Below are 72,089 nucleotides of genomic sequence, written 5' to 3' on the forward strand. Positions count from 1 at the left end.
AGCCTTTAATTGTTTTGTTTTGTTTTGTTTTTTTGTTCTGTTGTAACTAATCTTCTTAAATTGACAAAACATTAAAAGATTAAAAATGTGACATATAATGTACAAATCCTGCCTTATACAATATTATGGAGAAAAATATTTTAAAATTTCACCATTAAAGTAAAAAACATTAGAACAAACAACACAAAACAAACAGACAAAAACCCTGAAACAATAGATTACTCTACAAGTCCAGGTAAATATTTGCAAATAATATCACACAGGTTGTGCTATAGGTTGGGATGAAGCTACAGTAAAAATAAGTAAGTCAAACTGGAAAACACTTACTTTACACTGTGTGTGTGTGTGTGTGTGTGTGTGTGTGTGCCTGACTTCAGGAAGCACGCTCATTAAAGAGATGTGAAAAACACAGCAAGGATGGCATCATCTTATAATGGTATAAATAAACTACTGAACTGTCAGCCTATTAAACATCATCAAAGACATCCCCGTCAGGGCCACTGGTAAAAATGAACTTCCTGCTTCTTTCCTTTAGAATAAACAAATCTATAAATTGAGACTTCAGGCCTACAGCTACAGGGAGCCCTCGGCAAGCAGCAACAGGAAAGCAGCAGTGACAAGCACCTCCAGCCTCTGGTGCCTCAGATGAAGCAGTGCTTGTCCTGGCTCCTGCCTTTCTAAGTAAGGCTGCAGGACTGTGGAGGGAGTACTGTCTCCATCTCCAGGTTTTTGTGGCAGTTTTCCTAGCTTGGGTCAAGCCAAACATCCTTATTTCTACCTCTCAGCTGATGAATCAGCTTGTTGGCCTCCCTCGGTCCTCAGGAGGAACCAGGGATTCCTGTTTCAAATTACCTAGGATTGTGGGTGTGTGGAATACTCAGAGAAATGAGAAATCAGCAAGGGAGAGATCCCTCATCAAAGCTTGATACTGGCTGGGTATCCTCCTTTGCCATTGCTGTGTCTGTGTTTTGCACAACTTTTAATTACCATTTACAACAATTTAAAAACCCTTAACATCTTTTGGCCCAAAGCCAGGTTTAAAGCTACCTGTGACACTGCAACATTGGAATCTGGAGTGAGTGCCTCCTGCTCTCATGCCCATGCTGTCTGGGCGACTGCACCTGTGCTGAATTGTCTCTGTAGCCTTGGACTTGCCCAATTGAGATTTCAAGAAAGGCCTTAGATAGTTCCTTTAGAAACACCGAGTTTCTCTGGTTGTTTTGGTCTCATCTGCAGAAGCAAGATGCCAAAAGGGATGCCATTGTTTGGAAAGCATCGAAATAACATGCCACTGTTGTGGCTCTAAGGCCTTACAGCATCTTCAGGAGTGGACGTGTGGTAAACATGGCTACCTTATCCTGCAAACACAGGAGGAAGTAGAACTAGAGTGCCAGGGCTGGGCTAAAGGCAAACTTAAAGTTGTGATAGATTCACACTTGGCCTCCTAGAAGGAACAACACCTAAAGCCAAGCAGGTGGCTGCTTCACAGCACCAGCTTATCGGGAGGACTTCGTTGTTCTCTTGTAAAACAAATGATCTGCTTCTAAAAGAACCAGAAAGAAGAACACGAGAGAAATATCAAACTTCACCTAACGTGGATGGAAGGTGAAGGGAAAGACAGTGTTGGGGTTAAAAACACTTGATTCAACAAAGTGTCCAACAGAAATAGTAACATAAAGGTTTCCAGCCTGGCAACAAGGCACTGAACAGCGCCATGGCTTCCTGCTGCTTTCTGATGACTTGTAGGACAGGGGAGAGCATGCTCTGCACTTTGTTCTACTTCCTATTCTGAGAAGAACCTTTCCCACCTCCTGCCTAGCTGGCTTTCTCTCGGGGCGAGAAACATGCAGTAGTATCAAGATCGGAACTAGAACGCACTGTTCCAAATCCTGTCACAACACAAAAGAAAACCAATGGGGCTGTTTCAGGTTCCTAAGTACAGCGTGTAATAACTGCACTAACTTGTTAGGGGCGGAGAAAGTGAAGAAAGACAAAGGTTATTTGGACATTCTCACTGAACCATAAGGAATGTGTCCTGTGTGTGGCAACTCACTAAGCTGGTCTGTGCCTCAGCCCTTTGTCAGTGGACATGGACACCCACCAAGAGGAGATTTCGCTGTCAGAAGAAGAGCAGATCTTAAGGGCTTGTGGGCAGAGCCAAAGAAAGGTCACTTTCTCTTCCTGGCCTTCCCAAGTTACTTTGGAGAGCTTTTGTGCCTGGTACAATGAACTGACAGAGCCACCCGGTCTCCAAAACTACACACCAAAGCCTCAACATTTTAAGATACTAAGTTTACTGCAGGCAAAACCAATAACTGAGCTAGAGAAATGGCTCTGTGGTTAAGAGCATTTGCTGCTCTTCCATTAGACCTCAGGTTCAATTCCTAGCACCACATCAGGTGGCTCAGAACTACCTGTAACTCCTCCTCAAGGGAATATGACACCCACTTCTGCCCTCAGGGGGGCACTGATTACATATGTACACTAATATGTTTGCACATAATTTAAATGGAACCTGGGAGTGGTAGTGCATATCTTTAATCACAACACTCAGGATTTCTGTTAGTGTGAGGCTATTTTGGTCTACATAGTTCCAGGACAGCCAAGGCTAAACAGAGAAACTCTCTCAAAAAATAGTTTTGTTTCTTAAAAGAAAACCAAGCAACTGACTTTTAATGACTGACAATACGCCAGGCCTAGACCTAAGCTCACTGTGTGATCTTGAAATGATCTCACTCCCACCACAGCACTGTCCGGAGCGCCTGCCCATCATTGGCTTTTCGCTGAGGAGCGCCCTGTAATGAGCCCAGTGGGCAGATGAGCACGTGCCAAGGATACTGTACTTAGCTGTCTTCCCATTGACATAAGAGGACACCCACAAATATTTGCTGCTTCAGGTGAAAACAAACTGGAAAACTCCCAAAGACCATTTGGGAAGGGTGTGGCTGTGTCCTACAAGCTCCTGGACACTGCGGGCGGAGTCAGGAAAGCCACACACCGCACAAAGGCTGTCAAAGCTTCAGGAAGAAAAATGTACATTCATTTTTTGCGGGGAGAGAGTCAAGGTCTCACTCTGTAACCCTGGCTGGCCTGGAATTAGCTATGTAGACCAGGCTGGGTTCAAGCTCACAGAGGCCTGCCTCTGCCTCTTGAGTGCTCAGATGAATGCCAGGTGCCACTCTCTCCTCCCCAGGGTCACATCTTTGAAGATGCTGCCTGGTGGTAGAGGTGGCCCAGATAGCAGCATCCTTGCCTGCGGAAACGTGAGTTGAAGAGACAAGTGGATGCTGCACTGGAAAAAGTTTCTCCCTCCTTGTTTCTTTCCCTCAAGACCACGTCTTCAGTTTCGCTGGAAGTGCAGTCTTGCTCTGCTCTCACAGCCGACAGAGCTCTCTCTCCCTTAGCTTCCTCAGCAGAAGAGACTGCAGTGGACCACCGTGCTCTCAACAGCCCCCTTCTCCTCTTGTCACACTCCACGCTCTGGGTGGACTGCAGCTCACGACGTAGACCAGGCTGGCCTTAAACCCCAGAGACCCATCCTCCTCCCAAGTGCTGGGGTAAAGGACATGTGCCACCATAACCAGCCATTAATTTACATTTCAAAATAAGTTTGAACGTTCCTAACCGAAAGGTCTGAAATGTGACACATTCCAAAGTCCGAAACTTACTAAATGCTGGTGTGATGTCATCAGTGGAAAATTCCACACGTGAAAAAGTTGTTTTATATATAATATCCCTTAAAATAGTATATAAATATTATTACCTTAAATTTATGTGTGTGTGGTATGTATGGATGTGCTTAAACTTTCATTTCCTCCCTAGGATCTCTCATTAAGTATATGACATATCCCAAAATCTGAAAACGTTCTGAAATTCTGACCATTTTTGGTTCCAAGCTTTTCAGGTAAGGGACACGTGACTTGTTTTCTCCCATATATATCTATATAAGTGTGATATGATGTATCTATATGTAAATTAAACCTTAATAAGAATTTTATCTAGTCTTGGTGATGCAGAATGGTTAACCAGGCTACTTGAGAGGTTAGGCAAAAGAAGTTAAAACTTAAGACCTGCCTAGAAAACTTTTTTGGAGGGGTGTGGGGGAGGGGAAAGCTTCAAGACAGTGTTTCTCTGTGTCACCCTGGCTACCCTGGAACTCACTCTGTAGACCAGACTGGTCCTCAAACACAGAGATCCAGCCACCTCTATCCACTAAGTGCTGGGATTAACAGCATATACTACCACTGCCCAAAGCCTAGAAAACTTACTGAGCCCCTATTTCATAATAATATGTGAAAGGATGACTGGAGGCATGTGTAGTTCAGTGGTAGAGCTCTTTCCTAGCAGGCACAAGGTTATATGTTCAATTCCAAGTACCAGTCCCAGAGTATTTTAATGTTACACATAGCAAAAACCTGAAGCAAGAAATGGTTGTCATTGTCATAGTATCAGGTGACGGTATCTTTCCTGTGTCATAGGACATGAACATAACCTAAAATTGACTGTGTATTACTTGTTTTCTTTTGTGTATTCAAGATAGGGTCTTACCATGTAACTCAGCCTGACCTTGAACTCAGGAACCAGTCCAGGTTGGTCTGGAGCTCTGCCATTCTGCTTTCCCTTTCCAAGTGCTGAGCAACATACATGTGCCTCCAAGCCTGGCTCAAGGTGCCCAGAATCTTACAGTCAACAATGTTTTAGACTTGTCAGCATGTATCGTGCAGAAAGTTAGTTCTACAGTCAGGGAAACTGGAACTTAGGAAGGTTATGCATTGATATCAGGTTGATCAGCTAATAGGTAAGATGTGATAAAGCAGCCTGGCCCCTGGGCGTGGGTCTGAAGGGCTGTGGTACGTGCACCGTGCCTGGCTTTATTCTGTGCTAGCTAGGCTTCCCGGCCTTAACCTGCTGTTTTTCTGCTCATTTCCAGATCTTGGTTCCTCAGCCTCCCCAGAACTCTTGCCAAGTTCAGAACATGCTTTCCTCCTCATTGCTGGGATCCATTTCTGTTTCGAGGAAGACACCAGGTACAATGAGACGAAGGACCCTTACAGGGATTCAATACGGGGAGAGCAGATGAGCTCTGTGGGCAGAGGGAGAGACCCAGGGTGCGATGGGCACCTTGTTCTCATAACGCTGAGGCGGCACCCTTGAGGCTCTTATGTCTTCTGCCTGTGTAATGGTTCCTGCTCCTCAGACAGGCGGGCACTGCTGTGGAGATGGAAGGGTTAGGCCGTAATGGTACCCAGTGGCATTATTCACCTTTAGAGCACTGGGAGGGAGCTTTCCTCTGTACTGAAGACATTTGGAAGTTTATGTGCTTAATCCATTTTCCCCATCCTGCCAAGCCCATACCTGGCACTAAGTAAGTGCTCAGAACTCATGCTGACTTGAAGCTTTCCAGCCTGGAGGATCCTTGGGCTATACTCTTACTTTACAAAAGATACTGAGTGTGTGTCGGGAAGGACCACGTGCCCTGTTCCCCCTCAGCTCGGAAGGGGCTGCCAGCACTGCGACTGCATCACTTTGCTTCCCATTCCTGTCTCAGGGCCAGCATCTCTGTGTCTCATATGTCCTTCCAAGAGAGACTCTGGAGCCTCCTTATCACACCAGGATGCATGACTTGTAAGGGTTAATTCACACTGCTTCAGCCATGGTCGGAGACTGCCTGAGTTGCTAAGCAACAGATGAAGGCATGCATCCCAGGAGGGAAGGTGGGCAAAGCCCTGGAGCCGCTCAGGAGGGGGCCACATGTGTGAGGGGTTAGCTTGTGACTAGACAGATGTGCCACCAAAGTGCTGCAGTCACTGCTGAAAAGCAAATATCGGTGTGACTCTTGGCTTTGTACCCAAACCTGTCCCCTGCGCTTTCTGCCTTCCTCATAGAGAGACCTACCTGGTTGGGCTTCTGAATGGAGACCCTGAAAATCGAACACTCTCTCAGGATGTAGTGCTGATTTGGATATGGAAGGGGTCTGGTACCAGGTATAGTTCTGGTTGTTTTGTCAAGATGGGGTGAGGGCTGCAAGCTGGCTTTCCCTGCCCTAGGAACACACACACTCCCTTCCATGCAAACAGGATGACCGGCATCATCAGTGTAGACCAACTACAGTCTCATTTCAGGCTTCTCCCCTTGTTGGCTGATTTGAACATGGCTTTTAGAGGGGCTGCCGTAGAAACTGCATGTCTTCTTTCCTCCTCAGCATCTAGTACCTCAGGATGCTTAGGGCTTCATGCTCACTTGACAGCCTTCATCCGACACTTGGAGATGTGAATTGGTGGCTGCAGTTGGGACCATAGCAAAGTACAGAAAACTGGCCTAGAATGTTTGAGGCTCTGGGTTAGATTTCTCAGCACCACCAAAAAACAAAAACAAAAAACAACAGCAAAAAACAAACAAACAAAAAAACCCTCTTGTGTTTTAAAAATTTATTTTAAGGTAACCTCCCTTTTTGGTTTGTTTTCTTTTCTCTCTCTTGTATCTCCCTACTTTTATCTTGCTATATAGCCAGGTGCTCCTTGTACTCACAGCCACTGTCTTGCTTCGGCTTCCTGAATGCTGGGACCACAGTTGTGAGTCACCAAGCCTGGCTGCTTCCTCGGTTTGCCTGCACTTAACCTATCTAGAAATCAAGAGGAGGTCCATTTAAAGATAAAAAGACAGTCCTTTACAAATGGTTTTATTTCTTTCTCTGGCTATTTGTTGGGTGTCAAGATGACAAGTGGCTGGTAGGTGTGGGGTCTGTGTGGGAAGTCTCCCGACATGGCTGCACTGAGAATGTTTATTGTGGAGAGGGAACTTTTGCCCCGTGAAGTCACCTCCTCCGAGACACCAGTAGCTTTCTGATATTCTATCACAGGAAATTCCTGGTGGTCCACAGAAAGCAGTCCTGGGAGTGCAGCTGCAGGGAGAGACATAATGGCTGAGAGAGACAAATCTGGGCGTGCTGTAGGAGGAGCTGAGCACCTGGGCCCTGGAGGAGGCAAGTGGGAGGACTCTGAACAATTCAGAATGATCCGAGGGTCAAAGGTCAATAGCATTCTTACGTAATGCCCTCCACCAGAGGATGCTAGAGAGTGTCTGTTGTCTCCTAACAATGTAGTACAAATTATGTTGATTTTAATCTTTTTTTCTTGGCAAGATTGTGTTTTGATACATCTTTTTGAAAAATCATTTAGTCTGGTGCACACCTTTGATCCCAGCACTTTGGAGGCAGAGGCAGGTGGATTTCTATGTGTTTGAGGCCGGCCTGGTCTACAAAGTGAGCCCAGGATAGTCAGGGCTGCTACACAAAGAAACCCTGTCCTGAAAACCCAAAAACAAACAAACAAACAAATAAAACCCAACCAAACAGAATCTGTTTAATTTTATGTGTGTTTTATCCATTTGTATTCTGTGTATCTTTCAGTACCATGAATGTGCTTGATGCCCAAGAAGGTTAAAAGAGGGCAGATGTCCTAGATGTAGAGCTACCCGTGGTTTTGAACTGTCATGTGGAGCTGAGAAATGGGTCTTCTGGAGGAGCAGCCAGTGTCCTTCCCTGCTGAGCCATCTCTTCAGCTATTGAATTGAGCATTTCTGAAGCTGTGAAACCAAACCCTTAAGTATCTCAGTGGGAACTCAGTATTTATCATTAACACCACACTCCAAAGTTTGGATAAGACAGTGGCATGCAAGAAGTATCTAACTAACTAACTAACTAACTAACTAATCAACCAACCAACCAATTAAGTAAGTAATTAAAATTTCAGGACTGGGAACCAAATCCTGGGCCTCATGCATGCTCAGTAAGTCACTATTCTACAGTTGAAGGGGATCCTTCACCTAAACCACCAAATTGTGAATGAATGAAAACCATTTCACACAAGTGGTTTTCACTGAAAACACTGACAGGATCCAAATACTTTACAGATAGTTTTGTATCAAGCCTGTTAGTGGTCGCCCAAGTCCATTAGCTAGCGGCCCAAGTCTCCTGATTCTCTGGCCTCGAGATACTGGGATGGCTCATCTTTCCATGTCTTTGTCCAAGGAGGAGCAGACTAAGCCGTGTGTCCTTAGCATGCATCTTCAGGGCATGCCGAGGACTGATAGATGCTCTTTCTTGCGTCCAGCTACCTCTCTGTCTGGAATATAACAATGGGAAAGAGCAATGCCAGTCGAGATCAGCTCAGGATGAAGTAGAGGTTACACTCTCTACAGCAATGATAATCCATTGTTGTAGGTAGCGTCTGGCTTTTCTGAAAAAATTACTTCAATAACTGTCTTTTCTTGAGGCCTACGTAACAGAAAAGTTAGAAAAGTTAGAACAAGTCTATAATTTGTATTGAGTCTTTGCATGAGTGTGTGTGTGTGAGTGTGTGTGTGTTGTGTGTGTGCACACATGCATGGTACATGTATGTCCAGGCACGTGGCAGCTTGGGGACAACCTCAATTGTTCCTCATGCACTTGGTTTTTTAAGACAGCGTGGGTTTTTGACCATCCTCAAAATCACCAAGTCTGCTGGTTGGCCCGACAGCGGGCTGCAGGGAACTCCAGGCCTCAGTCTCCGGAGTTCAATAGCTCACCTGACTTGGCCCCTGCAGAACACCTCTCCTTCTCCAAATTTTTGCCAGCCTTCTCTGTGTACTCTTCTCCCCTGGGTTTTGACTTTTGGAGTTCTGTGTCAATTCTGCATTACATGATTGAGTCCAGAAAAACAGGTTTAGCCAACTTGTCCCTCCCTCCACTTCTGGTCATGGGCTTCATTTCCCACCCTTCACATGTGAGGTCTGTTCTCCCTGGCTCGTCTCCAGCAGGACTGTGGCCATTCCTCTTTGGTCAGGACCCCTCTTTCCAAACCCTGATGTTTGCTCTTAATAACTCCCCATTTACTGCCTCCACCCTGCCCTTGGAATATGTCCCCCTTTCCCTTGATGTGCTGAATGGACCCCAGCTCTCCCCTGAGGTCTTTTCTTCCCATTGCTTCCATACTGACTGAATTGTGTTTTTATTCACCACCGTCCCTAACTTAAGTTTTCTGTGAAATACCCTAAAGACAGAAAGATTCTTGTCTTAGAACTTCCAGAATAAGGGTGGCTTACAGGGCACAGGTGTCTGGGTGTAAGTCTAGGGGTACCAACTTCTCAGGGGCCACGGCAGTTCTGAAGTCAAGAGGAGAAGTTCAGCCGCGTCTGCGGCCTTCTCCTGGCAGCCTGTATTTTCCAGTCACACACCTCCCACCAGCCGTAACAATTCGTGGAAATTAATAAATTCATTTATTGGGAGAGGTCATGGGTAAGACAGGAAGACCAGGCCCCAGCTTCCCAACAAGAGCCAGTGGCAGTCTTCACAGAGCTGATTATTTGCAGCAAACAGAAGTGGTTTGAGTTCTCAAGCAGCTCTGCTGGGTCAAGTGCAGTTCTTGTGTTTGTTAACAAATGTCTGTCTTGCAGAATAACAAGTCCTAGAGGTTGTGTAAGGGGAGGAGAGTGAGTCCATGGTCCTGCCTTTTCTCTCAGACTGCGGCCACAGAGGAGTGGACTTATTCTTGCTGAAAGCTGACCCACACTTCAGTGTGGGAAAGAGCAGTGCTTTGCCAAGTGGCACTGCTAGAGGAAGTGGGTATACATACTCAGAAGAAGGGAATCAAACCTCGTACACAGAGTCCATGCAGAGTGTAAGGGTAAAAACCCATCAGCTTTTCATAGAAAATGCACAAGTCGCAGCTCACTCAGGGCACCAAAGCATAAGCACACAGGAAAGTTGGTAAGTAAAACTTAAAATGTAAAAATGTAAGTCATTTGCGGTGTAAATCAGGAAAGTGAAAAGGTAGACTACAGAACGGGAGAAAATATTATATTTCCAAATCAAGTATCTTATAAGAAGCTGACGTCCATAACACGTGAGGAACTCTCATCAGCAAACAATAACAATGAAAACTGGGGGGGAGGGGTTGAACAGACTCATGTCAAAAGACCTACAGATGGCCAATAAATAATGGAAGATGCCCCTTGTTAGCCGTTAGAGAGTTAGGAGTCAACTCCCCACTCCCAGCCCTCCAGAGTGACAACTGTCCTAGAGACAACCTACGGACAAGGAGGGCCCTTGATCTCCCTCAGAGGCTGAGAGGACAGGAGGGAAGGAGCGGAAACACCGACTGATGATCTAGGCAGTAGAAGTTAGTTAGATAAGCGCCGGGTGTGCTCTCCTGATGCAGTGTGAAGGTGATTGTACGTGGCAGCACACATGCGTTTCAAAGGCCTTGAGAAGATCGTAAATGCCTTTGTCCCAAGGAAGCAGTAAATGTCTGAAGAGGGAGATAAGTTCGCTGTAGCTCCTACAGGAGTGTCCTCAGCAGCGTTTGAGTGTTGGCCTGCGTGTGTCCCTGTGTACAATGTGCACGCACTGCTGGTGCTCTGAGAAGCCAGAACAAAGGGTTGGCGAGCCGCCGTGCGGGTGCTGGGACCTGAATCCTGGGCCTCTGCAAGAGCAATAAATGCTAACTGCTGAGCCCGTCTTGTTCTTAATAGCCACATATTAGAGATGGCGCAAATACCCATCGGACAATGAATGAAGACGGGAATCTACCAGCGTGGTGAAGGGAACAGAGCAGCTCTTAAAGGGATGAGGTACTATACATGCTATAATGCTAATGAATCCCTCAGTGAGAGCACCCCACTAGTGAACACAGCCAAGCCTGCAGGCCATACCTATGATTTTTTTTCATCTGGAATGTCCAAAAGAGTTAAGTCTCCAGTGACAGTAAGTTTATTATGATTTTCTTTTCTTTTTCTTTCTTTCTTTCGCTTTTTAAATTTTTTTTTTTTACTTTTAAAGTTACAAACACCATTTTTTAAATTATGATTTTTCTAAGGACCGGTGGTATGTGTAAATGTGTATCTGTCTATGAGTGTGTATGTGCACAGGTGTGTTTGTGTGTTTGAGTGTATTGTATCTGGGTGGGTACTCGTGTGTGTGTGTGTGTGTGTAAATGGGTATGTATGTGTATGTATTCATATGTATCTGTATACAGATGTGCACATGTGGGGTGTATGCGTGAGCACGTGTGTGAATGTGTATGTGTACACGTGTGTGTGCATTTGTGTTCGTGAGAGAAATTGTCAGGAAGGTGACTGATAATGAGTTTCTATTTAAAATGATGAGAATATCCTTAACCTACGTGTGACAACGATTGTAACTTTTGTGAATAATGCTAAGATTAAGTTGTGCACTTCAAGTGTGTGAGTGTTTGGAAGTGTGAGTAACTGACACATCAGTAGGTAAGTGGCAGGATATTAGATGAGCTTTCTGGACCTTGCTGAGGATGTGGTTATTCCCCCCTTTGCCTATGACAGCCCTGGACCGGCAGCAGGCAGCTTTATTCGGCTGTGAGAGGAAGGGAGCTGCCTCTGCTCTCCTCTCCTTTGTCTGAGTCTCATAGACAGAAAGTATCCCAAATGAAATCCTCAGGCTGGTGTTTTCGTAAGGGAGAAAAACAAAAATGATCTAATACATTGAAAAACCTTACACGTGTCGCTTTGGCTAAGATCAAGAGAAAGACTGTATGTGTGTATGGTTGTATTTTCCAGGTGTTCAATTGCTCAAAGGATCCTTTCTGTTTGTATTGGAGACAGAGCCTGGCTATGTAGGCCAGGCTGGCCTTGGAGACTTCTAAATTCTGGGGTTATAGGCCTGCCCTACCATGCCCTAGCTGTGTAAACTTCAAAGACTGGTTCATTCACAGCACTTAATTCTCTCAAAATCCATTCCAGTTGCCACCCCGTGTCTCAGGAGTTTGCTCCTTTTGAGTGGTGTTGCACAGGATGGCCAAACCAGGGACACAAGACCATTTAGGTCTGAAGGCGTACAGACTGTTTACAAGTTGCTTGTATTCAAGATTTTCCATTCTCCCTGCTCAGGCCAGGGTAAGCCTGAAAGTGTCAGTTGGTATCTGCCCTGGTGCTGGTATGACAGGAGGAGGCCACCATGCTCAGCTCACAAAGAATCCTTTTTGAGGCATAAATATTTACATTCTGACTAGTTTTTTTTTTCCTTTAACTTATTTAAATATCATGCATGCATGCATTAGCAATTCTGATGTTCACTTAGCAATGCAGACTCTGCCCTCTTTGTTTATTTCCTATTCCTTTTACCATGGTAGACTCCACCTCATTTGCTCTTGTGATGTAACTTAGTTACCTTGTCTGCTAATCATGGTGGCTTGTGCTTTTTGCTTGTGGACCATAGCTGGGCTTAGCTCTTGTTGGCAGACCCTGAGATCTGCCACTTCCTTCATGCCAAGGACACACTATTTCTGATGTGCTCCATGAAGTGCTTTTGCACAGCACATTCCCATCCTGATCCAGGGATGCCCCTGGAGGGGGGAGGTTACTTTTGCCCTGGAACTCCCTGCAACATTGATGAAACACGAATGTCTCATCTTCCAGCTGTCTGCCCTTCCTGTCCTCTCCGAGCTGGCCAAATCCCAGAAGACAGCGCCCTCAGCTGACTCTGGCACCCACTGTGCTGCTCCCTTGACCTTCCTAGAACTGGTGCCTCCTCTCCTTGTTGACAACTCTTGCTGTGGTCTATGAAGCCACAGATCCAGGTTCTGTTTGATGTTTTTGGATCGTTCGTGTTGGGACAATGGGAGCCTCCTTTTCCTGACCGTCAGTGGTGACCATGACTGACAGGCAACCCTGACTGACAGTGGTGACAGTCAAGCCTGTGGATGGAGCTTCAATTCTGCCCACAATTCACAGGCCTCTCAAAATTCTACCTGTGTTAGAATACTTATTTTCTTTTATGTGTATGAATGGTTTTATGTGTATGAGTGGTAGGATGTGTGCCACGTGTGTTGGTGTCCACAGAGATCATCAGAAGAGGATCTTTTGGATCTCCTTGGTAATGATCTTAGGGAAAAGCTACCTTTTACAGTGAATATTCTTGTCCCCTTGTTGGAGATTGCCTGGCCAAGCGTTGTGGAGCGCATGCCAGCTGTGGGTTTGCAACTACGGTCCAGCCATGCTTGGTGGGAAGGTTTCCTCCTGCCTCAGGTGGACTAAATGTTTTTAGACAGAGTCTCTCTATATAGCCCTGGTTGTCCCTGAACTTGATTTGTAGACCAGGCTGCCTTTGAACTTTGAACTCACAGAGATCCTCCTGCCAGAGTGCTGGGGTTAAAAGCATGTGTCACTATGCTGATTGGATTGTTTCTGATCATAAAAAGTTGTTATATTTTAATTTTAAAAGTTATGCATTAAGTAAGCTTTTCTGGTGCCCGCTTTGGCAGCATATATACTAAAATTGGAACGATACAGAGAAGATTAGCATGGCCCCTGCGAAAGGATGACATGCAAATTCATGAAGGGTTCCATATTTTTGGAAATAGTAAGATCTGGAGAGGACAGGAATCCCACAAGGAGAGCAACAGAACCAGAAAATTTGAACACAGGGGTCTTTCCAGAGACTCAAACTCCAACCAAGTACCATGCATGGAGATAACCTAGAATCCCTGCACAGATGTAGCTCATGGCAGTTCAGTGTCCAAGTTGGTTCCATAGTAATGGAAAGAGGGACTGCCTCTGACATAAACTGATTGGCCTGCTCTTTGATCACCTCCTCCTGAGCGGGGAGCAGCCTTACCATGCCACAGAAGATGACAATGCAGCCACTCCTGATGAGATCTGATAGACTAAGATCAGAAGGAAGGAGACAGGGACCTCCCCTATCAGTGGACTTGGGGAGGGGCATTTGTGAAGAAGGGGGAGGGAAGGTAGGATTACGAGGGGAAGAGGGAGGGGTTTATGGGGGGATACAAAGTGAATAAAGTGTAATTAATAAAAAAAATAAAAATTGAAAAAAAGTAAGCTTTTCTGTTTTGTTTCTTTGAGGGGTGGTCTGAATATGGAGCCCAGGCTGGCCTCAAACCTATCACCTCCTGCTTCAACCTCCCAAGTCCTAGGATTAAAGATGTGCACCATCACCCAGACCCAATATCACGTCACTTAATCGTTCAGTTTTGTCACCTATTCTGTTAGTTTCGTATGTCAAATTGCTTTTGAAATCACTTTTGCTAGTATTTTATTGAGAATTTTCTCATCAACACTCCTAAGGGGTATCTACATATAGATGTTAGTTCTTTGACGGTATCTTTCTTTGCCTTCTTATGAGGGTAATGCTGGTCTCACACAGTGGCGTAAATGTATCTTCCTTGTCAGGCTTTCAAAACCTTTCTTGAAGGTTAGTCTTAAGATGTCTTTAACTATGTGTTCTAATTCCTCAGTGAGGCCCTTGGGTACCCAGATCTGCTGCTCTTGGGAGGGTCTTCATTGGCCACCAGTGCCACAGCTCAGTGCCCTGAGTGGCTTTGCCTCATCACTGGGTCTGCAATGTTCAGCCTCCTCTCAGGCCAAACTGCCATAGAGTGAGACTTCTGACACCACAAGCCAAAAGGAAATGTATCCCTGTCTAAATTGTTTTTCTTCTCAAGTATTTTGTCATGGTGACAGAAGACTGACTAACTATGAAGCAGCCAATTCCTCATGAATTTTTTTGCATTACTTTTTTTGGAATAGTTCACTAGAATGATATTTATCTTAATTACTGAGCTCTTTTGGGATTGCATGATTTTGGTGCCCTGAGAAAGTAGCTGGGCCCCTGGCCCTGACCCTGCAGGGCATATGAGTGATAAGCAAGGTGATTTGGTACATGTGATTGCTACATGAAAGCTTTAAAGAGGAAGGTCTTATGGCTTAAAGACTTCAGTTTGCCTGGGCTGCCATAAAGAAATGCTTAAATAAGTTTGGGTGACTTAAGAGCACACATTTACTCACAGTTTAGAAGCTAGAAATCCAAGGTCAAGGTGCCTGCACAACTTGGTTCTGGCGAGGCCTCTCTTCCTTGCGTGGAGGTGGCCTCTCCCAGGGCCTTCCTGTGGCAATCATGGGTGTACCAAGGGGCAGCTCTAGCATCTTTGCCTCTCATAAGAATAATACTTCTCTCATATATGGTCTCAGTGAACCTTAGTTGCCTGCACAAAGCCCTTATTCTTTAATAGAGTCATACCAAGGGTTAGAGTTTCAACATCCAAGTTTTTTGAGTGGACACAATTTAACCCATGATAGTAGTCATGCGGCCTGAGGTGGGAACACCCTGAGGTGGAGCTGAATTTTGCTTTTCTCCTTTGAGTTAGCTGTGTCTCCCTGGACTAGTCAGCTGTCACCTCTGAACACCGGCTTCTCCTTCTCTGGAGTCAGCTAATGTCACCAGTCTCATATAGAGATGAAAGGACTGATTTGAGGTGTGTGTAACAACCCTGAATTAGAACTTTAGACAACCGAAGATGATTGTCGGCAAAGATCAAGGTACTTTTGGTAAGCAAATGGAATTTGGAACATGGAAAGAGGCTTTGGATGTAGCTCAGTGGTAGAATGTTCACAGCCATTACACAGAGCCCATCTGCACTGTCACAAAAGAAAATGAGAAAGAGAAGTGGAGGAGAGAGAGGGAAGAAAGGAAGGAGAGAGAGAGAGAGAGAGAGAGAGAGAACACTGACACTGAGCATTGACACTTGTTCATCTAGCTGTGTTGCTGGACTCCATATGGATGGCGGGCTAGTGAGTGGCATGCGTAGAAACTGCTACTCTGCCCTACAGTGGCTGCAAACTCTTACCCCATAGATTAGATCTTTCAAGCAGACATTGGGCAAAAGTCCCAGGCCCACAGATATCCTTAGGTCAATGAGGAACTTTCCATAGCTGTCCAGTTGGAGAGAAAACTGCTGAGTCACAGATTCGTTTCCTTCTGATTCCGTGTTGGTCTTATCGTGTTAGTCAGGAAATGCTAGCACACCCAGCCATTAATAATGATGGTGAAATGAGGTTTCCGAGTAAATCCGGGGTGGAGGTAAGGGTCACCTGCCTGGCTAACCTACACTTCTATCTATCCAGGAAGGAAAGGCCCTATCTGTAGTCAGCTTAAGGAGACAGGAATGAGCAGCAGGCTGCGAATCCCTCAGCTTCACACGACAGGACAACCCAAACCTCCTAAAGGTCACTGTTGGGTGGATGTTGCTGTTGGCATATTTTCCCACCCAATTCCAAAATTTGCTAGTAGGCAGAGTAGACTAAAAGAAAGAAAGAAAGAAAGAAAGAAACAAGCAACCCATTGGTGGTGGTCTTGTAATGAGAGAGGGGGCAGTCTTTTTACAGTCCAGATGAAGCTCATATCTAGATGAACACATGACTATTCTTAACCCATCCAAAAGGATGGCCTTTTAAACTTGTCTTCACTCTTCATCCTCTGGCCACCTTTTCAAAAGCAAAAGATGCGTGCATGAAATTTGCTGCTGAACACTAATTTATCTCCACATCCCTTCCTCTGCTCTCCCCTGTCTGCCCCCACGTCCCCTCAGTCAGCTTATCTCTGTTGATGAACAGCTAGTATTTGGTGCCTGAAACTTTCTGGAACTTACAACCATCAAGGGATCCTGAGATTGTCTTTGATTCTGTGCTTTCCACCAGGGGTGGGCAGTTCTGACTGAAGCCCACAGTCCGTAGACTATCTCAGGCAATGGTCTGTGCTGTTGGGCTCCAAAGCATGAGTTCCTCTGCATCCCAGATGGAAAATTTCACCTTGGTGACAGAATATACATTATGTTTCCACTACTCACGTCCAGTCCTTACTGACAAAAGGGAGAAATTCATCTCAACTATTTTTTTTTTTTGGTTCCTTCCCCTTATCACAGTCATAACTAAGAAATTTTCGCAACAGAAGTGAAGTTTCCAGTATTTAAGTCAGGCTATTGATTAACTCAAGGAATTCAGGAAGACTTGCTGTTGAAATCTGTGACTGCAAGCGCAGGCATCAGGTCATTGCAGTTCACTAAAGGAACGCACGTGGACACGTCACTTATCGGGCCGAAAGGCGCCACCTAGTACAGTAATTACTGCTCACATATGCAATTACATTCCAGTAATTACATATTACATATGTAATATGGAATGTAAGCTGAGTTAAAATTAGAAAGTCAGTTCCTCAGTTGTACCACTTCTCAAGTGCTCTGCTATGTCCTGTGTGATGTAGCACGTGGGGCTTTTCTCCATCCCTGTTTTATCGTCTCAGAGGGGGACATGTCTCATTTAGTTCCTCTGTACACTGTGAGCTGCTCCCCATACCTTGTTCTTAACGCTACCTTGACATTCGCACAGGTGCAGAGTGCAGTCCAGGTTTCCAAAAGGAAAAGTTGTGTGAAACGGTCTGACTGAACACGGATTTCTAAGCCTTCTAGGAATGAGTGCTATCCTACCGAGCTATACTCTCAGGCCCTCCCCACCAACCCCTTTCTGTTTCTCTTTCTTTTAAAACCTAGTTCCTTGTGTCCAGGTTTCAACAGGCGGTACAAACTGCCTTGGAACTTTTGATCCTTTGGCCTCCTTCACTACACAGGTGCTGGCGTTGCCACAACTAGGGTATCTTCAGTGAATCTTTCCAGTGGTTTCCTAAGGTACCCTACTACTTTTTTTTTTCTATAGTCAACTGGGCTAAGAAGTTCCATCTCCTGGGCAGGAAGACCCCTCCTTCACCCACTTAGCCTGCAACCTTGTCCTGGATCTTCCTGGGCCATATTCTTTGGGCTTCTTTGCATGCCAACCTTCAGCTTCCGGGAGTAAAGCCTAGCCACACCCCCAGGAAGCCCAGAGCTGTCTTTTGCCTTCTTTGCTGTGTCTCACATGCCCTGGATACCTCTGCTCCCTAAAAGCTGTCTTGGAACTAGGCAGTGAAGATATGTCTCAGAGGACAAGCGGCCTTTGAGTACGTAAGGGACTGGCTCTCTTCTGTCCTTCTTAGTGACTTTGCGAAGTTACTTAACTTCCTTGGTGTACATTTTAAAGTTTTTTTGCCCCTTTAATCTGAACATTGCCTCCCTTTTATAGAATTGGTGCAAGAACCAAATGAGCTAATGGGTACTGAGCGCTTAGCCCACTGTACTGTGGGGCACATGGTATTTGGCCACAGTAAACAGAAGATGTATTATGTAAATGCTATCTCAGCCAAGGAGACATGGTTTCCCATTTCCGTTACAGAGCAATGGAGGGATCTGAGCATCTGTTAGGGAGGATTAAACAGCATCAAGGAAATATGCTGGATACCACTTGCATGTGAGAGTGAGCAGTTTTGATCATCAACCTAAGTTATCCCCACTTTTTTTTTTATGACAGAATCCAGATTTTGTTTGATATTCAGGGCCCTTTCTTGAGGTCTGAATTGTCATTGGTCAAATCCTTAAGGTTAACAGTTCACCATCTCAGCATGTCTTATGAAAATGACCATGTGGTATATTTTGATTCATGAGACATGGAGGACGTGAGACGAGGAGGCACAGTTCCAAGTAAGCTTTCTTGCCTATAAACATGAAAGGAAAGCAAGTGAGCCCCTACCCTCTACCTGGTATTGCTGCCTCTGTGTGGACCTGTAGCCATCTTATGCCCATGAGGACCAAGCCAGCAGAACAGATGACACAGAATGATGACAGAGAGAACATAGATGCATGATGCCATCACACTGCTCCTGAGGCACCCAACTTCTACACTTCTTGATGAGGTAATAAATTAATGTTTTCACTTCAGTCAAATTAAAAGTGACAGTTTTTGTTATTTGTACTGCAGCACCCTAATGATTTGTGGTATAACCAATCAATTCTTGCATATTATTTATTTGTGCCTTATATTCCCTTTTAAACTCTGCCTCCTTGGAAAGATCTTAGAGATTTTTTCATTTTTTTAAAGATTTATTTATTACTTATACAACATTCTGCCTGCACACCAGATCTTACTATAGATGGTTATGAGCCACCATGTGGTTGACTGGGAATTGAACTCAGGACCTTCAGAAGAACAGCGAGTGTTCTTAACCTCTGAGCCATCTCTCCAGCCCTGAGATTTTTCATTCTTATTCATTCTCCAACACCTGATTCAGTATCTTGCACATAGGGCTTCTTTTGTTTGTTTGTTTATTTGTTTTGTTTTTTGAGACAGGGTTTCTTCTGTGTAGCCCTGGCTGTCCTGGAACTCACAGAGATTGACCTGCTTTTGTCTCCCAAATGCTGGGATTAAAGGCATACACCACCACCTCTTGGCAAGATTTTTGTTTTGTTTTGTTTTTTTGGGTTTTTGTTTTGGTGCACATAGGAAATGTTAATACATCACATATAAACAAATGAGGAAGTAAAATAACAGCCTCTATGGTTACAAAGGATTCTGATGAAGCCTCTAGCACAAGATGAGAAGATGGAGGGCTGGTAGCATGGAAAGGCATGGAGATGATTAGTACTTGCTTGGATTGTGCGTTCTACTCTGTGTTGAATGCAGTGCTCTTCCTGGTGATGGATTTTACTCCTTGTAGAATGCAGCGCTCCCTCTGGGGATACTGATTTGGCATGGTGTGGTAGTTGCCTTTTCTTCATTTTTTTAATGCATCTATGTCCAAGGTTGCCAAGTTATTATCATATCGTCTTGGCTTTCGAGCTTATTCAGAGTAAGCAGATTCTAGGGGAAGGAAACTTACGTTCTCCTAGCAAATGAAACTGTCCAGAAACAGAAAAAGGCCATGTCATTGTTTCTAACGGGAGAATGACTTTTCAGGAGGGAATCTAGACCAAGGCTAGAAGACAGCTTGATGGCAGGTAAGGAGAGATTAATTCAGGGCTATAGAAATTGGCCCAATATCTCAGTCCCATAGATAACATCTACTGTCCTCCAGGGGCATTCTACTCCCAACTGCTGGAGAGTCCTGCTCCTTCTCTGCTGTCTTCCTGGAACCTGCAGGGCTGCCACTGCCAGCCTCACAGGGACCAAGACAGATTCTTGTCTCACTTTCTGCAATAATTCTAAAGCTCTGAAATGGGCTCTCATTCTTCTCGTACTCAGTGCTGTGAAGTTCTGTGTCTTCTCCAGACCTGAGTGAGATCACATTTGCCTCCCTGTGATCTGCATTCCTGTTTTCCTTTAGACTATGGTATGGTTGGCTGAGCAGCCAGAAGGTTATTCTTCAGAGAGAAAATCAGGCAAAGGGAACAGCAGACTTTTATTGTCACACAGGTCTTCATGGCTGGTAGTGTGTAGGGAGCTCCTGTGTCATGGTTCCCCACTTGTGGCTGTCTCCTTTGCAAAGAATAGGCAGAGATTTTCAGGATAGCTCTCATTGGCACACTCTGAAGTCATTTCCACACCAAGGAGTCTTGGCCCTTTCACTCTTTCATGGTCTTCTGCTTAGTCTTTCCTCTGAAGAGCACCTGTCTGGCGGCTTAGCAGAATGCCCCTTGGCCTACTGGGAAGACCGACGTGGGTGGTGATGGGAGGAGAACTCCATCCTGTGGCTCTTGTGTGGGGAGGACACAGCACTTTACAGCTCCAAGTTTGTGAGACCTGTGATGGTAATGGTGCATTGCAGACTTGAGTGAGTACTGAGTAAGAGAAATGTAAAAAGGGCATCGAGAAAGAGCCTGAGGAAACTAAGCTAGGGACAGTGGCAAATGTCTGTACTCCCAGTACAATGGAAGTCAAAGCAGGGGGATGATAAGTTTGAGGCCAGCCTGGGCTACAAAACCAAACCAAAAAACATAACAGCAAACCCAACCCCCTTAAACAAAATGGGTCAGCAAGGAGTTCTTGGGGAATAAAAATTCAAGCTGAAGCATAGAAGAAACAACAATAGGCAGTGCTGAGACTTTGTTTGTCTGAGACAAGCTGAGACAAGCTTTCTCTTGTAATCTGGGGAAACTGCCCCACATCTGCCTGGTTGCTTCTTATGGTGCAGCGATGGAAGCCAGGCCCTCTGTGTTAACTACTTACCTACTGATTAATAAAACCCTGTGACCAAGGGAGCACAAAGAAGGAAGAGTTTATTTGGCTTTGCTGTTTCAGAGGGATGAGTGGGCAGAGAACATGGTAACAAGCAGCAGACAATAACAGCTGGAGCAGAAGCTGAGGACTCACATCTTGATCCTCAAGCACAAAGTAGGGAGATCGAACTAGAACTTATGGGAGTTTCTTAAAACTCTCAAAGCCTGCCTTTAGTGACATACTTCTTTCATCAAAGTCAGATCTCCTAAGCCTCTCCAGTGCCATCAACTGGTGACCAGTTTTTCAAATGCCCAAGACTATGGGGGACGTCTCATTCAAACCTCACATGCTAGGCCGGACTTCTGATACGGAAGATGCATCCCACACCAAGATATATTTTTAAAGATATTATTATTTATGCATTATTACAACTCTGTGAGGTGAATGTCATAGCTATAGAGGTCAGAGAACAACTTTGTAGAGTTAGGTTTTTTGTTTTGTTTTTTTAAGACAGGATTTCTCTGTATAGCTATGCTGTTCCGAAACTCTCTTTGTAGACCAGGCTGGTCTCAAATGGAGAGATCCACCCACCTCTGCCTCCTGAGTGCTGGGACTGAAGGCATGCACCACCATGACTGGCTAGAGTTGTTTTGTTTTTTGTTTTTGTTTTTCCTTTTGCCCTTAGGTGGATTCTAGGATTGAACTCAGGTATGAGGCGCATAGAGCAAGCACTTGACCTACTAAGCCATCCATCCCACCAAGCCTCAGTTAGAGCTCTGTGTTGGTTTTGGACATGGTGATAATATAGCAGAATCATTTGTTGTCATTTTCAATGACAGTTATGTTCAGTGCCTTTCACTTTTGTTTTCCTTGTAGAAGCTTGAGCCTTAGATCTGAAAAGAAGCTTGGAGGTCCGGTGTTGATCCTTTCAGAGGAAGGACACCCTCAGGCTAGAAACATGCAGTTGGTGACCCAGGAAAGCTAGGCTTGAACCATGCCTGAACCAGTGCTCTGATGGTTCTGAGCAAGGCTCGCTTTGCCCTCCTTCGGGCCTATCTTCAAATACACTCTTGCTTCTCTACCTACCAAAATTGGTAATTTCTGGATCCCATTCATTCTGAGCCTTATGAATTTAAATTGCTTAATCTAAAAATCGTTAAATAACATTCTATCATGAATATAAACTCTTATTTAAAACATTGTTATATCAACTAATGTTGCGTCACACCTTGAGCCTTTTTCCAAGATCAAGCACATTACCATGTAGCACATTACAACCTAAGAGCTAATATTTATAGAAAACTTATTAAGTGTTAGGTATTTCATAGTGTGTATATATGTCTGGGTGTGTACACTTGTGCATGTGTGATATATATATACACATACATATTTAGTTCTTATATAACAGTATGTTAATGATTCAATGCGTGCTAACCTAGCTAATATTCATTGAAATTTATACTATAAATTTCAGACAGCACACAGCTATGGGGTTACAGACCCAAATCTAAATTTACATGTTGAATTTCTTGTCCTTATTACTGTTCTTATTTGGAAATAATGTCATCATGTGGAAGGAATTATAATTCCATATGACTGGTGTTCTTATAACACAGAGAAATTAAACACAGAGAAAGACATGCATGACCAAAATGATGGTGTGAAGCCAGGAGAAGTTAGACAGCTGCGCACTAAGGAGGTCTGGGGAGGCTCCTTCCCCTCGTAGCCACATGACACTTTGATATTGAACTTCTAGCTTCCAGAACTGTGAGAGGACACATTTCCATCATTTAGTCTTAGGGGACTCTGGTACTTGGCAATGGCAGTCTTAACAAATACAATGTTATGTATTTTAACATTCACAGTAAAATTTACTTGTTGAGACTTGGAAAAAGAAAAAAAAGTTAAGCCACCATTAGAGTGAAGCCATTATACTAACCCAAAATGTGGAACAGTCAACAAAGAAAGTGACAAAGCTGTTCCAGAAAAACGCTGCTCTGAGTTTTAAAGCAGAAAAAGCAAGTCAGAGGGGTTGGATGGAGAGCACAAGTGTCCTGCAAGGTGGTGGCAGACCACGTCTCACAGGCCGATTTTACTGACATCATGCTATAAGGAGGCCGGTTGTGAACAGCCTGTGAACAACTGTGAACCCTAACAACGGCAGAACTCAGCTACCGATGAGATGACGGTAAGGAACCATTAATTTTCCTGGGTTCGACAGTATCATAGTGGTCACATTAATATGCATATTCTAATTCGCCAGCAAGGTCAGATGGCAGGGTGCCTTGGGTTTGGTTGCTCTGGGTCTATGGCAGCTAGAGCACTGTGGCCGGGAACATGTGGCCTCGCACAGCTGTTTATCTCAAGGCATCCAGGTGTGGACAGGAAAATGGGATTAAGCAGATTTCAGAAGGGTCTGTTTCGGGGGTGATGTCAAGATGGCTCAGCTGTAAAATAACTTGCGGTTCTGGCTAAGGACCTAGGGACAAGCGTAGTTCAGTTCCTAGGACCCACATCAGGCAACTCCCAACCACCTCTCCCTCCCACTACAGTGTATTCAAGACCCTCTTCTAGCTTCTGTGGGTATCCATGAACATGGCACACACACACACACACACACACACACACACACACACTTTTTTTTTGTGGCCAGGTTATCAGATGTACTCTTATTTGAATCTAGGGCCTTGAGATGAAGTGTGGGCACAGGGGATCCGCTCCGGCTGCTCCTGGGAGATGCTCTGCTTTTGTGAACTTGTTCTTGACATTTGGGTTGTAGATGGAACACTCTTAGGCTAAGCTTTTCAGAAGCAGCCTGCATTGTCCATTAGGGCTGTCCATCGAGTTCAACTTAACAGTGATAAATCTCGCAGCCTCTAAGGGTCCTCACAAAGGTGGGTGTGGTGCGCTGATAGCAGGCATGATTGAGTGCTTTCCTGTGTCAAATATAGCTGTAATAGGCTGCAAACAGGCATTTGAGCTTTATACAAACTGATCTGGCCACTATCAGCTACTTTGACATTTTATACTAATACTTAAAATAAATCTAGAAACAGGAAAGAAAGTACAGAATTATTGTTTTAAGCAGCTTGTGAGAGCTTATCTTCAAAGTGACAGAGGTCCCATTGTATTTAGAGAGACTGCTCACTTCACTGGCATAAAGGTTAGTGGCCCGGACTTCATGGCTGCACGGAGCCAGTTTCCCACGTGAGCACTGAGGCCGCAGGGAGCAGGGAACTCACTGTCACCCTTGTTTATTCTTTTTTATGTGAGGACTGTCCCTTGTACCCAGAGGCACCAAACACTCTCACAAGCAATTTAGACATTCTCCTTAAAACAAATAAAGCCACCGTGATCTTTTTGTTGAGGACAGGCCACAGACTCGGAAAGGATCTTCACTTTTAAGCATGTTGCTCTTTACTTTGTATGTGGTATCTATGCATGTATGTGCTTCATATCTCAAAAGAAAAAAAAAAGATGGATCATGCTATTTTGAATTTCCCTATTGGCATAAGAATTCAAGGAGGAAGTATCCCTTGAAATGGAAAGCTGAGGTGTTAGGTTTTTTGTTTGTTTGTTTTGTTTTGTTTTTGTTTTTGTTTTGCTTGTTTATATTTTTGATGCGAAGTTTCTTAGGTCACCCAGGCTGACTATTGGCCCAAGGAAGATTACTCCAGTCAAGTAGGTGGGACTGCTGGTGTGTGCCAGGCATCTAAGACTTTTATTCATTGTATTATCTGCTTGTTTGCTATTGCTTATTATGCAGCATAGGGTGGCCTCAGACTCTCAATCCTCCTGCTTCAGCCTTCCTGTATCACCATGCCTGGCCCTAAGGATTTTTAAGATAGTGTAGAAAAATACTGTTACCCGGAGCCCATTACTAACATCCAGTGTAATTGTCTGGGATATGCGGGGGTGCGAAGAATTGGACATTAGTAGTGTCTGACACTCTTCTGAAGTGGTTCTGACAGGCAACAGAGGGGGCATCATTATTGATCCCCGTGATTCACCACAGAGGTGCTGCTTGAAATCTGGAAAGCAGGTTTGTGGGGCTCCCTGGAGAGGAGGGAGATGAGGCAGCCCAACTGGGTTTTCAAGTTCTTTATATCATCCATTAGGATTTGTTGGTATCCTTTACTGAAATAAATCTAAGAATGGATTTAATGCTCGATGCACCTATATGTTTGCAATTTTGGGATGATTTCTTTCTAGTCTTACCTCATAATTCAAAGAAGTTTTCCTCTACAAATGTATGTTTTTTAATTTTTATCTCTGGAAACCTCTTTATTCCTTACTCAAAGCCATTGTGTCTATATTTGGCTCTATAGAGGACTATAGGTTAGAGAGATGGCTCAGCAGTTAAAGAGCACTGTCTGCTCTTCCAGAGGGGCCAGGTTCAGTTTCCAGCACCACTCCAGTTCCAGGGAATTTGACACCTTCTTCTGGCCTCCACGGATACTAGGTACACACAAGATGTGCAGATATACATTCAGGCAAAACACGCACACACATAAAATAAAATAATGAAAAATGCAAAGGCTGGAGGCTGATGCTTATGTTCATCCTGTAAAGATGAAACAGGGCTTGAAAGTAGTGCAGCAAAGACAGCTCAGAGCAGAACTGATGTAACCCACTGTCTGGAGAACACTTTCGGATGGCATTTGTAAAAATGAGAAAGGTAGTTACCTTTTTAATTATAACAGTCTCAATTTTTCAAGGAAAAGTTTTCAAAAACACTTTCTAGTATCTAATCCGTCCAAGACAAGGTTATAGAAAGCATGTGCCCAGTATTTTCTGAGATTGTCCTATTTTGACCTTTCTGCTTTTTTAGTCAAACAAAACATAAACAGAACCCAGAAATGTCAATATTTTGGTATCTGAACACTATTCCTCAGACTGTCAAAAGAGGATGAAAGTATTGTTCGTTAGCTACAGTTAGAATTTGGTTGGAGAAGATCATAAGCCTATAGGCACCTCCAAGGCACATGTACAATTTCTTCAGGGCTCTAAGCTGTTTTAAAGGGTCCCTGATCCTTCTGTTCTGTCCCCTCACACCTGGGAGGAGTGGCTCCTGAAAGCGTAGTGACATCACTTTTTACAACCCCCAAGGTTACTGGTCTCATCAGTGGCCTAACTAGCAAGTCTTGCTAAGCCACACCAGGGTGTGTTTGTTTGTTTGTTTGTTTGTTTAAGTAAGCAAGACCAAAACCAAACAACCTAGATTCCAGAATTAAGTTTATCTGTACAAGCAGTATTGGAGCACACTGGGCCCTGCAGACGTCAGCCCAGGGATCATCCTCGGCCCTCACTGCCACTTTGGCAGACTGAGGTCTTTACTTTGGAGCTGTCACGGGTCCTGCACACCTTTGGGAACCTGAGCCATCATGCTGCAGACTAAGCCTGAGTTTTGGCTTCGGTCTTTGGTAGACAGAACCCAAGAATCTTGGTAATGTGGGCATGGGCAGAACTCCTAAGCTTGGTGATGTAAGCAAGACTGTCAAGATGATGCCTTGTGGAATCTTGAGGTAAGCTTTTTTGGGCATTTATGAAGGTCTTGGTAGACTTGCCACACACCCTCATGGCCTTGGCATTTTGGCCTGCCTCTTCTGCAGGACTTTTCTTGTGCTTCCTGACAAAAAGCATCTTCTTATCTTCTTCAGGAACTCAGTATCTATCTTCTTAAGTGATTCATCTTTGTGGTGGGGTTTCTTTCCTTTACAAATGTCTTTATAATGTGTATTAATTATACAGAAAAACATGTGTCATGGAGCTAGAGAGATGGTGCAGCAGTCAAGATCATTGACTATTCTTCCAGAGGACCCAAGTTCCATTCTCAGCAACCACATGGCAGCTCACAACTGTTTGTAACTCCAGGATCTCACACCTTCACACATACATGCAGGTAAAATACCGATGCACATAAAATAAAAATAAATAGATTATTTTTAATAAACTGGTTTCATATATTTAATGTATTTTGATATTCTCCCCAATTACACCATTTTGTATTACTCCCATTTCTGTAAATCTTCTGAAATAACCTCCTTCCCTTTTTCTTTTTTCATCCTTCTCTCCCCCTCCTTCCTTCTGCCCATCCCTTCCTCCCTTCGTTCTCTCTCTCTGTCTCTCTCTGTTTCTTTTCTTCCCATTAAAGTCTCAATAGGGCTGTTTACAGGAAGGTGTACATCTTACTACTGACTATACCACTGAAGAAAATCTTTCTTCCACCCCCATCAACTGTTACCTACACGTAAGAATTCAGGAAGAGGCGGGTTCCATGAACTCCCTCCTCCTTCTATTACATGGCTTTATTGGGACTAGTCTTGTGGAGATGTTATGCAGGTAGTCATAGCTGCTGCGAGTTCAAGAATGTACCATAGCTAGAAGTCAACACATCCCATACCTCTCCCACCCCCCTTCGGCTTTTACATTTTTCTCCTCTTTCTTCTTTGATGTTCCCCAGGCCTCAGAGTTGGTAATATGCAAGTCCCATTTATGGCTGGGCACTCAACAGTCCCTTATTCTCTGTATTTTTACCACTTTGAATCTCTTCAGTCACCACTGACCACAACGAAAGGGAGCTTATTCAATCAAAGATTAAAGCAGCCTATTCTAAATTAAATAACTATACACATAGTTATTTAAAGACAATTTGCTAGACGGATTTTGTCAGTTTAGCAAGCAACAGCAGTAGCTTCCCCACGAGGGCCTAGATCCTTTCCAGCCACAGGCTCTGAGTAGGTTGATGTACCAGGTGTGATTTCCCTCCTGTGAGAAGGCAGGACATCAAATCCTATCAGTAAGTAATTGGTTGCCCTCAAACAGACTTATCACTATTGTATGACTGACATATCTTATTTGGCTGGTGGGTATTGTTGCATACAAGGTCTCTAGCTGAGCAAGACTATAGATGACAATTTTTCCCCAACAGCTTTTATGTAATCTTTTGGTACTATGATTCCTAGCCAGCAAAAGAGAAATTTCCAGATTAGTTCCAGCTTGATTTTTCTGTGTCCTGAGGCCAAAAGTGTTTAGTCTTCAGCAATAAGGCCTTACTGTTTGGTTATAGCAACCAACATTCGTCTGTTTTGTTTGGGGGCCTTTAGCCTCCCTGACCAACCAGCCATCCTGACATTGGGACCACCAAATCCATCCCTAGCATTAATATGTTTATTTTTACAATCTATGGCTTCTTTGAGCAGCTTCATCTATATACCTCCAAACTACTTTTACTTTTATTTATTGATGAACTTACCAAGCATCAGATGTCCTTATGAGTTTTTCATACATTATTAATTTTGGTTAATTAATAGGTTGCCCCTTTCCTCTCCCTTCCCCTCTCCCATCTGTCTGAACCCCTCTCCTAACCCTTTGTACCACCAATGTTCTTTCAACATTTATATCACATGTCTTCTACAAAACCCCTTCCTCAAAGAATCCTTATTCCCGTCTCATGGCCCGTTTTACTCTCTGAGGCTCTACACACATTAACTCAAACACAAATGTACATATATAAGTTAGAAGCTATGGTCCACATATGTACAAGGACATATGTAGTTTATCTTTTGGAACCTGAGTTAATTTGCTTGATGTAATATTTTCCAGTTCCACCTATTTTTGTGAAAAATTTATAATTTCATTTTTAAACAGCTGAATAAAATTTCATTGTGTGTATATATCATCTTTTTATTTTCCACTTATCTGTTGGTTCCATTTTCTTGCCATTGTCAATAGAACCACAACAAACACTGGATGTATAAATAAAACGGTAGTGAAATTACAGATTCCCTTGTGCTGTGCCCAGGAGTGATAAACCTGAGTCATAGTCATTCTGTTTTTAGATTTTTAAGGAACTTTTACACTAATTACCACAGTGGCTACACCAGTTCATTCTTCCATTAACAGTAAATGAAGCTTCCTATTTCCCCGTATCCTCACCCGCATTTGTTGTGGTTTTCTTGATAATATCCATTCTGTCTGAGGTAAGAGAGACTCTCAAAAATAATCTTTTAAAAAAGATTATTTATTTAGTTACTTTACTTCTTTATTGTGTGTGTGTGTGTGTGTGTGTGTGTGTGTGTGTGTGTGTAGGTCCAAGGACAACTCATGGGAATTGGGTCATTCCTTCTACAATGTAGGTCCTGAGGATCAAACTCTAGTGGACTCAGGTCACCAGGCTTGGTGGCCTTTACCTGCTGAGCCATTTTGCTGTTCCTCCAAGTGGTTTAGGTTTACATGCTCTAGATATTCATCATCTGCTACATGTACAGCTGGCACAGACTCTCTCCCATTGTCTAGTTGTCTCTTTACTCAATTAATTGTTTTCTTGTTGTACAAAACCTTGTTCATTTCCTGAGGTCCCTTTTGTCAGTTGCAAGGTCCCCTTATGCAAGAGGATTCCTGTTCAGAAATTCCATGCTCCCTGCCCCATCTTGAAGCGTTCTCCTGACTTTTTCCTTCCCCTGTATTAGAGTGTCAGGTCTCATTCTGGTGCTTGGATGCATCTGGAGTTGATTTTGTGCCGAGCAACAAAGTCTAGTTACATTCTTCTACATGTATCTAGATTTCCCAGCATCATTTGTTGAAGATGTGGTAGTCTCTCCTCCACAAAAATGTGTATTTTTGGCATCTTTTTGAAAAACAAAATCAGAAGACTGTAGCTTCATACGTTCATTTCTAGATTCTGTTCCATTCCATCAATCCACACACATCTGTTTTTGTACCAGTTCCATTCTAAGGGCTCTGTAGTATGATTTGAACTCAGGGATGGTGATAGTGATGGTGGTTTACCAGTGACAAAAAGTGTAATTTCCATGACAAGTGATGTTATTTCTTAGATTTATTCCAATTGTATGATCACCTGTAGTACTCCAACTGCCTCAGACCAGAAAAGGGATAGCGCAGGCTGCATTTGAAACTCTTGTCCCACTGTTCCCTCATTGTGCCCTTTGATCAAATCATCTTCTGGCTCTTCTGAATCTCATTCTTCCCTACCCCCACCCACTTCTATGTGCACTGAACCATTACTATGTTTAGATTAGACTCTGTTGCTAACTTTACTATGTCTTGCATGGTCCTTCTTTGTGTGTGTGTATGTGTGCTCATTCTCTGTTCTACTGGCCAGCCATTGGTTTTCAAACATGGTGTCACTCAAGTCAATGGATGGCTGAGATCTGACTCCATCCAGTTGTCCTTATGTAATCAGTTTGCATGCAACCTGAGTGTGGGGACTATTTTAAGCTTTTTAAATTTATTTACTTATTTGTCATTTGTTAAATCCCTACCATGCCCTTAGAAACCTTCATTTTTACAGTTAAAAGATTATGAACTCAGGGATGGAGAGATGCCTCAGCAGCTGAGAGCACTAGTTGCTCTTCCAGAAGACCAGGTCAATTCCCAGCACCCACATGGCAGCTCACAACTGTATGTAACTCCAGTTCCAGGGGATCTGACATCCTCACATAGATACACATACAGGCAAAACATCAGTGTACATTAAACAAATTAAAAAATAAATCTTAAAAAGATTACAAACTCTCCATGTTTCTGTTTTTATGCCTGTTTGCACATGGGCTAAATTTTAGTTCATCTTAACTTATTGATTTAATCACATTATTATTTTGTTTCAGTTTATAACTTTTTTCATTTTAATGAAAATAGATTCATTGCTCATACACTATATCTTGGTTACAATTTCCTCTCTCTCTACTCCACTTCCTCCCTGCTTCCACTCCCCTCTATAACCACTCTCTGTCTCTCATTAGAAAAGAACAGGCTTCTAAGAGAGAATTACCACATATGACAAAATAAAATATAATAGGATAAAATGAAAACCATCACAATGAGACTAGACAAGGAAACCCAACAGAAGGAAAGAGCCCTAAGAAACATCACAAGAATCAGAGACTCACTCATTCACACACCCAGAAGTCCAATTAAAAATACTAAGCTAGGGCTGGAGAGATGGCTTAAAGGTTAAGAGCACTGTCTGCTCTTCCAAAGGTCATGAGTTCAATTCCCAGCCACCACATGGTGGCTCATAACCAACTATAATGTGAACTGATTCCCTCTTCTGGCAGGTGTAAATGCAGATAGAACACTCATATATATAAAATAAACAAATCTTTTAAAAAATACTAAGCTAAAAGCTATAATATGCATACCTGGTGTATACTTGTGTTGGACCTGCTCTTGCTGCTTCAGTCTCTGTGAGTTCATAGGAGCCTTGCTTAATGATTCAGAGGGTCTTATTTTCTTGATGTCCTTCATCCTCCCTGGCTCCTCCACTCTTTCTGCTTCCCACATGCAAAGTGTGTGTGAGACGTAATAAGCTTTCTTTCTTTCTTTTTTTTTTTTTTAATGTGTGTGTCTGTGCATGTGTGGACCTGCAGAGTCCAGAAAAAGGTGCCAGATCTCTTGAACAGCTACTGGAGCCTTCCCATATGGGCTCTAGAAACCAAACTCAGTTCATTTGAAGGAACACTACTACTTATTAATTAACAAACCAGCTCTCTACCCACAAATGTGGGGATTTTAATGTACAGCTAGGTTGAAGAACTTCTGCTCAGATTTTCTGGACTTCTCAGTGAAGAGTCTAAAAGCCAGAGGGGCCTAGACAGATGTCTTGCACAAGCTAAGAGATCACAGACTACTATACTCAGCAAAACTTTTAATTACCATAAATGGACAAAAGAAGATATTGAATGACAAAGTCAAATTTAAACAATATCCATAAATCCAGTTCTACAGAAGGTAGCAGAAGGAAAAGTCAAAGCCAAGAAAATTAACTACACCCATAAAAACACAGGAAATAAATACCAGCAAAACCAAAAGAAGGGTAACACACACACAACCACCACCACCACTGAAATAACAGGAATTAACAATCATTGGTCATTGATATCTCTCAATATAAATAATTGCAATTCCCCAGTAAAAAGATAAAGACTAACAGAATGGATGCAAAAACAGGATCCATCATTCTGTTGCATGCATGAAACACAGTTCAACATCCAAGACATTTCTTTAGAGTAAAGGGTTGGAAACGATTTCCCAAGCGAATGGACCTAAGAAACAAGCTGCTGTAGCCATTCTAATATCTAACAAAATATATTTTAAATCAAAATTAAAAGAGATAGGGAAAGATACTTCACAGTCATAGGAAAGATCCACCACAGTGATCTTTCAATTCTTAACATCTATGCCCCAAACACAAAGGTGCCCACTTTTGTAAAGGAAACACTACCAGAGCTTTAATCACATATTGAACCTCATACATGGAGAGTGGGTGATTTTAATTCCCTATTTTCACCGAGGGACAGGTCATCCCAACAAAAACTAAACAGATGGTACAAACCAACTGAACCTAACAGATATCTACAGAACATTATGCCCAAACACAAAAGAATACACCTTCTTCTCAGCACCTCATGGAATATTTTCAAAACTGACTACATACTTGGTCACAAAGAAAGTCTCAATAGATACAAGAAAATAAAAAACAAAAACAAACAACAACAACAACAACAACAACAAACCCAACATGTATTCTATCAGATCACCACAGATTAAAACTGAATTTAAACAACAAAAGAAACAACAGAAAGCCTATAAACTCATGGAAACTGAGAAGCTCTCTACTGAAGAACTGAGTCAGTGCAGAAATAAAGAAAGAAATTAATGACTTCCTAGAATTCAATAAAAATGATTGCACAACATACCCAATCTTATGGAACACAACAAAAGCATGCTAACAGTGAAGTTCATAGACCTAAGTGCCTTCATAAAGAAATTAGAGAGATCTAAGACTAGCCAATTAATAGCACACCTGAAAACTCTAGGACAAAAAGAAGAAAGCTCACCCACGGGAAGTAAATGGCAGGAAATAATCAAACTCGGGGAGGAAATCAATAAAACAGAAACACAGAGAACAATACAAAGAATCAATGAAACAAAGAATTGGTTCTTTGAGAAAATCAACAAAATAGACGAACCTTTATCAAGGACATAACAAACAGAATGAGCAAAACCAAAGAATCATTAGGTCATACTTTAAAAGCCTATACTCCACAAAATTGGAAAAGCTAAAAGAAATGGATAATTTTCTCAATAAATACCACTTACCAAAGTTAAATCAAGATCAGACAAACAATTTAAATAGACCTATAACCCCTAAGGAAATAAAAATAATTGGAAGTCTCCCAATCACAGGAGACCTGGCCCTGCCCTCCACCAGCTGTAGCATTCGGGAGAACAGGTCCTACATCTCATGTAGGCAGCACAGTAGAACTGACCCTGGCATCAGGGGTGCTGGTGAGCTGGCCCTGAGGGCATGAGCATGAGAGAACTGTCCACACCTCTTGTCCACTGTGGGGTGGCATGGGAGAGGAAGAGATATCCTCTCCTCTTGCTCCTGGCCTCCTTCAGCAGACCAGAGAGCTGGCCTTGATGATGAGAGTGGGAGATCTGGTCCTGTCCCTCACTAGCTGCAGCATTCAGGAGAGAGGGCTCTTTACCTCTCCTGGACCACACAATAGAGTTGGCTGTGGTGGCAAAGGCTTCTGTAAGCTGGCCCCAAGGGTGTGAGAATAAGAGAGCTGCTCCTTGCTGGCTGTGGCATTTGGTGAGCTAGCAGGGACAGTGCTGGAGAGCTTGTCCTGGTGGAGTAGGTGCAGGCTGACCAACTCAGTAGCCTCCCAGGCCCAAAACCAGGGCTTTAAGTTGGCTAACCCTAACATCTACCCCATCTATTATCTGTTGGAGTTTGTGAAAGAGCCATTCATGCAGATCTCAAGCTGCAGAATCTCCAAGACACAGACCAACAACAGGATATCCAAGAAGAGTCCTGGTGAGGATCCAGTATTGAAAGCATAGTAGAAGCCAGAAGCCTTGAACCAGACTAATGTCACATTGAAATGAATATTTGCAAGTGAAGATGTGTGGACAAAAGGGTATACTGTGGGACACATTATGACACACTCTAGCTTCCATGGTGAAATTATTTTTCATACTATCTTCACAAGGATGAAGGGAAGATTGGGATGGGGAGATGAGTGGGCTTGTGGTGCACCATATGAAATTCACAAAGAATAAAAAAGTAAAACAAAAATTTTGATATCATCTCATTTTTTAACCTTTTTCTAATTTTGAAATATGTATTCAGAAAAAATTATATGTAGCTATATAATTAATGACTAAAAAGGAAAACCCGACATTCATACTCAAGTGGAGATACTTGCAGTATCAGAAGCTCCTGTAAGGTTCTTCCTACATAAACGTATCCTTCCCGAATTATCACTTTATTGCCAGTGTCTCTACTTGTAAACAGTGTAAGTTGGCTTCATGTGATTATTGAAATATATGCTCTTGTGTTTAAAATCCCAAAGCTACAGAAAAGTATCCAAGTGGTACAATGAACTTTTTCACACTCTTTAGCTAGATTCCCAATTTTAGTGTTTTATTATTTTTCTTTTGTGTCTTAGTTTCTACATATGTATATATGACGTGTATGTACATGCACATATGTGTGTATATATTTGCTGAATCATTGAAATAAATGTGAAACCCTGAAAAAAAAAAGTCTCCCAACCAAAAATAAAAGCCCAGGGCCAGATGGTTTTAGTGCAGTATTTGCCAACTTTCAAAAAATAACTAATACCAATACTCCTCAAATTATTCCACAAAATAGAAACAGAAAGAACATTGTCAAAATCATTCTGAAGCCACAGTCACCCTGATACCCAAGCTACACAAAGACTCAACAAAGAAAGAGAATTTCAGACCAATTTCCCTCATGAACATAAATTAAAAAAAAAAAAGCTCAAGAAAATATAAACTGTATCTAAGAACACATAAAAATAATCATCCACCATGATCAAGTAGCTTCATTACAGACATGCAGAGATGGTTCAACATAGAAAAATTAGTTAATGTAATTTATCATATAAACAAACTGAAAAAACAAAACAAAAACCAGTACATGATCATCTCATTAGATGCTGGAAAAGCCTTTGACAAAATCCAATACCATTCATAATGAAAGTCTTGAAGAGATCAGGGATATAAAAGATATACCTAAACATAATAAAGGCAGTTTATAGCAAGCTTATAGCCAACATCAAATTAAATAAAGAAAAACTCAAAGTAATTCCACTAAAATCAGAAACAAGACAAGGCTGTCCAGTCTCTCCATATCTATTCAATATAGTAAGTTCTAGCTGGAGCAATAAGATAACTGAAGAAGATCAAGGGGATATAAATTGTAAAGGAAGTATCATTATATGCAGATAATATGATACTCTACATTAGTGACCCAAAAAATTTCACCAGGGAACTCAAACAGCTGATAAACACCTTTAGTGAAGTGTCTGGATACAAGATTAACTCAGAAAAATTAATAGCCTTCCTATCTACAAATGAAAAATGGCCTGAGAAAGAAATCAGGGAAACAACACCCTTCACAATAGCCACAAATAATATAAAATATCTTGGGGTGATTCTAGCCAAGCAAGTGAAAGACTTGTATGGCAAGAACTTAAAGTCTTTAAAGAAAGACACTGAAGAAGATATCAGAGGATGGAAAAATCTCCCGTGCTCATGGATCGATAAGATTAACATAGTAAAAATGGCCATCTTACCAAAAGCAATCTAGAGATTCAATGCAATTCCCATAAGTATTTGAAGATAATTCTTTACAAACCTTGAAAGAACAATTCTTAACTTCATATGGAGAAACAAACACCAAGGACAGCTAAAACAACCCTGTACAATAAAAGAACTTCTGGAGGTGTTACTATCCCTGATTTCAAGTCCTACTACAGAACTATAGTAATGAATCCATATGGTATTGGCATAAAAACAGAGAGGTTGATCAGTGGAATTGAATAGAAGATCCACATATAAATCAACACACCTATAGACACCTTATTTTTGACAAAGAAGCCAAAATTATACAATGGGGGAAAGTATCTTCAACAAATGGTGCTGGCCTAATAGATGTCAGCATATAGAAGAATGCAAACAAATCCATATCTGTCACTCTGCATAAAACCCAAGTCCAGGTGGATCACAGACCTCAACATGAATCTAGACACACTGAATCTGATAGAAGAAAAAGTGGGGAATAGCCTTGAACACTTTGGCAGAGGAGACGACTTCCTGGATAGAACACCAATAACATAGGCATTAAGAACAACAGTTAATAAACGGGACCTCATAAAACTTAAAAGCTGCTGTAAGGCAAAGGACAGCATCAATAGGACCAACTGGCAGCCTATAGGATGGGAAAAATTTTCACCAGTCTCACATCTGACAGAGAGTTAATAGCCAAAATATTTAAAGGACCCAAGAAACCAGGCATCAACAAACCAAATAATCCATTTTAAAAATGGGGTACAGATTTAAATGGAATTCTCAACAGAGGAATCTCTAATGACTGAGAAGCACTTAAAGGAATGTTCAATATTCTTTTATATTATGGAAATGCAAATCAAAACTACTTTGAGATTCCATCTTACACCTGTCAGAATGGCTAAGATCAAAACCCACAAGTGATAGCTCATGCTGGTGAGGATGTAGAGGAAGGGGAACACTCCTCCATTGATGGTGGGAGTGAAAACATGTGCAGCCGTTATGGAAATCAATATGGTGGTTCCCCAGAAAATTGGGAATCTATCTACCCCACGACCCAGCTATACCACTCTTGGTCATATAACCAAACGATGCTTCATCTGAGTATAAGGACACTAGCTCAACCGTGTTCATTTGAAGCTTTGTTCAGAATAGCCAGAAACTGGAAACAACCTAGACGTCTCTCAACCAAAGAGTAGATTAAAAAAATGTGGAACAGTTACACCATGAAGTGTAGGTCAGCTTCTAAAAACAATGACATCATGGAATTTGCAGGCAAATGTATGGAACTAGAAACAATAATTCTGAGTGAGGTAACCCTGACCCACAAAGACAAACATGGTATATACTCACTTTTAAGAGATATTAGCTGTAAAGGAAAGGATAGCCATGCTACAATCCTCAGACCCAGATAGGCTAAGTAATAAGGAGAGCCAAATGGAGATACATGGATCTCCCTTGAAAGGGGAAATAGGATAGATTTTGTGGGTGGACAGTGGGTGGGTGGGGATGGGAATAGGAGGGAGCAGGCAGCGGGGGGAAGACAGAGGGAGAGAGTACTGGGAGAAATGACTGGAACTGTAGGACGATGCAGAAAACCAGTGCAGTGGAAACTCCTTGGAATCTTTGAGAATAAGCCTAGCAAGATATTCTGCTAACGGGGAATATGGAGCCTGAACTGGCCATCTTCTATAACAAGGTAAGGCTCTTAGCAGTGGAACGGACACATCAACCCAGACACAAATCCTTCAACCTACAGTCTGTCCTGCCTGCAAGATGTGCTGGAGTAAACATGACGAAGACCTTGTGTGAATGGCCAACCAATGACTGGTCTAATTTGAGGCCCATGCTACAATAGGGAACCTATACCTGACACTTTCTGGATGGCCAGAAACCAGAGTCAGCACAGCCCAGAGACCCAGGATAGAACCAAACACAACTGGACAAAAAGAACAAAAACAAAACAAAACAAGTCAATGAAATGATTACTAATGATATTCTGCTATATCAGTGCCTAGACCAATTGTCTGTCATTACAGGGTCACCATTCAGCAACTGATGGAGCAGATGCTGAGACCCACAGTCAAATACTAGGCAGAGCCAGGGGAACTCTGCAGAAGACAGGGAAGAAGGATTGTAGGAGCCAGAGGCATAGAGGACACCAGAACCAGAGGACACCTCAAGAACATAGCCCACAAAATCAACTAAGCAGGGCCCACAGGGGCTCACAGAGACTGAAATGTATCCTGTACACGGTCTGAGCTAGGTCCTTTGCATATACCTTATGTTCTATAGCTCATGTTGTGAAGGTTGGTGTTCTTCTGGGACTCCCAACAGTGGGGGTGGGGTGACTGACTCTTTTGCCTATACTTGGGACCCTTTTTCTCCTACTGGGTCACCTTCTTCACAAAATGGGGGTTTTGTGCCTATTCTTACTCTAACTTGTTAGGCCATGTTAGGTGGATATCCCTGGGAGGCGTGGATCTGGGGGAGAGGAGAAAGGTTGAGGGAGGGACTAGAAGGAGTGCAGAGAGGGCAAACTGCACTTGGGGATGTAATGTATGAGAGAAAAAGAAAAAAAAAAAGAGCTGATGAAGGTGGCTCAAAGTCAAAGTACTTAGAGCCAAGCCTGATGACCTGAGTTTAATCTTCAGAATTCACATGGTGGAAGGAGAGAAAAATCTCTAAAAAATTGTCCTCTGACCTCCTTGGGCACACACATTTGTGTGTGTGTGTGTGTGTGCACATATAATGAAAGTACCAGGCCTGACCCCCTCCCCCAAAAGTCATCAGTCCCAGGAACTAGGCCATAGGTTACCAATTCCAGGAATAAGAAAAGCATAAAATTCTCTACCCAAGGAACTGCCTGAGGATAACCACGAGAATGGGAAGGTATCTTATCTTAGGGTGGGGCATCTGTGCTGGGCAGCCCACAGACCTAACATTCCTTCGGTCTATAGATAGCTCACTCAACATTAGTTATGCTAGTTAGCCAATCACTTTGTAACAAGCTTGCCCTTGCTGAATATCATCCAGTTGTGTAGCTACTAAGCTGGGAATTCCGGGTTCTTGCTCAAACCCCAAATAAAAACCCTGCCATGTAGCTGCTCGGGGCTCTCCTCTCTGATCCACTGCGTTAGTGATAGTCTTTGCTCTTGCATATGTGGTTGGGCTCCCGGTGTTCTTTGGGGACCTTAAGATCTGGGCACAATAATATATGTATGTATATTTACATACAATTATATAAGCATAGTGTGCACATGCACATATAAATGTAATTAAAAAAATAACTAAAATTATATCCAGGATTCATGCTTTATGGATAGCAGAATGTTCTGCGTGAAGACTGCTTCTTAATCTACTCACAGTAGGAAGTGCTAGGTGACAGGCAGGCCTGTGCCTCCACTGGGTCACTCATTCACCTCTGGCTTTAGAACACATGGTCAGACTAGGGTGGGTTCTTATTGGATCACAGCATTATCCTGCTAGCCTCCTGGCTTATAAACTATCAGGGAGCTCACTGTCACATGGAATTAGTCTGCCTTTAAAGTGGCTATGGCTCAGGTGGCCACACTGAACAACCCAGGCTCATCCCAGTCCACATTTCAACCAAGTGCCTTTGAGGTGGCCAGTCTCAGGCTTCTCATGAAGCAGAGAGTGACCCAGGTGCGGCCTTTGAGGTGGCCAGTCTCAGGCTTCTCATGAAGCAGAGAGTGACCCAGGTGCGGTCACATCACAGTTCAGAGGGTGGACTTTGATTAGCTGGCCTCTCACACTGACACCACCTGATGAGCCAGGACAATGCTTAATAAAGTTTACTCCAGCAACCTTCAACTGGGCCCAGAGTGTACCCAGATAAGCTGGGGAACATTCTTAACCTGCTCCCCACCCCCAGCACCTGCAAAGAAGTTACTGTAAGATTAGAAAAGCTAATTACATCTGATAGAGTGATTGACAGCACATTGTTTGAAGAGAGGGCTTACTCGGCCCTATTGTGAGGAGGTTAATGGAAGCCCAGGCCACTGGTCTCTCACCTCCAACAGAATAAAATCTGTTTGCACTAGAGTGTTTGGAGAGCAGCTGACAGTCCTCAGCCCCACCACACCCTAGCTGAGTACTCAGTTCTCTCCTGCCCCTCTCCTTGAGCCTCTCTCCCTAGCATATGCCTCGCTCAGCACTGACTTCACTTTATTAACATTTGATTCACTCAGTAGACGGAAAGACCCTTAAGAGACAGGGACTTAATTGCTTTGTATTCCCGGAATCGAGTTCTGCCTTGTGCCTCCACTTCTGCCTTGTGTTTCCACTTTTGCAGACCTGACTTAAGTTCAGAGAAACTCTGGGTGCACCAGGGTAATCTTTGAGGTCTCAGGGTGGGTTGATCATTTACTAGAACCTCCTGAAAGGGTGGAGAAAGAGAGGGAGTTAACACAGAGGTAGAAAAAAAAAGCACTAGGGTTGAGAGATATGACTGACCAGAAACAGAAGAGATCATCCAATTCAGACTCTGTTTCTCAGTTTTGATGACATCATGGGGAAGGATCATGACTCCACATTTGTCTGTTGTGCCTTGAGGAGAGTTTCATGTGACATTTGGTCCGGAATAGTACATATGTTTCTGTTCTTTTACAATCAGGAAAGAATATGACACTTCAATAGCCTAAGAGGTTGGTATAGATTAAGACTTGGCACCTAAGAACTTTAAAGAAATGCACCACAAAGATGTACACATAAAAATAAGGCAACTTATGTTGTCAAATTCTTAATACATTTTAGAAAAGGTCACAGTCTTGTTATCCAAAATTAAGTTTGGATAAAAAAATGCTCATTGTGACCCCCCCCCCCCCCAGCAACTTCTCCACTTCCCTTAGGTTTTGTCAACTTTTCATCCCAGAACTTAGATTCAGGGGCCTCGATGCAAGGCTTAAGATCTCAGTGCCAAAGACACTGGGGAATAGCCCAAGGAGGGAAGACACAGGCGCTGCAAGTATGGGGAGCTGGGCTTAGGGGCAAGTGTGACCAGACAGGGAGAGGCCAAGTATACCTGTCAGCAGATCCTGAAAGCCTGTGGCATGTGTGCAGATTCAATCCATCTTGCCATCGATGATTCAAACAAGCAGAGGACTTCCTCTTATAAAACACCTTTGCCTCTAACCAGTCTCTGTTTCTCGACAAATCCCAATGAGAACTAGTCCACAGATACTGTCTGCATTTTACAGTTGGAGGGAGAGGTGCATAGGATAGTTTGCCAGCAAGCCCAAGGGCAGCTGGAGAAGTGGGATGCCAGGGTAATTCCTCCTTTCCAAAGGGACTGACTTAAGGGACTCGAGGCATCCTTCTACACCTGGTACTCCTGTCGGGCAAGCATTCTCACTGTGCGGCATTAGGAGAGTGATCTCTATCAAGATCCTCCAACCCAGACAGGAAGAAGAGACAGAGAACACAGAGCATTCAGGCAGCCCCAAGAGCCACCTCCTGCTCTGCCGAGACTGTCGACAGGCGCTGTTCAGGAGCCTGGTGCAAGTCATCACCTGCTTCTGCTAGGAAGAGACAGTCACGGAGAGTAGATGATTTCCAGGTGAGACTGTTATCCAGTGCCTCCTAAATAACCATTTACGATGAGCTCCTTACCATTCTTCCACAGATAGAGCAAGTACAAGATCTCATATGACCCAGAAATAAAAAACTACAACTGGTAGCCACAGGCTTAGGAATCAAAAATCCATTCAGTGATGCTCACTGTGCAGCATATATAATAAAATTGAGACGATACAGAGATTAGCATGTCTCTTGCTCAAGGATGACATGTAAATTCAGGAAGCATTAAAAATAAAATCCATGCAGTGATTACTACCCATTTCTGGTTTAGCTAAGCAAAACCAACCTCTTGCAAGTAATTGAAGGTGATCTCTAAGTTCCTTTTAAAATTATGGAGAATTCAAGCCATCACAGAGAATACAAACCCTCCGGCACCTTCTGTCAGTGCTCTGTATCCTTGTAGCTCCAAACGTGGCTTTGCAGGGAGGCAGGAGGCTTGCGCAGGCAGCTCCACGGTCTGCTTTCCTGGTGCCATCTTTCTGTAAACAAGTGCTGCAGTCTTTGTATTTAATCAAAATCAGAGCACAGACAGAGGTTTCCAACCTCCCTAAAGCCGGTCAAGGCTTCTGCGATGTGCGGCGGCGGCCCCGGTGGCCCAGACATGATGTGTGCGCAGAGCAGTCCACAGGAGGATGGCTCAACTCTGCAGGCTCTAAGTGAAGCGAGAGACCTGGAACTCTCGTTTGCATCTGCCACAATGGGACATTGTCAGGCCTGGGCTCTGCCGAACAATGGCTTTGATAGGACATAATACCCATTGAGAAGGACAGCTTTGCACCCTGGTTCTTCAGGCAGCCCGGCTGCCTTTCCACTTGTTCCAGCTGTGCGTGCTCACGTGCATGTGCGCATGTGTGGGTTCAATTATTGGGCCTGCCTGCCATCCCCCACGACTTCAGATCTTTTTCGCACTTCCGGTGATTCTAGGTTGGCTTTGCTTGATGAAATGCCGTGACTATGCGCACAGTAGGTCTTTTTACATTCCTCTGTAGTAGGTCATATTGTTTAAAATGAAGGCGTCCCCACCTTCTACCTACACAGATGAGCATAGCCTCTTGTTCATAAGCAACAGATTCATCCTCTAAAGCGTCAGTGGTTCACAGCAAAGCTTTTCCTGGTTACAATGAGGAGTATGTTGTGATCTCAAGGCAGGTCAGCGTCAGTATGCTTGCTCCCCATTTTCTCCAAGCTCCTACAAGACACTAGGCCAAACAATTGACTGACCTCCCAGGGGAACATACTGAAACCATCCTGAGTTCTCCAAAGAATTTGATCTACCAGAGAGGAAAGGCTCATTAAAAGGCTTTTAGCATAGACCTGAATACAGTATTAATATCCAGTGCTATAAATTTTTACAAGATCATTTAATTTTGTAGTTATTCCATAGGGTGATATGTGAACTGTACTGTTGGATTTTGACCCATTTTAATGCCACATGACCTCGTCTCAGCTTGATCACACCTGCAGGGAATTTATTCTTTAAGCACAGCCTTACTCATCAACTGTATGTGAATTTAAAACTTTTTGCCCATTTTTCAGGAGTGTGATGGTTTTAACATTTTCCCCACACAGATGAGAACAGTTATTTTTAAGCAATGTGTGGGCTGGGGGTGTCTTCAGTCCCGCTTTCCTACATTTCGTGGTAGAGTCACTGCACTGCTCTCCCTCCAGCTTTAGCTTCTGTTCACCTTGGCATGTCAGTCTTCTAGCAGAGGCAATCAGTGCATGGTGGGTGGAGTTCCATCTGGAAGGACAATGGAGGAGCCTCTCCGTGCTTTTCTGCACAGCTGTCAGAACTGCTCCTTGTTGAACTTAGGGTGTGGTTGGAAGCTTGTCCTCCCTCTTGTTCACTTCCCTTCACATCTGGCCAGGACCCTCCAGTGCTTTGGACAGGACAGGCTGAGAGGATGGTAGTCACAACAGACACACATTAGTACTTGGACCTTTGGTGCCTTCCTAAGGAGCCTGGCAGATGCAGGATCGGCTTCTCCCCTCCTGTGAGATGCAGAGGTGGACGTTCCCTCCGGCCTTATGGGAGGAAACAGTGAGCAAAGACATCCAGGATGTATCACAATACTTGAGCAAAGTGCTTTGGGTGAGAACTGCCTCCAGGTTCACACTGTACTCAATGTTTGATTTTTCTTTTTCTTTTTTTTTTTCTGAGACAGGGTTTCTCTGTGTAGCCTTTTCTGTCCTGGACTAGCTTCGTAGATCAAGCTGGCCTCGAACTCACAGCGATCCACCTGCCTCTGGCTCCCTGAGTGCTGGGATTACAGGCTCGCGCCATCATGACCGCCTTGCTTGATTCTGTTTGAACTACCACTGGCCCCTGGGTTTGCTTGTACACACTGTGTGAGACATTAGATGAATATGTAAACAAGCATTACATCTCCAACCTCAGATAACCACTTTGTGGTTTTCCTTTCTTTTATATAAATCGGGAGGAGGGATATGGAGAGAAGAAGAGGAGACGCAGAGAAGAGGGGAAGTTCTATGTGGTTGGAACTGGGGTTTCTTGATGTAGTTTATGAAAGCTGGGTAGTGAGAGCAGGAAGGATAGTCTTCCCCAGGGAGGAGCACGCCAGTTTGTTATCCAATACTAAATACCCCTGAAAAGCATACATACAGAAAAGCATTATACAGATTGAGCAGGTTGTGGTTATATATTTATGAATATATACGCCATATATATGAATATAACAATAATTTTTTAAAATGGCCATGAATTTGAAAAAGAGTTAGGGTCATGTAGAAGGGGAAATGATGTAACTATACTATAACCTCAAAAACAAAAACAAAAACAAAAAGGTCAATTGATACAAAAGGAAAGAAATCCTGGGCTGCAAACTAGGCATGGCAGATAATACGTGCATGTGTGCAATACTGTAAGCCCTCTCTAAGGAGGCTGAGGCAGACTTGAGGCCAGCCTGGGCTACATAAGGAGACCTGTCCGGGGAAAAGAAGCTGAGCTGGATGTTGGCATTAGTTTCTGGCATGGAAATATTTGCATTCATTTAGGATATTAATTTAATAAATAATAGTAACTTTTTGCTTGTTTCAAATGCACCACCACTGCAGTGCCTGTATCGAAGGCCTTGTTTGGTTTGTATTACAGTTTAGTGATACAAACCAACTTGGCCAGTGGGTCTGCTTTTTAGTTTCTCTCTCTCTCTTTTTTTTTTAATTTATTTTTTTATTCTTTTTGTAAAAGTAAAAGCTGGAGAAAGGAGCCAGCTAAGTTCAAGGCTGTTTAGATTGTATCATTTTCTGGAAGCCATCCTTATTGTTTGGGGTGAGAAGTTGAAGGTTTATTTTTGTGTGGCTGTTTTTAGCTGCAGACCGGTGCTGTGGCCTGTGGTGGAAGCCCCTTCGTGTGACGCATCCCCTGCTTCATTTGTCCCTGGAGCATACCATGTGCCAAATTATCACTTGTCCCAGGCTAACTGGCTTTCTAGAGAAAGGAAACATCTTGATAACTCACTGAGATGCTTTATGTCAGAGAGAGAATCACAGCCCCTCTGCACATTGCCAGCGCATCCTTAAGGGTAAGAGAGGAACCAAGGCCTTCCAGCTTGCCTAGCCAGGGCTGTTGCTCATCACACCTCATTACACAACTGTGCCATTCGGCTGCCATTTTCTCAGACTCTTATACGGTGGTATTTGGCAATGACGTCAATTCTTTTCCTGTCTGACCTCGAAGATTACTGTGAGTCAGTGCTGGCTAATCAACCTTAAAGATTAAATCGAGGACATTGGCTTAATGATTTTAGCAGTGAGTGTAAAAGATTTCCCAAGTATGGGAGTCATACTATAAAATAGAATCGAAATTTTGTTTAATCTTAAAAAGAAAACAGCACAGCTGAAAATAAATTTTCTTCCTTCCTTCGTTCCTTCTATTCTTTCTTCCTTCCTTCCTTTCTTCCTGCTTTTCTTCCTTTTGACAAAGCTTTGCTATATAACCCTTGCTGGCTTAGAACTCAAGTTGTAAACAAGGTTGACGTTGAACTTACAGTGATTCTCCTGTCTCTGCCTCCTGAGTGCTGAGATTACAGGCATGTGACAACAAGCCCAGTTTGAAGACTGTATTTCTAAATAAATAAATAAATAAATAAATAAATAAATAAATTTCAAGTACACTCCTTCAATTTTGACTGTTGTGTGATAAAGATAAGAAAATCACAATTGAAGGCCACACTTGCTCCAGGAGTATTGGCATACACCTTTAGTCCCAGCTCTCACGTGTCAGAGGCAGAGTGTAAGGCCAACCTACATAGCCAATTTAAGGCCAGACAAGGCTACGCAGTGAGAGCCTATTAAGGGAGGGGTGGTAGGGTAGAAACAGAGGAGGGGGTTATTTATATAGAAATTCCTCTAAGAAAGAATACAAAAAGCCAACATGCAAATGGGAAAACATCCAATATAACTAACGAAAAAATATAAAAAGTCATAATGAAATTTCACCCCCAAAACACTTGACTGGCCAGGATCCAAAACCAGCCAACCAGCCAAGTCTGGAAATTGGAAGCCTTCCCTCTGGAATCCCAACATGGGGCAATGTGGTTGTCAACATGCTAAGAGTGGAACTGCTGGGAGATCCGTTCACTGACCAACTGCACACAACACAATTGAGCTCAGCATCTGGGGAGGTGTTTTACACCCGTTTTTATAGCAGACTACTGACAATATTCAATAGATGGTGTTAGCACAGAGCGATGTATTACCCAAATGTCTGTAGATGAATAAAAAAACCAAAATATAGTGCACACACAGAATGGATATTTAGTCCTAAGAAGAACATTCGGGTGAAGTGTGAGGACAAAACCTAAGTGGAACACGTGTCTTGTTGTGCAAGAAGACAAACAGCTCACGATTCCACCTATATCTAATTGTTAAATCTGTAAGGACAGAAAACAGGATGGTGGATGCTAGGATCTGAGGGATGGGAGTGAGCATGGAGCAGGTACAGGGTTTCAGTTTTGCAAGATGAAGCTTAGAGGTGAATAGTGCAGTTGCTGTGTAATTATCTGGGCACACTTCATGCTTCTGAGCTTCACATTTAAACACTATGGAGATGGTATAAAACAACCCCCAAAGCATCATTTGCTCCTGTGGTCCTAGCTCTCCTGAACTACTGGAACTCTGTTGCAAATCACTGCACCTAACTTTAATGATGTGAGCAGAAAGAACTCAGTCACAGACACACAGAGGCAGGGTTGTGTCAGACTGGCTCTCCATAACAGCATTCCACTGAATGGAGTGAATGTGGCTCCATCTTCCTGGAGTCTGTACAGAGGGCAGCTCTCAGCTGGCTGATCCTTCTTGGGATTTACTTTCTGTTGGAGGGAACTACCTAAGCAAAGGCAGCACCCTACACAGACTAAGACCATGCAGGGCACAAAGGTACAGCTGCCTTGCTGTTGTGTGGGACAACATAAAGGTTCTCCCAGCTTCAGAGTCTCATGTGGTTTTGCCAAGGCCTTTATTTCTGTTCCATTGCTGCACTGTTCCTTATATACATTTTCCAGGAAAGCCTTCCGCAGTCAGTGTCTGCTTGAAGAGCATCTCCTCCTAGGAACTGGTCTAAGTCAGCATGTCCCTATTTTTAATCTCTTAGTGTAATGTTATGGGACATATTTAATAATGATGATTAGGCATACAGCAGATCTTCTATATGAAAGTGGTTTATTAGGTGGAGGTGGAGGGAGGGAGAGAAGGGCATGATGGGGGAAAAAGAGAGAGAGAAAAAGAGAGGGAAGGGGGTGCCCCAATAGAGAAAGGGGAGAAGGCCAAGAGGCCAGGAGCAAGAGGGACCAAGAGAGAAAGGACCAAGAGAGGGACCACATGGCCAGCTGGTCCCTTTAAGGGGCAAGGTAACCATGCCTTCCAGGAGATACATGATGACATCATAGGTTACTAGGCAACCCAGAAGCAGGTTTGGTTCCAAAATCCTAACACTTAGTGCTTCACTAAATAAAGGCATGGCTCACTATTTTTTTTAATATTAAAAAAATAAAATTTTAATTAAAAAAGTCAACTGTCTATATAAAAGCTTAGCTTTCCTACACTGTTACAAAATTCAAAATTAAGTAAAGAATTTATGAGCATAAACCAAGTGACAAGAAGAATTGAAAACATCCCAGAGAAGGAGCCAGCTAGGAGCTGGAAACAGTGCTGGCTTTTTTTTTTTTTCCTCTTCTATAATGATATTTATTTTGAAACTGTACAACTATACAAGCAGGCCATGGCTGATTTCTTTTTTTATTTTTTTTATTAATTACACTTTATTCACGTTGTATCCCCCTGTAGATTAATGGTATACTAATGGCAAAACATACCCATTTGAAGAGTGACTTGTTAAATGTAATGCTCTAAATTAACCTATAAACCCCACCTGGTCAAGAACCAGATAACTTCCTAGAATGCTGGGAATTGTAGTTCTTGGAAAATAACAAAGCCTCATGGGAAAGTATAGTTTCATAGAGGTTTGGTTTGTCCTTATAAACCCCTGTAATGTGTGGCGTGGGGCCATTTCAGGTGGGAAATTCCAGGGAATGGTCCTGACCAAAGTCTTTCTCTTGATCAGTATTTAATTTTTAATTAAGCTTGTTTTAAATTTCACCCAAAATGGCAGAATTAGTTTTTCTCTGGGGAAATCTCAGGATTAACACTAACACAATGTCAGATAACTAAAAAGATAAAACACATGCGTATTAGAGCTGAAAAGAAAATACATTACTTTTGAGATAGTTTAAGCCATATATAAATATACTTCTATATTTAAGTATAGAATGTAACATTTACTATAGACAAACAATTTAGCCAATGTAAGGAATTCTTTGGAATAGACTATGAACATGCTGATTTCCCAGCTACCGTAGATGGTGAACAGGATCAGTGATGCCCTGATCAGTGTCACTTTTCACCCAGGTGACTGTAGATCCCTAGTTTCCTACCATGTGATATTTAATACTAATCATGAATCCAATGTTTATAGATGGACGTGGCCGGGGAGGGCATATATAGCAAAGAAAAGAGCAAATGACATTCACTCATAGGATGTGTGTGTGTGTGTGTGTGTGTGTGTGTGTGTGTGTGTGTGGTTTAGGGGGCAGGACATGCTACTCTCTTGTTTACCATGAACAAATGGATCTGCACACTAGCAAGGGCTCTCATCAACAGACCATGGGAATAGGGTACCTCTGCGAGGCACCATGTCAGTCCACTGCAAGAACACAAGTGTTCCTAACTGCTGAAGCATCTCTCCAGCCCGAAATGCCATTTTTAAGAAAAGATAAGTAGCCGGGTGCTGTGGCGCAGGCCTGTAATTCCAGCACTCTGGGAGGCAAAGGCTGGCGGATCTCTGTGAGTTTGAGGCCAGCCTGGTCTACAAAGCGAGTCCAGGACAGCCAGGACTACACAGAGAAGCTCTGCCTCGAAAAACAAAAACAAGCAAACAAACACAAGATACATATGATAAGGAATAAGGAAAATTACAAATACAGGTATTTTTGCTCGTGACTGAACACAGACCCAAGGAATGCTAGATAAGTGCTCTACCCACGAGCTACAGTTTCAGGTCTAGTATTTGCTTTTCAATGGCTTCCATGGCCCAAAGGTTTTAACTGGAGAGTGCTCATAGGCTACCTTCATAGGGTCCCTTTTCACAGGCTGCTGATTTTTAACAGGACTCTTAGTCCCCCCGAAGAAATTGTCATGCTGTGTATATTACTGTGTGTTATACACATCACCACAGCGCCTTGTCAGTAACAAGAGATTGCACCATAGATAGAATCTTAGTTAACACTATGGGCCTTCTGAAGACCGTTAGACTGCAAAGGTGCCAGGAGCAGCTCTGGGTAAGGAGCACTCACTAGGGCAGCTGACCAAGGGCTTAGGAAAGAGGACTCAGGAGAAGAGGGACAGGACTTATACTCTCCAATAGAATCCTACCAAGATGTGCGAACGGCTTTACCTCTGTAGTCTCCTGGATCGGCAAGAAAGGCTGGTCTGAGAACTGTGAGGCTGCAGAGTTAGAACAGGGGCAGAGGGGGTCACAGCCTTTCCTGTTCTTACTCTCAAATTTTGCTTTATCTGTTACAAGCGAAGAGATGATGATGTGAGGCGCCCTCCCACCATCAGCACCTCCCGAGTTCTCAAGCACACACTTCAAGGACTGAATTTCTGTTAGAAACTGTGATCAGCCCTCCCAAGAGCCAACTCATTTGTGGCCACAGCTAGACATTGCCTGAGAAGAAGTCATTCTTCCTGCCTGGTGTTGCCCCAGTGTGCTTTGCCTCCTTACGGCTATTGTGCTGTGATCTCATTCCCGTGGCATTTGATGCTGCTGTTTGCTTCTGCTCAGTTCCTGCTGGGGTGAACAATGCACCTGGCCAGTCAGCATGGCCTTTCCCTCAACGCCTCCCTATTAGCATTTCCCAACACTGTGGCTCTGTTTGCCTTGAAGTTCTTCTCTTTAGTTCTCAGGTGCGCTCTCTGTAGCTAGCACTAAAGCAATAGACAACACACATTTCTTCATGCTACTCAGTCCCTCATCTGTGAAGTTTTAGCTTGCTGGCGTGGTGGTTGTGGTGGTTGTTACAATCATGAGCCAAGGAAGCATCTGGACAGTGTCTCTTGCTCCTATGGTGAACACGGTAATGTTTCCATCCAGCACTCCACCAACGTTTTCCAGTTAATAAGCTTGTTTATTTGATAAGGGACTTGAGCAGTTTTTAATTTAGTCAGTGAGGCCTTCGGTGAAGCAGACATAATAACGTTCAAGGAATGTAAAAACAATACAGCTCAGTTTGGACAAGAAGAAAATCATTTCCAACCAGGCAGTGTCACTCCTTTTTTCCTGCTCCATTTTGTTTGGCACACTGAGAAGCCCTTAGTCTAGACAGACGCACCTCAGCAGTTTCCAGTTTGTTCAGCACATCATTGTACAGATTCTGGCCAAGTCTCCCAAGCAGCTTGTGTTTACACATAGTTTTCCTACTGTGCCGTTTTTTTCATTTCTATAACACACCAATGTTCAGCATCTTTTAATTTAGAATTCCCCATGCCCTTTGGTTTTTGTTTTTGTTTTTGTGTTTTAACTGCATTGGGTTTTTGGATGAGTCTGAACTAAGAGTGCTTTAGAGCACCCGGTATCTCAAACTTCCGATTTGATCATTTTCTTGTGATGGAGTTCAAGTTGAACATTTTGGCAGGATTCTCTGTAGATGCCTCCTACCAAGTGGTTGCCAGCATTGAACTGTCTCACACACACGACCTTTGCTTGGGTAATGTGGTTATTGCTAGTCCTTTAGTGGAGAAAATTGCCATTGTTCCACAGTTCGCATGGCATAATTTTCTTTTTTTTTTTAATTTTTACTTTACATCATAGCCCTCTCCTTCTTTCCCTTATCCCCTTTCCCTAACCCCCGGAGAAGAGGGGAGCACCCTGTTAGTATTTTGGAACACAACCTGCTTCTGGATTACCTAGCAACTTAAGATGTCATCATGTGTCGACAGCCAGGTGGCCACACCTGGAAGGCGAGGTTACCTTGCCCCTTAAAGGGACCACCCAACACGTGCTCGCTCTCTTACTCTTCTTACTCCTCTCTCTCTCTCTCTCTCTCTCTCTCTCTCTCTCAGTACCTCCCTCTCCCCATTATGTCCTGCTCTCCCTTCCCCCCATCATGTCCTGCTTTCCCTTCCCCCTTTCCCTTAATATCCACCTAATAAACCTCTTGCATAGAAGATCGGTTAACATTGGTGTGTTGACAGACTCATCTTTTAATAGATCTAACACACTCCACTCTCATTAACCCACCCCAGCACATCAAGTGAGCGCATTTGTCATTTGCTTTTCCTCGTGGAGATTTGTTGTCATTGTTCTTAGGAAAAAATTGTCATGCCTTTGTGGAACCAGGCTGAAGGGTCTTTTCTGTTATTACTTTGGGAGAGAGGGTCACAGTTAATGGCAGTTCCTACATCCATGTTATAAAGGAATTCATCAAAATTTCTTCTAGTCTTTGTACTGTTTTATTTCCTATGCTTTCACTCTCTAACGCTTTGAAGTTTACTGGGACATAGGTTGAGGAAACACAATTTCTATTAAATTATACTATACAGTCTTCCTCAAAAAGTGAATTTCAAGGTGAAATTGTGATTTAACAGATAAAGCACTATATTAAGTATCTAAACAGGAAAATAAATAGCCCCAAAAAGGAAGAGAGGACTTAAATAATATTTAATAAGACACTCTAGTAATGTCATGTGCAAAAGCACACAGAATGGTGCTCACTAATTATACCTACAATAATGTGGGATTTTTATGACAAAAAAAAAGGGAAAAAAAGAAGGAAGAAGAGAAGGAGGAGGAGTATAAGGAGAAGAGGGAAGAGGAGAGGAAAGAGGGGGATAATTACTGCAAGAATAATGTGTTCTGTCTGAGCGTAATCTTAGCAGGACTGTGTCTTCAGAAGGAATTAGTAAATTCAAGCATGTGCCATCTTCACTACTTAATAATTCTATGCACAAACACACACACTTACACAATCTATGCGCACACACACACATATATAAAACTAAAACAACTGAGTATTGTATTCCCAAGTTGGTGTGTACTCTTTCATTGTATCCTTATTTTATAATAATCTTAAATTGGAATTAAGCCAATTGTTGTCTTTCAACAATAGGATAAGTGAATAAATTGTGCTATATTTATAAAATGGTATATGCTATTGTCCTGAAATGAACAGGATATCATAAAGCAACCAGGCTCACTCTCACAAGCATGCTATTGAGGGGAAGATATCAGCTCCAATACGCATTACAACATTTTATTTCTATCAAGTCTCACAACAGTTGTACCTAAACTGTGAGGCTGAGACCTATACTTTGCTGTTACGATAATAATAAAAATACCCTAGGAAGTCATCATCAGGGCTTTTCTAGCACACTGCTGCTGCTGCCTCCTCCTCCTCCTCCTTCACTTTCTCCTCCTCCTTCTTTTTCAAGGCATGCGCCACCACCACCCAACATACACAGCTTCTTTGAACCAGGATTGCTACAGATGAGCAAACAGCAATAAGACAATAACTTAAAATTTCAGAGGAAGAACACTAGGCTGTCTTAAATACAGTGATATTTCTGTGTTGTTCCTGATATTTTTTCTTTTCTTTCTAAGTGAACTGCATTTTTTTTCTGGGTGCTGTGGACCTGTTTTCTTGTGTTCATGTGCTTACCCTCCCCAGCCCCTGGTTTTTGAGACCCTGTCTCACTTAACTTTAGGCTGCCTTTGAAGTTGCCATCCTCCTGTCTTCATCCCCAGAAGGCTGGAATTACAGGTATATACCACCAGGCCGAATGACACATTTGAGAAGAGTGATGCGGACAGGTTATTGTCACGTGTCCTACTATGTGAATACACTGATTACAAGTTGCAACTCTGTGAATTTACTTTTTGGGTTTTGTTTGTTTGTTTGCTTTGTTTTAAAAGTAATGGGGGCTTGTTGGTACAGCTTAGTACTAGAATTTCTATATGCCTACCTTGTGCCAGGTACTGGGTTTGATCCTCATAATTGCTTTTCTCCCTCTCAAAAAAGGTAATAGAGTATCCTCAGAGCAAATTTCAATGCATTCATTTTCTTGATCAAGATAAGTAAGCATGTTAATGTCAAAAGGTAAAATACATGCAGAGCCCGGACAGTTAAATTATGCACACAGAAGTTAAGAAACTACAGAGAAGATATCCCACTCAAACAGCCATCAAGAAGGGCAAGTAAACTTCAATATTAGATGTAGCACATACCTATCCAGTCATGAGCCATGTGGCAATGTTTTGGCCAGTGGTATACCATGAATTCCTGTGATCCAGCAGGTATGATGGAGCTGAAAAGTTGTCGATGAGCAGCATAAGCTTTCACACCACAAGGCAGTATCCACGTGTGTGCTGCTGGTGCAAATAAACCACGGTGTTGTCACTCATTCGAGAAAACAGCACATACAGTCATGTACAGGAGTACAACTCCACAGCAATAAACTACTGCTAAAACCAGAGCTATTTACCATACCTCCCCCTGCTCTCCTAAGACTATACCCTATTGTTAAATTTTATTTTGTTTTAGTTTATTTTTGTAGCCGTGGCTGGCCTGGAACTTGCTATGTAGATTAGGCTCACCTTAAATTCAAAGAGATCCACCTGTCTCTACCTCCCCTTTGCTGGGATCAAAGGCGTGGACTACAACACCTGGTTCACACACACACACGTACACACACACACACACACACACGTATACACACACACACACACACACACGTACATATTTTTAATATTTTATTTTATGCGTTCCCACATGAGCAGTTACCCACATGAGGGAGGAAAGAGAATGGGATGAAGCTGGTGGATGGGAGAACCAGAGCTTACAAACCGCTTTGTTACACTACTTCTTGCATATGTGATACACAAACATTACAGAGCATTTGATTTTTTGTTATATGGTCTATGTATGTGTGATCAAACTTACAAGCAAATTCCAGCTAGCTTCAACATAGTCTTCAAAATAGCTTCAACATAGTTTTCAGCTGCTTCCCTCAAATGAATGAATCCCACCAAAGGTGAGCACATCACAAAAGTACCACCCAGCCACCTGCCCTAGGGCTCAGCAAAGAAGACCATGATGGTACCTCCAGCTTTCCTTTTCAAGCATCCAAGAAGCTGATTCCTGGCCATACCCTGGTGGTAGTGAGTCATGGATGTTTTGCTGGCAAGAAAACTAATGGGTAGGGTATGTGCAGAGTCTGAAGAATAAGTCAGCTGGCTTCCTGTAAAGACTGGAGTCCATTTGGAAGAGGTATCATCATCATCATCATCACCACCATCATCGAGGTGGTGAGTATGCCCAGTCCTCCTTTGGGACTCATGAGTACAGCGGCATTTGTGCTCAAATCCATCCACACAGGACTTTCTGCTTTGCCTTCAAGACTTCCTAACAATAGTCAGAGGTCCACAATGCCTTCTGTGCTACAATCTATTTTTATTCTTGTTAGAAACGAGGCTTCTAAAATGCTACACCATTTCCCATCTCTCCCCTGAGTTTGCAGAGCTGGCATGTTTTCATTTTCTTGTTTCTAGAAGTTAAGTGGTAGACTTGTCATCTAGGTTTCAAGGTGACAGACGCCTACTAACTGTTTCAAAGGCTGAGAGGGTGGGGCAGCCATCCTTTACTTTAAAGAGCTGTTTTTCTTAGAAGTTTGCCAAAACATGGTCATTTTTCCTATGAAATTGACTTTAAGAAGAGTCATAAATCTTTCCAGTAGTGGAGAATAACAACCAACTTTTTGGCCCCTTTACCTTCTGTTATCATTTATTACTTACTTTTGAAGGTTTTTTGTTTTCTTTTTGCTGTTGTTTGTTTTGTTATTATTTCCCTGTAGAAGCCTGGACTGGCCTTGAACTTGGGGCCCTGTACCCCAGCCTCCTAAGTGCCAGGATTACAAATGTACAGCACCACATCAGACTTAAGTCTTCAATTTCTAAAACCACTTTTGAATTATTGGACTTACCTATGTATTTTATACCTGTGCTAGGTAACAAGACCAAAACAACAGGAAATGTAGCATAGTGCATCAAGTTGCTGATGAAGTTGGAATTAGAACAGGGGTCTCCTCTGCTTTAGTTGAATTGATTGTTTTTACTGGATATTGATTTTCAAGTACTCGTTAAATTCTTCAATTCAGAAGAAAACCTGTATTTTCAGAATTTATTTCTGACTTTCTGCTTCTCAGCAGTAAGTTATAAACGTGAAGTCTCTAAGGTAAGTGTGTGTGTTCAAAGGCAGAACAAAATACAAAGTTTAGATATGAATCTGACAAAGCCCACGTACATTTTCGAATGGAGAACTATCAAAGGAGCCGCATGTAGCAACGATTCACTGGGTACAGACTTCTGGCTCCAGGTCTGTCTTCACAGCCTTCACAGATGCTTTGTCCACAGCCTGGGAGAGAGTGTTGCGTACCTGTATGGATAGTCAAAAGCCACATTTTTTTTTTATCCGACTTTTTTTTTTATTTTTTTATTTTTTATTTTTTTTATCAGTTACATTTTATTAACTCTGTATCCCAGCCGTGTCCCGATTCCTCATTCCCTCCCAGTCCCTCCCTCCCTCCCTCATCTCCACCGTGCCCCTTTCCAAGTCCACTGATAGGGGGGACCTCCTCCCCATTCATCTGATCCTGTTTTATCAGGTATCTTCAGGACTGGCTGCAAAGCCCTCCTCTGTGGCCTAACAGGACTGCTCCTCCCTTCGGGGGTGGGGAGACCAAAGAGCCAGTCATTGAGTTCCTGTTAGAAATAGTCCTTGTTCCCCTCACTTTGGGAAACCAATTGGTTACTGAGCTACCACAGGCTACATCTGAGTGGAGGTTCTAGGTTATATCCATACATGGTCCTTGGTTGAATGTCAGTCTCAGAAAAGACCCTGTGCCCAGATATATTTGGTCCTTCTGGAGCTCCTATCTTTTCCCCATCAGACTAACTCCCCTTCTTTCTTATGATTCCCTGTACTCTGCCAAAGGTTTGGTCATGAGTCTTTGCTTTGAAAACACTGCTAGTTAGAGTCTTTCAGATGCGCTCAGTAGACTCCTGTCATACGTTCAATGCACATCCCATCTGTCTTTCTAAACGAGGATTGATCATCTTACCCCATGTCCGCTCAATTGATTATCTTTTTTAGGTGTATAGATTTCATTATGTTTATCATATCTTATAGGTCTATATAAGTGAGTATATCCCATGTTTGTCTTTCTCCTTCTGGGATATTTCACTCAGAATGATCTTTTCTAGATCCCACCATTTGCCTGCAAATTTCATGATTTCCTCCTTTTTGATTGCTGAGTAGTATTCCATTGTATAAAAATACCACAATTTCTGTACCCATTCCACCGTTGATGGACATCTGGGTTGTTTCCAGGTTCTGGCTATTACAAATAGAGCTGCTATAAACATGGTTGAGCAAGTGTCCTTTTTGTGTACTTGAACAAACTTTGGGTATATACCTAGCAGTGGTATAGCTGGGTCTGGAGGAAGCACTATTCCTATTTGTCTTAGAAAGCGCCAGATAGCTTTCCAGAGTGGTTGTACAAGTTTACATTCCCATCAGCAGTGGAGGAGGGTTCCCCTTTCTCCACAACCTCTCCAGCATGTGTTATCGCTTGAGTTTTTCATCTTGGCCATTCTGATGGGTGTAAGGTGATATCTCAGGGTCGTTTTGATTTGCATTTCCCTGATGGCTAATGAGGATGAGCATTTCTTTAAGTGTTTTTCTGCCATTCGATATTCCTCTGTCGAGAATTCTCTGTTTAGCTCTGTCCCCCATTTTTTAATTGGATTACTTGGATTGCTGCTTTTCAGCTTCTTTAGTTCTTTGTATATACTGGATATTAGTCCTCTGTCAGATAAAGGGTTAGTGAAGATTCTTTCCCAATCTGTAGGCAGTCATTTTGTTTTGATGACGGTATCGTTTGCTTTACAGAAACTTTTCAGTTTCATGAGGTCCCATTTATTGATTGTTGCTCTTAGAGCCTGTGCTGTTGGTGTTTTGTTCAGGAAGTTGTCTCCTGTGCCAATGAGTTCTAGGCTGTTCCCCACTTTTTTTTCCAATTGATTTAGGGTATCTGGTTTTATGTTGAGGTCCTTGATCCACTTTGACTTTAGTTTTGTGCAGGGTGATGAATATGGATCTATTTTCATTTTTCTGCATGTAGACATCCAGTTGGTCCAGCACCATTTGTTGAAGATGCTGTCTTTTTTCCATTGAATGGAATTGGCTTCTTTGTCGAATATCGAGTATTCATAGGTGTGTGGATTTATTTCTGGGTCTTCTATGCGGTTCCATTGATCCTCCAAAAGCCACATTTTAAGAAACTGGAAAGAATTAATACTTGATACATAAAACATAAGCATAATTCTATGGGTTTAGCATATATTAATCTAGTTCTTTTTCTGAATAAGCTTGGGAAGCAGGCACTGCCCTCATTCTATTCTTGGGGTGGAGTGAGGAGCTATGACAGCCTCAGCCTCTATGGTCCAAAGTCCTGCTCTCAACCACTTTATTGCATTACCCAGGGAAGATTTTTTTTTTATTTATTTTATTATTAAATTTTTATTTTTTATATTATTTACAGTTTATTCACTTTATATCACAGCTGTAGCCCCCTCCATCATTCCTTCCTAATTCCACCCTCCTTCCCTCAACTCCTTCCATGCCCCTCTCCAAGTTCACTGATAGGGGAGGTTCTCTTCCACTTCCATCTGACCCTAGCTCATCAGTCTCATCAGGACTGGATGCATTGTCCTCCTCTGTGGCCTGGCAAGGCTTCTCCCACCTAAGGGGGAGGTGGTCAAAGAGCCAGCCACTGAGTTGATGTCAGAGACAGTCCCTGTTCCCCTTACTAGGGTACCCACTTGACTACTGAGCTGCCATGGGCTACATCTGAGCAAGGGTTTAGCTTATATCCATGAAGGGTCGTTGGTTGGAGTATCAGTCTCAGAAAAGACCTCTGTGCCCAGATATTTTGGTTTTGTTGCTCTTTTTGTGGAGCTCCTGTCCTCTCCAGGTCTTCTTATCTCCACCTTCTTTCATAAGATTCCCTGCACTCTGCCCAAAGTTTGGTTATGAGTCTCAGCATCGCTTTGATATCCTGCTGGATAGAGTCTTCCAGAGGCGTCTGTGGTAGGCTTCTGTCCTGTTTTCTGTTTTCTCTCTCTTCCAGTGTCCATCCTGTTTATCCTTCTGAGTGAGGATTGATCCTCTTACCCAGGGTCCTCCTTCATACTTAGCTTCTTTAGGTGTACAGATTTTAGTATGTTTATCCTATATTATATGCCTAATATCCACTTATAAGTGAGTAGATACTGTGTGTGTCTTTCTGCTTCTGGGATACCTCACTCAGGATGGTCTTTTCTAGATCCCACCATTTGCCTGCAAATTTCATTATTTACTTGTTTTGTTTTTTGTTTTTTAATGATTAAGTGCTATTTAATTTTTATTTTTCTTCGTAATTTATTCATTATATATCTCGATTGAAGCCCCCTCCCTCAACTTTCCCCAGTCCCTCCCACTTGCCCCCCATCCCCTTCCACTAGTTCACTAAAAGGGGGAGTTCTCTACTTTTGGCATCTGCCCATCGTTTGTTTAGTCTCATTAGGACTGCCTGGATCCTCATCATCCTGGCCTGGCAAGGCTGCATCATCAGAGCAGTCAACTGAATTCATGATAGAGGCAGCCCTTGCTCTCCTCACTCAGAGATTCACATGGAGACTGAGCTGCCAATTGGCCACATCTGAGCAGGGGGTGTAGGTCCTTTCTATGCATGGTCCTCTGTTGGTGCATCCATCTCTGCAGGAGCCCCTGGGCTCAGATCTTTTAACTTTTTTGGTCTCCTTGTGGGACTCCTGTCCCCTCCCTGTCCCTCTATCCCCATCCCTCTCTTCCATCAGACTCCCTGCACTCTGCCCAAAGTTCGACTGTGAGTCTCAGCATCTGCTTCCATCCCCTGTTGGGTAGATCCTTTCAGAGGACCCTTTATAGTAGGCTCTATCTAAGGAAGGTTTTTGAAACTGTCAGTTTCTGATAATTCTTTTTTTTCAGACTGGTGCTTGGCTTCAGGGTGTGGATATTTCCAACTACATTTGGGGACTGATCTCCAACCTCTGTGTGATGTTCAAGCTCTGTGTGATGTTTGATGTGTGTGGACTTCTGGGTGGTTTGGATTTAGGCAGTGCTGATTTTCCTTGCCTCTCCTAGTCAGTTGCTTTGCCACACAATTTTCATTCATTCGTAAACCAAAACTTTAAAACAGGTTGATAAGGCACAAGATGAAAAGAGACAGGTTGGGAGTTTCCAAATCTCTGGCTCTTAGCACCACCCCTCCAGTTTAAAACAAAACACCCTCAGGCCCAAGATGTTTCCAGCAGAGGGCCCAGAGAGATGTAAATTGTTGGTTTGAGATGTTTTTGTTGTTTGTTTTGATCTATCACCTAGCCTCTAAGTACCTGGAGAGACCTCCCACCTCAAGAAAAGCACTTTTCATTCACACCACGGCTGCTAAGGAGACTAGGAAAGAGGTCAGATAAGGGTGTACTATGTGACAGACCTTCAAAACAAACAGTTAGTGGGAGGGAGGGCTTGTTTTATATAAAGTAATTGAAAAGACAGTCTCCTCCCCATGAAAGGGTGGTAGACACCTCCAATCCTGCTGATGGAGTTTGCTGTGGAGGGGGTTCCTGTGTGAGGCTGGGCTGCAGAAGACACTGCCTTGATCCCAAGCACGTACAGAATCCTCAAGAGGAAACGTGTTTTAACCAAGATGCCCATAACCTGGCTCCCTCTGTTTCAAGTCACCTGAAAATCGTTTAAGCCTGCAAGATCACTTTTTTTTTTTTCAGTTCGAAAGAATTTCAGTTCTCAGTTGAATTCCTCTGTCTACCTCTTGGGAACACAGTGGCACTTCAGATCATTGCTCTGACCCTGGTGAAAAGTCTTTATTTATGAATACAGTGGCACTAGCGCCCAGAGGATATTCCACAGGGGTCTGGTTGCTCCCATTGCCAGCCCCCATTATGTTGGAAGCTGCTTTATCCTTCAACATGCTAAGAAATGTCAGCTATTAAAAACAGGGAACTCGAGAGACAGTATCGGGGTTGGAACTGGCTGTGCGGCTTTTCAAGGACACTGCTGCCATTGCTGCAGCAAGGAGTACCTGTTCAGAGTGTACTGCTGTCCACCTTGTCCTTATTGCCTGACACACAGCTCTTGAGAGAGCCTGGCTAAATAAACCTGACCAATTCCATGACAGGCTTCATTTTCTTCTAGGCAGAACAGGCCTAAAGATTACAGGGATAACCACAGAAAAAGGGCAACCAATCAGAAACAGCCAAGAAGATAAGGCCTAGGGAAGATAAGGTTGCTTAACTCCCGGTTTGAAAAGCACCTAAGTCCTGACTAGAGTCATGTAGCCTCCACAGGCCCTGGCCAGTCCAGGTCATGTAGCCTTCATAGGCACCAGCTAATCCTAATTGAGGTCATGTATCCACAGAGGATGTCCCCTCTGGGTTGCCACCATGTTGTAAACCTGATGACCCCAGCACACTGGACTTCTGCAGAAATAAACACTCATTGATTTCACTTACTACTTGAGACTGGGTCTTTCCTTCGGTGAATTCCAGACTCTAACATTCTTGTGAGACTGAACCCCACTCAGAGAATGAGACCAGAGTTCCCACTGCTCAGAGATAACCTCCAGCATTTCAGAGGCTGGTGTTCACTTAACAGCCCAGTTCAGTTTGTCTCTGTGAGATGCTTCTTAGCTACACAAAGATTTGGGTGTCTGAGGTAAAACACCAGCCATCGCTTTGAATAAGTGTGTGTGTGTTTGTAGGCAATGGGGAAAAAGAGATTTATTTATTAATTTACTAATTCAGTGGTTGCTTATGCTGGATAATGGCTCTGTGTAGATATTTTTCTGCCCTCCATAAGACTCTCAGTCCCATTCCAGATAGTCTTCATGTATAATTGTGTTTCTCAGTCTGCTCAGACTCCATCTGTTTTAGGGCTCTGCTTCATCTAAACACTTAGGGACAAGAGTGTTCAAGAAGGGCAGGCTCATGGACTGAATCATGCCCCACAGCTTATGACTCACACTGAAGCCCAGTAGTAGAGCCCGATATTAAATGTCATGGACTTGGTACCTTATCAGTAAACATATGTTTTTCATAATTCCTCAGTGAGACTGAATTTATATAGGACCTTTAACAAGACAATTAAGGTTAAAGGAAATCATTACGGTAGAGCCCTACTTTAAAAGCACTGGTGTTCCTTATAGGAGGAGGAGAGGACATGAGATTTTTTTCCCTTGATTTAACCAAAGACAGCTGTCAGCAAGCCAAGAAGACAATCCTTATGGAGAACCTTGATCAGGGTCTGGCGGCCTTGAGAGTTATGAGAATAGACATTGTTGTTATCTAGGACAACCTTTCTCGAAATTTTATTTTGTATAGTATTTGTATTTCTTACCAAGCCCACACCCATACTTATGTAATGGTTTGTTTTGCTAATTGTGGCCCATTTTTCTCCTCTTTGTGGATATGTGTGTACAGGTGTGGGTGTCTGTATACATGCATGCAAATTCCACACAGCGACCTCAGAGACATTCTGTAGGTGTTGTCCCGATTTGGTTTTTACACGGTCTGTCCCTGGCCTGGTGCTCACAGAGTAATCTAGAGTGATTGGCCAGTGAGTACCAAGGATCTGCCAAGCTCTGCCTCCCCATGGTTGGAATTACAAGTTCATGCCACCACATCCAGGTTTTTTTGGTCTTTGTTTTTTAATGTGGGTTCTGAGAGTCAAACTCAGGTGCCATGATTGGCTAACAAACAATTTACCTCTCTAGCCTGAGACTCATTGTCTAGGTACTAAAACATACTTGCTTAGGTCTAATGCTTCCTAAGGCAAAACTTGTTATTTTGAAATTTAGAATCATCTGGTGTTTATCACACTAACCAGCATGGCTTAAGTGAAAAAACAAAAACAAACAAACAAAAAAAAAAAACAAAAACAAAAACCTGCAATTTCAGTCTGCACATCAATCATGGGAGACAGAGCAAGAAAAATTGTCACTGACAGTAAGTTTTAGAGACTTTTCATTCACTTTCAAATATGTTCATCTTTTTTTAAATTTAATTTTATTTATATATTTATTTATTACAATTTATTCATTTTTTTATCCCCACTGCAGCCCCCTCCCTCATCTCCTCCCAGTCTCACTCTTCTCCCCCATGCCCTTTCCCTAGTCCCCCGATAGGGAAGGTCCTCCTCCCCTTCTATCTGATGCTAGCCTATCAGGTCTCATCAGGAATGGCTGCGTTGTCTTCCTCTGTAGTCTGGCAAGGCTGCACTCCTCAGGGGGAGGTGATCAAAGAGCTGGCCACTTGTATATACAATGTAGGCCTTTTCTGGGCATGCTCTGTTCATTAGGTGACACTCAGTTGGGGAGGGTTTCCTATCTTTCTCTACCAACTGCCCCCCCATGTTAATCTCAGTACTGCAGTCTCCTATTTCTTTTCTCCATCACAATCTCCTCATCATCAGAATGGTTATTATGAAGAAAATGAAAAGATCTGGTAAAGATGGATGGAAGAGGACATCATGAAATACAGTCCTTACATAGTACTGGTAAGAATGTAAGTCAGTGTAATCACTGTGAAAATCATCATGAAGTTTCCTTGCCAAAATAAAATTAAAACTACTACATGGCTCAACATTCTTCAGTATGTATTGAAAAGAATCAAAGTATGGCATAGGATATTTGAACATCCATGCTCACTGTAGTATGCACAAAAGCCAAAATGTGGAGCCACTTAAGATGCCCAGCAGTAGATGAACAAGTAAGAAAATGTTGTACACATATGATTTCTATCTATCAACTGCACAGAGTTCAATTAAAAAAGGGTCAAGACCCTACTGTGTTGGTATAATGTTCTTTTGGAATGTATACAATTTATCCTTGTTCATTCATATGCTGATTTCTCTACCCCACTATCTGGTTTCAATATAGACGTTGCATTGTGATGTTTATTCTAAGCATCACCTGTCTCAAATTTGTGTAAACATGCCACCATTTGTTCTTTGTATTATCAATAAAACAACCAGCCACAATGCTGAGCATGGGAGAGAATAGGGTGGGACATCCTGGTCTGGAGGGGAGGAGAAGGAAGTGAGGGGGAGGTGTAGGATAACAGGGATTGGCAGGAGAGGACTTTGAACCATGAGGAGAGATGAACCAGACCTAAGATATGACTAAAAGCAAATATAATGGGTGAAATCTGAATGGGAGGAAACTATGCGGGCTTGGAGGTTTACGATGGAGTAACTATTGCCCAGCATTGTTCTCTAGGTTTATTCAATAAAGCCTAATCTCTGTGTGGTGATTTGAGTATACAGTTGGTTTAGGAATAACTGCTGCTTAACTAAAAGGTAAATCAATAATAAATATTAACAACCCACAACACTACTGTGAGGCCTGACATTTGGACCTGCTAGAGGAAAATATAGGTAAAACATTTTAAGATATAGGAATAGGTAAGGCTATTCTGATCAGGACTTTAGTAGCTTAGGAAATAACCCCAAGAATTGACAAGTGGGATAACACAAAAGTTTCTGCACAGCAAAGTGACAATCAATAGAATGAAATGATAGCTTACAGAATTAAAAAAATATATATATAAAATTCCTTTGTCAACTACATGTCAGAGAGGGAATCAATACCCATGGCATGTAAAGAACTGCAAAATGTAACCATTAAGAACCCTATCACCTGATCAATAAATGTGTTAATGAACTGAACGCATCTCAAACAAACAAACAAACAACCTAGAACCAAAACCAAATGGCTAATAAAGGATTGGAAAAGTATTGAACATCCTTATCAATGAAATACAAATGTAAAGTTTTTGAGATTTCAATCTCACCCCTAGTAGAAATGGTTATCTTCAGGAAAACAATGACAATGAATGCTGCTGAAGATGAGAGACAGGAGGAACCCCATTCAGGAGTGATGCAGCTGCTGTGGAAATCAGTGTGGAGGTTCCTCAAAACTGAAAACAGAACTAAAATTCAGCCAAGCTATATCACTCCTGGGTATATACTAAAGGACAAGAAGTCAACATACCCCAGGAATACTTGCATGGCCATTTTTTATTGCTGTTGTATCCATAGTGGCCATAAAAATGAAACCAGTTTAGGTATCCTTTAATGGAAGAACAGATAACAAAAAAAGGTAGTTTTTCCATGGAATTTTGTAATGGAAACTTAGGGATCCAAAAAGAAAAGTGAAATCACGACATTTGAGGGAAAATGCATGCAACTGAAAGTCATTATGTTAAAAGATAAGTTAGATACAGAGAAGAAACATTACATGTTATTATTTTTATGTGCAGAACCTAGACTTAAAATTATGTATAGTGTGGTGCACATGTGTGTATTTGTGGGTCAGGAAGCTAGAAAACGTATGATAAGAGGAAAGGAATAACTCTCCAGGTGACGGGAAATAGAGTAATGGAGTACATGTAGTAAGGAAGCAGAAGGGCACTGCTCTACCAGAGGTCACACTGGCATCCAGAATCACAGATAACATCCTGCCAACAGACTTCCAATGCGTTCTCAGAGTCATGCCAGCTTCTCCACCAGCACCCCTTTCCTCCTCTCCATGTCCTGGCCCACTTCTCACAGAAGCCCACTGCTCAACTACCCAGAACCCCAGGTAAGATCTCCTATGCAGACATCCAAAGCTTCCTCAGAACCTGCCAAGCTTCCCAACAGCACACTCTCCCCTCATCTCCATATCCCAGTCCACAACTTTGGCTGAAGCCCACTGCACTACTGAGGACCACACCAGTATTCAGAACCCCAGAGGCCACACCAGCTCCCAGAACTCCAGAACCTCATAGGCAATGCCAATACCCCAAACCCCAGAAGTCATATAGGCCACCAAAACATCAGCAGAGATACCCTACTGGACCTGAAGACTCACATGTCCTCAGATCCGCAGGACACTCAGGCCAGAGGACCAGAAATGAAACAGCAACCAAGGGGGAAAAACATAAATCAAACAAAGAAACTCAGAAATTGACATGTAAACCTATAATTATCTCAAAACTCAGATGACAAGAGACCGGAATAAGAACATAATCAGCAACTGCCATATGGTTTTAGCCCAGACTTCTACCAGCCTTTCAATGGAGAGCTATTATCAATACCAATAGAAATAGAAGAAATATGACAAATTCATATTATGAGGTCATAATCACCCTGATACCCAAACCACACAAGGATTCAATAAAGAAATAGAGTAACAGACCAATTTTCCTCATGAACATCAATGCAAAAATACTCAATAAAATATTTGCAAATCGAATCAAAGAACACAGCAAAAACATCATCTACCAAGATCAAGTAGGCTTCATCCAAGAGATGCAGGGATGGTTCAACATATAAAAATTACTCAATGTAATTCATTATACACACAAAGTAAAAAAAAAAAAAAAAAAAAAAAAAAAAAAAAAAAAACCCTCACATGATCATCCCATTAGAAGCTGAAAAAGCCTTTGACAAAATCCAACATCTCTTCATGAAAAATATCTTAGAGAGATTAGGGATACAAGGGACATACCTAAACATAATAAAGGCAATTTACAATAAAGGCAATATTATAACCAATGTCAAATTAAGTCAAGAGAAACTCAAAGCAGGAACAAGACAAGGATGTCTACTTTCTCCATATCTACTAGATATAATAATTGAAGTTCTAGCTAGAGCAATAAGACAACTGAAGAAGGTCAATGGGATACAAATTGGAAAGGAAAAAATGAAAATATCATTATTTTCAGAAGATATAAAAGTATTCCTAAGTGACCTCAAAACTTCTACCGGGGTACTCCTACAGCTGCTAAACATTTTCAGAAGTGGCTGGATAGAAGATTAAGTCAGAAAAATCAGTAGTCCTCCTATATACAAATGATAAACTAGCTAAGAATGAAATCAGGGAAACAATACCCTTATGCAATAGCCACAAATAATATAAAACATCTTGTTATAACTTGAACCAAGCAAGTGAAAGACCTGCATGACAAGAACTTCAAGTCTTTGAAGAAAGAAATTGAAGAAGATATAGGAAGATAGAAAAATCTCCCATGCTCATGGATCAGTAAAGTTAATATAGTAAAAAAAAAAAAAAAAAAAAAAAAAAAAAAAAAAAAAGGCCATCTTACCAAAAAACAATCTACAGATTCAATGCAATCCCAATCACAATTCCAACACAATTTTTTTTTTTTTTACAAACTTTGAAAGAACAATACTTAACTTCATATGGAAAAACAAAAATTCTGGATAACTATAACAGTCTTGTACAATAAAAGAACTTCAGCAGATATCACCATACCTGATTTCAAACTCTATTACAAAGCTGTAATAATAAATGCTACATGGTATTGAAATAAAAACAGACAGGTTCATCAGTGGAATCAAATCAAAGACACAGAAATAAACCCACACACCTATGGACACCTGATTTCTGACAAATGAAAATACAATGAAAAAAAAAGAAAGTATCTTCAACGAATGGTACTGGTCTAAGGTGGATGTCTGCATGCAGAAAAATGCAAATAGATCCATATTAATCACTCTGCACAAAACTCAAGTCCAAGTGGATTGAAGACCTCAACATAAACCAGATACGTTAAATCTAATAGAAGAGAAAGTGTGGCATAGCCTTGAACTCATTGGTACAGGAGCCAACTTGCTGAGCAGGAAACCAACAACTCTGGTGCTAAAATCAGCAATTAATAAATGGAACCTCATGAAACTCAAAAACCTTCTGTAAATCGAAGGACTCAGTCAAGAGGACAAATCAGCAGCTTACAGATTAGGATCTTTACCAACCCTATATTTGACAGAGGGCTAATATCCAAAATCTTTAAAGAACTAAAGAAATTAGACACCAGCACACCAAATAATCTAATTAAAAATGGGGTACAGGCCACCACAACAAGGCTTCAGATATTTACTGGTATTAAATCCACAGAGATCTTAACGAGTGGCAGGATGATTGACTGACTTCAAAGACTAGTCACAAAGGTAAAAGGAGCAGACTTTGGAGAAATCGGGTAATACTTGGGTGATGAACGCTGCCATCAGCAAAGGGGCAGTTGCTATATGGTGCCCTGAAATTAATATTCATTCATCCATCCTTCCAGCTATTGATTTGAGCTGGGATTAAAACAAAAAGCAGAAAGAAGCAGGTCTCACAAGAAGAGGAACAAAATGGCCAATGGCCAATGAATTAACTTTTTTTTTTTTTTTTAATAAAAGCTTAGCCTATTTATCAGGCAATTTCAACCAATGCAGTGTGTGTGGTTGGTTCTCTGAGACTATTTAAATCATTGCTTTCCTTTGGCTCAAAGATAGAAGTAGGAACCTTCATACTTGGTTGTATGGTTGGCTTGTTGAGGACTTTTGGAGTGCCACTGGTGAATCCCACTGCGTTGCACATCCTTATCCAGTGACTTGACAGTCTTAGGTTGGCATGTTTTTAAAAATCTATTTCATTTGGTTTCTTATAGCTACCACCCTTCTCCATCCCAGTTTCTTCCACACCCCAATGCCAGGTAGGTGAAGCAGAAGATTAGTGGCAAGAGGGGCATTAAGATCTTTTTAGACTACTTCCTGCTGATTAGGGGCTTTGAGTTCCTTGAGGCAAGTCCAATCTTGGTCTTATCAGGATATGTCCAGTTTTTTAACACCTCTTTTCTCACAACCATTTGACAGACGGAGGAGGAGGAGGAGGAGGAGGAGGAGGAGGAGGAGGAGGAGGAGGAGGAGGAGGAGGAACTAATAGGAGAAACAGCCACACCTCCTCTCTTCAGCTCTGGTCTTTTTATACTCTCTCTAGAGACCCCAGAATTAAACTATCTTCAGCTGGCAGAATCACACCCCCGCCAGAGCATGCACGAGGCAAGTACTCTGCAGCTCCGTATCCCACACCTGCAATTAAAACAAACACATGTTCACATAACATAACAACTGGGTTTTAAAAGACACCAATTCTCACTACAATCTCGGGTCTAGGCGTGGATTCTAGAACACTGCACTAGTCACATGCTTGAGAGCAGGTGTCTTAGCCCTGGTACCCAAAGCAATTAACATCTGTGTCAGCCTTCTGTAATTCATTATAAAATTTATACAAGCTTAGCAAAGGAACACTCATCTAGAACCTCATTCTCCAGCTGGGAACCCAGGCACAGCTGGTCTGGATCCTCAGAGACAATTTCTCATCAGTGACTATGATGTGCTGGCTGGAGCTGGGGACTCACCTGAGACAGTGATAGTGGAGGACTCCCTAACTCACAGGGTTGTTGACAGCCTGTGGTTATTGTAAACTGTCAGATAAAGGCTGCTCTTAGCTTTCCTCTCAGACTGTCCTACAGTTACCACGTCAGACTTGCTGTTCTCTGCATGGAAGAGCCCGCTAACAGGAGGTAACTTAGAATGTTTCCCACATGATGGATTTACCTCTTCCCCTTTTCTCCCTTTCTCTTTCATTTCGTGTGTGTGTGTATGTGTGTGTGTGTGTGCGTGTGCGTGTGCATGTGTGCGTGTGTGCACCATAGAGCACGTGTGCAAGCCAGAAGAAAACTTGTGGGAATTGATTCTCTTGTTCCTCCCAGGGGAGGCTCCAGGGATTGAATTCAGGGTGTTGGCCTTAGTGGCAAGGACCTTTACTTACAGAGCCATCTAGCCAGTGCTTTCTCTTTCTTTTTGTCATGACAGGATCCAGGGCCGAGTCCATGCTACATGGGCTCACTGAGCTACATTACCACCCCGGAAGGGGTATCATATACATTTGCTTTATTTGGATGATTATAGGTAAACCATTAAACTACCCCACATTGAGAGGGCAAGGATTACACAGGGCACAAATACCAGGAGGTGGGGATCATTAGTGGCCATTTTAGAATCTGCCCCCAGAAAAACTAAGTGTCTATCAAGAGAGCAAGGGGGACTGGTACCTTCAGCATGGAAAGTACATTGGCAGTTAATAAGAACAATGCCCATACATGTACCTGGACCTGGATGGGATTTTATTAGTCTCCTGTTAAGTAGATAAGGCAAATGAAATGTTTTTGCATCCAAAAGACACATTTTCAAACCATTTGTGTGGAAAAAAAAATGTTTGTTTGTTTTTCAAATGACCCGTGCATAAACACACACGTGTATTCATTCAAATACAAAGGAGAAAGTGCGGGAGGAACTTCCACCAGTCAGGACTAGAAGGAAGGGTACATGGGCTCAGAGTGGAGAAGGGACGATAGTAGGCAGCTATGATTCTTATTGATTATTAGTTTGGGGTTGGTTTCTATTTAAATAGGGGAACATATTTGTGTACTACATTGTTTTCTAATAAATAAAATTTAAAAATATACAAAGCCAAAAAAAATGGGGTACAGATCTAAACAGAGAATTTCCCATAGAGCAATCTCAAATGGCCGAGAAACACTTAAAGAAAGGTTCAACCTCCTTAGCCCTCAGGGACATGCAAATCAGGACTGAAATTCTTGCTTACACCTGTCAGAATGGCTAAGATTAAAAACACAAGCTCCTGCAGGCAAGTGACACCTCATGCCTTTTGACTGGATCTTTGTGGGTGGTCCTGGGTGCTGCTGACCCTGGGCTGTCTATGCTCACTGTCTCCATGTGAAACTCTTTCTCTGCGTGTCCATTGTAGTTTCCTGCTCTGCCCTGTTGGTTTCTCAGTGGGTATACTCGTTTGGTTAAAGTTCTTTAAATTCTCTAGGAAAGGATGCTGAGTGGTGTCTTATCTCTGTGTCCATCAGGATGGAGGCACTCATTCACTTATCTGCAAGGACTCCTTTCACTGAACCCCTCTTTGCCTTTCTTGTAGTAGCATCTCTTGGCCCTTCCCAAGGACAGTTACAGACTATAACCTGCTCATCTAGGGCTTAAAGAATCAGGCCCTTGTTCCATTTCAGGTCAATTCCAAAGGGCAATCTCCACTCCAAAGCAACTTTTAAAATTAAAGGAACAGAGTTGATAGTTTTTCTCTGGGAAAGCATTTCCTGTTTTGTTTGACTGTTAGATATCCTTTTGATTTTTGTTACTTCATTCTTTCATTAATTCAGTTATCTCTATTTTGGTGTGTCCTCCCTATTAAGGAAGTAAGAGCACCCTTTGAGAGACTAACAATAGTAGTTAAAAATGACAGTGGTTATTTCAGTAAACAGACATCATCCCCGTGGGCATCTTGATTTTTTTTTCACTTCTTGTTTTGGTACTTACCAATAATACTACCCCAATAATCATTTTAATATTCCATTTATTTCCCCATTTTTAAGGAAGAGTGACATGTTCAAGTTAGGATAAAATTTTAATGTGACTAACAACTTGAAGGATACATATATATATATATTTTCTTTTTTAGGTAACTGAATTGTTATTTAACTCTTTACATACATATAATTAAAGTATTACTTTGTTTTTGTGTGCCTTTTCCAGTGTGGAAGATTGAACCCAAGGATTTGTACATGCTGGGCAAGCATATTGCTACTTAATTACAACCATAGGCCTTTAATTCTTCTTTTAAAATAAGTTGCCATTTTTTGGGTGGCTTTAATTTTTCAAAAATTGAGATAATGGTACAGGGCATTGCCATAGGTGCTGTGTTGCTTTGCCTGTAGTTGACATTTTACCTGGTAATGAGCTAGTATTACAATTAACTAAAGTTCATTTTCTTTTCAGGTAATCTCAATTTTTTCTAATATTCCTTTTCCATTATGATTTCAGTACACCAGCCAGGGCATCTTTGATTACTTGTTTTGTGGTGCTGGGGATCAAACTCAAGACTCTAGGAAAATACTCGCTCCTTTGTCCTCCTTTGGCTCCCCTTGGCTGCAACAGATTCTCACAATCAGAGGATTCTTCATTTCTAGATTTTTTTTTTTTTTAATAATTTGGCTGAATGCCGACAAGGCATTTTGCAGATTAGCTACGAAGTTTCCTTTTTTCTGCCACTCAGCATGAGGTTATGGTTTAGAGGAGAAAGATCACATCTCTCCACAGGTACCCACCATCAACACTCTTATCACTGGGTGTGGGCTTTGATCGCTTTGATGACACAGTTTGTTCACTGCACATCTACTTTCCAAACTACTTCTTGTCATGAAGTCATTTTATGCAATGAATGCTGAGGCAAGTAGGAATCATCTCCCTCCCTCCCTCCTTCCTTCCTTTCTTCCTTCCTCTCTCTCTCTTTCTCTCTCTTCCCCCCTCCACCCCGCTGAGACAAGGTTTTTTGTGTAACAGCCCTGGCTGTCCTGGAACTTGCTTTGTAGACTAGGCTGCCCTCAGACTCACAGACATCTGCCAGCCTCTGCCTCCTGAGGGCTGGGATTAAAGGCCTGTCTCACCTTGCCTAGCCAATTCCTCACATCTCTAAGAGCAGGATATCTTCTTAAATTTCTTGGGATTCTCCTGCCAAGTGACTGGTCTTCTCTCCCTCGCTCATTCTCATGCTTCTCTGTTATTATGCCATGAGCTTATGATGTATGTGTTCATATTCCAGTGCGGGCCTTCCATGTGATGGCCATGTGTGGAGGTCAGAAGACAACCTCAGATGTGGGCCCTCACCTTCCATCTTATTTGGGATATGGTCCCTTGTAGCTCACAGCTGCCTATATCAGGATAGCTGTCTGTGAAGCTACTAAATACTTTTTGATCTCTGCCTCCTGTTTGTTTGTTTATAGGAGCTCAGGAATTAAAGATTTATACATTAATGTGTCTAGCTTTTATGTAATTCTGGTATCTAGGTCCAAATGGTGAGGCTTGCATGGCCAGCGCTGTACCTATTTTACGGTCTCCTCAGTTCTTCCTCATTTATTTATGCAACTATTTATTTATATCATCATGGATTCAGGGTTGTTTATATCAGGCTCTGGATGATATATTTAATATTTATTTATTTTGTAGCTTTATCAGGAGCTCTTTAATTAGTTTCTAGTTGGATACTCCCTTCTATGTGCCATCGTGGACTTCTGTTGCTACAAACTGCTGATCTTGTAAGTTTCCTATCGCTGTCATAGAATTAGAATCAGCTATTTCTCTAAGAACCTGTGGGTTTTGTTTTTGTTTTCCATTGGTGAGGAGTACGATTTGAGTCATAGGTGCATTTGTTGCTACCTGGGGATATTGCTTCTAGGTTTTTAGCTGATGGCTAACAAATTTATGTGGGCATATCAACCTATGTATGTCCTTGTGTCTATAACTATTGGTATAAGACCATTGAATTTGCATTAAGCTGAATATGAGTTCACATTAAAACCTCCATTATCATATGGATTGGCCCAATCTTTTTTTTCTTTTTTCTTTTTCTTTTTTGATTAACTGTAAATCTTCCCTGTAACAGTAAGAAATGTGGCTTCCATCAAC

General features: G+C 42.5%; 1 long non-coding RNA gene and 2 other non-coding genes across 3 annotated transcripts; 2 read left to right on the top strand and 1 right to left on the bottom strand.

Annotated features, from left to right (window-relative positions):
- The first annotated feature begins 13,255 nt into the window (after window positions 1–13,255).
- Window positions 13,256–13,362, top strand: LOC132655030 (U6 spliceosomal RNA). The gene has a single exon (XR_009592613.1). It is a non-coding gene; the product is annotated as a U6 spliceosomal RNA (small nuclear RNA).
- A 5,306-nt stretch (window positions 13,363–18,668) lies between these two features.
- On the bottom strand, window positions 18,669–41,818 carry LOC132654756 (uncharacterized). Its single transcript, XR_009592471.1, has 3 exons — window positions 40,496–41,818; window positions 39,928–40,074; window positions 18,669–20,406 (listed from the first exon to the last, which is right to left on the bottom strand). It is a non-coding gene; the product is annotated as an uncharacterized LOC132654756 (long non-coding RNA).
- On the top strand, window positions 41,184–41,286 carry LOC132655051 (U6 spliceosomal RNA). The gene has a single exon (XR_009592633.1). It is a non-coding gene; the product is annotated as a U6 spliceosomal RNA (small nuclear RNA).
- Window positions 41,819–72,089: the final 30,271 nt, after the last annotated feature.

The sequence above is a fragment of the Meriones unguiculatus genome, chromosome 6 (assembly GCF_030254825.1).
Source record: "Meriones unguiculatus strain TT.TT164.6M chromosome 6, Bangor_MerUng_6.1, whole genome shotgun sequence".
Taxonomy (NCBI): domain Eukaryota; kingdom Metazoa; phylum Chordata; class Mammalia; order Rodentia; family Muridae; genus Meriones; species Meriones unguiculatus.